The sequence below is a fragment of the Lactuca saligna genome, chromosome 4 (assembly GCF_052625555.1).
Source record: "Lactuca saligna cultivar CGN05327 chromosome 4, ASM5262555v1, whole genome shotgun sequence".
Lineage (NCBI taxonomy): Eukaryota > Viridiplantae > Streptophyta > Magnoliopsida > Asterales > Asteraceae > Lactuca > Lactuca saligna.
In genome coordinates this window covers 454,613-515,560 of record NC_136420.1, presented here as the reverse complement: position 1 = coordinate 515,560, position 60,948 = coordinate 454,613, and the positions used below count along the sequence as shown (strand labels likewise).

General features: G+C 39.1%; 1 protein-coding gene across 1 annotated transcript; it reads right to left on the bottom strand.

Moving 5' to 3' along the window:
* Positions 1 to 18,236: 18,236 nt before the first annotated feature.
* On the bottom strand, positions 18,237 to 24,471 carry SFC (ARF GTPase-activating protein). Its single transcript, XM_078988893.1, has 18 exons — positions 24,342 to 24,471; positions 23,861 to 24,078; positions 22,838 to 22,914; positions 22,472 to 22,572; positions 22,253 to 22,323; positions 22,015 to 22,077; positions 21,758 to 21,802; positions 21,604 to 21,669; positions 21,476 to 21,523; positions 21,303 to 21,398; positions 21,152 to 21,193; positions 20,679 to 21,041; positions 20,282 to 20,602; positions 19,826 to 20,185; positions 19,612 to 19,757; positions 19,427 to 19,526; positions 18,879 to 19,354; positions 18,237 to 18,803 (listed from the first exon to the last, which is right to left on the bottom strand). The coding sequence occupies exons 2-18, from the start codon at positions 23,903 to 23,905 to the stop codon at positions 18,689 to 18,691; spliced, it is 2,535 nt and encodes an 844-aa protein (XP_078845019.1). The 5' UTR covers positions 23,906 to 24,078; positions 24,342 to 24,471; the 3' UTR covers positions 18,237 to 18,688.
* Between the last annotated feature and the right edge of the window lie 36,477 nt (positions 24,472 to 60,948).

Sequence of the window (60,948 nt, the reverse complement as noted above, 5' to 3'; positions counted from 1 at the left end):
TAATAATGATTGTATGTGATGTTATGTGCTTTGTGAAGTTGAAAACTTATTAAATGATGACTATTTGTATGATTGACCCATGAATAATATGTTTTCTATTTGAAGCTGCACAAAAGGTTGGCTCACTACTGTTGCTGATACTTGTTTCTTGTTGTTGTTTGTCATATTTGCATTGTATTCATACATGTTGCTTAGGTATGTGGTTCATGATGTTGTGACTCTATTTGTGTAGTTTGTTATTTTGTTAGTTGATACTACTTGGATGTCTCTTGGTGATCACTTTTGATATTTTTGGATTATAAACTTAAATTGTTCCCAATTTGAGATGTTTTTGGAGTTAAAGTAACGTCAGTGATTATTTTGAAATATTGTTTATAAGACTTCTGTTGTGTTTATTATGTTAAAGAAACGTTATATAAAGAAAAAATGTATGGTGAAAATCACGACATTTAAAAATGTGTAGAATAAAAAAATACATTTTAAAGTAATTATTCATTTTATTTTTAGCTAATGAAATATTTTTATTTTTATTATTTTTTGTATTTATTAATTAAATAAATTTGTTTTTTAAATTATAGTTTTTAAAAATAAATTAATTATATTGTGAAAATAAAATTAAAAAAAGTGAAAATGGCAATTTTATAAAAGTGAAAAGAAAGTATTAGAAATAAGATCGCGATGACACGAAAATAAAAGATAAAAAATAGTACATCCTTAGAGCTAACAAAACACAAATTTCAATTTTTTTTTTTCTTTTTTTTCTTTTCACAGTCTAGCAATGATAAATTATTTGGCTCTTTTATCAATATATATGCACCGACTACTTTAACATATTTTATATTTATTTACTATTCTTTTTCTCACTTTTCTTTTTCTTTTTCTTTTTCTTTTTCGATAAAAGGTAGACCCCTCCCATGTCCTCCTTTTCATGATACCTTTCTCCGTTTCTCTTTCTTTTTTATTTTGCTTCTCTATAATGTAGTACTAGTCTCTTTTACTTATGGTTCATTAGTTCTAGAGTAAATCGCTTTGTGGTTCATTAATTATAAGTTAATCTATTTTTATATTTGAAAAGCAAAAGGAAATATATATATATATATATATATATATATATATATATATATATATATATATATATATATATATATATATATATATAGTAAATTACACGAATAATCCCTATGGTTTGGGGTAATTTGCATGTTTGGTCCCTAACTTATTTTTTAACTCGGAAGGTTCCTACTATTTGTTATTGCTACACATTTGGTCCCTATTGTTTGTTTTTGTTACGCGTTTGGTCCCTATCTTACATAAAAAGACAATTATTTAAATAGAGAAAAATGATAGAGTAGGTAAGGTAAGGAGAGAAGATGAGATTGATGGTGTGTTTATTTAAATAAATTAAAAAATCAAGGGAAAAATATACTTTTTATGTAAGACAGGGACCAAGCGTGTAACAAAAACAAACAATAGGGACCTTCTGAGTTAGAAAAATAAGTTAGGGACCAAACGCGCAAGTTACCCTAAACCATAGGGATCATTCGTGTAATTTACCCATATATATATATATATATATATATATATATATATATATATATATATATATATATATATATATATATATATATATATATATATATATATATATATATATATATATATATATGTTCAATAAAAAACAATTATTAATCAATGAACCAATGCAAAACGTTGAAATTTACAACGATCAACGGCAAAAGAAAAGGCTGTAGATTTTTACAATGGACGTACATGTCCGGATTATAACAAATCCAACATCCCTTTTTCCGTTTAAAATTTTTTTAGGCCGTCTTTTTTATCGAAAAAAATCAAGTATATTGTTATTCACGATTTATTGTCCTCTTTCCATAGAGATTAATGATAATATATTAAAAAAACACATTTTTTTCGAAAGAAACTCACTTCATTTTTTTTGTTGAAAAGTTAACATCTATTTTTTATAGAAAAAAAAATCAACATATATATCAAAATTCATACTTGCACGAAGATCTTTATGATTTTCCACAAGTCTTGTTCGTGGTACTAATGACAATTTTTTAGATCTATTGTTTTAGTTCCAAAAGTGTTGATGGTTTACTATGTTAAGGAGCGAAGGAAACCTGTTTTATATGAAGCAAAAAGATGAATCTAAATTTACAAGGGAATTTGAACAGTTTCGAAATTATAAAGGTGGTCGATGGATAAAATTTCAAACATGGTCAATGGATAAGAATTCAAACGAGCGAGTGAATTTGAAACGGCTTCCTTATGTCACGCCTATTGACACCTTTTTTGGGAGACACGCCTGTCAAATCGCGCTTTTTTAGGCGTCGATTTTGAAGATCTTGGCATCATTACTAAGGATTCTTTCTATCTCCTGATAATCGTATATAAGATCTTCTCACACATCTTGTATCACCTTACCACATCCAAATTCTCTCAAGAAAACACCAGCGAATTCTACTATTCATCTACTTCTCTAAACCTGCAACTATGGCTGAATCTTCATCTATTCAAGAACAAACTGCCTCATCTTCTCTGTTGACCATCAAGCCCAACCAAAACCTGCTTCTCAATATGAATCCTTTTCTCTATGATTCCTACATGCTTCAAGTGGTTGAATGCCTCAAAATATTCACCACTTGTGATCGCTATGACCAAGGTGGAATCCATTCCGATGTCTTTGCTTTCTCAAGTATATACAATGACATCTTATGATAAAAGCAAGGAACACATTTTCTTCGAGATTTTCACAACTTCAGTCTCCAAAGTGCAATTTTACTCCCTGTTAGGGCTAGCCTCTGATGAGTCCTTGGTGAATCCCGATTCCATATCCACAACTCAGCTATTCACCATGTTTTATGATATGGGGTATACTGACATTCTTACAATGGTGACCAAGTTCAAGAAGTCATGTCATCCATTACAGTAGACTAGATTATTTACCCTTCTTTTCAAGGCCTTTGTTGAAAGGGTTGATGGGTCAGACAGGGCTAGCAATGCATTCATGACTTTACTTTATGGTCTTTATCACGGCATCAACATGGACTATGGGTCCATTATATGGTCACAACTGGTACAAATCCTTAATTCCTCTTCTCGACACTCTGAAATCTCTTGTGGTAGGTTTTGGACCCTCATCACTCAACGGGCCATTGAGAAGTTTAACGTTCCCATCATTACTAATGCATTGCAATCGAAGATTGACACTTTCCACACCACCAAGATCATCATCTCCGATCCGACCAAATTCTTGTTTGTTGGTTCAATTCCCGAATCAATGTATCGGTGTGTCTCTGCCGAAAGCAATGTCATCAGCGAATAAAAAAAGCTCTCTTCTTCAGGACCGAGACAACTCACTCCCAAGATACAGAAATCGCTTGATGATGCTAACAGGCCAGTGAAACATGGGAAGAATCCTGATCAAAAGAAGTAGGAGAAAGAAGGTTAATCCTCCAATGCTGTTACGCCTAAAAAGCATAAGACCAAACTAGTAGCCCCTTCTGCACCAAAGAGGCGAAAGTTAAAGAAAATGGCTAGGAGACCGAAGGCACATTCACCTAGTGACTCTGAGTATGTTCCCTCCGATAATGTTCAAGAGGTTTCAGGTGAAAGTGATGGCCATCATTCTGAAGGCTCGCCTAGAGGAGATTCGCCTCCACGTGCTACGTCTAATGAGGTACCAATCAATGACTCCATTCCATCTCCTCCTCCTTCTCCATCTCAAACCACTATGCCAATTTCTATTGCACCACGTCCACCACGTGTTTCTACTCAACCAATTTCCATTGTTCCTCTTCCACCACCAATCCTTACTCAAGCTACTTCCACTACAACTGAACCTCCGATTCGTGTCAACGTATCTGATACGGGGGCACCTACCTCAAGCACCAAAACCCATGTCACATCCAAACCTCTTTCCCCATCTCCTTCCACGGAATCTTTTCCAGTTCTCAGTGGAGATTATGTTGACTACGAGTCATACTACTATAGTCCCTATCGGGTTCAGAGTGATGATGATGATGATGTTCCTGTTACAAAGCGACACTTAAATGATCTCAATGAAAAGCTTGACAAGTTGCTCGCTTCATCTTCCTCTTCCTCCACCACAGCTTATTCTGATATTGTTGTTCGAGTCCTGCTTGAAACTTTACTTAACAGCATGATGAATTGATCCAGAAGGCAACTGAGGCTGTGGATGCCTCCACTCGGTCTTGTCAGAAAGCAACAGAGGAGGTAGCCACTCTTATTTCTGACTCAAAGATTCTTCTGGAATCTCTTAACATTGCTATTGAGTCACTTTCAAAGTCTTTTTAGGTTGAGAAAGAAAACTTTGAATTGGTATGCAACAGTCTTCAAGCTGATCAAACCACCCTTTTGTCTTCAATCACTACTCTACTTGACAAACTCCAAGTTGACCTTGCAATGGATAATAATATTATGGATGAACTTTCTCGCAAAACTACTTTTCTTGAAGTTTAGTCTATTCAGCTTAGTCAGGCGAACAAGGAAATTGATTCTCTCAAGACGGAGCGAGATGTGATCAAAAGTTGTGTTAGTGATGTCGTCTCCATTTTGTCCAATCTTGTGAATGCACATAATTCGGTTCTTACTCTCTTAGTTTGAAACCACTTGACTAAGAAGTTGCTACCTGCTCTTGAAATCTTGAGCCGGATTGAGGGAGAATATGGTCAAAATCCTCCCAAACAACCTCCTACAAATCTGAAAGTCACCACTAGACCGAAGGATAATGAAGCTTCGGGTCCTAGTGTGAAGGAAAAAGCAAAGGGAATTATGGGTCAAAGTGATGAAGAAGAAGAAACTGAACAAGATACTTTGAAAAGAAAGCATCAAGACAGAGAGATTGATGGAAATCTCAAAATTGCAAGAAGAAGAAATGGAGAGAAAAGAGAAAGAAGCTAATGACACTTTGGTATGCAGACAAGCTCTCTTTCCACTCTGGACATTGGAGAAATTAATCAAAGAAGCACTTGAGTCTCCCAACACTCATTGGCTTGAACCAGTCGTTTCTTTTGACTGTGAGAACACCAATGATTCTCAATTTGATATTCCTATCACTTGGAAGGCATTCATGTTTCACTATTTCGATCCAATAGCCAATGTTCCTTCTCCTAATCCGAAGGTTGATCGAGATCTGATTAACTACTATCTTGAACTCTCTCAACCGCAATACTTGACTTGGAGCGCACAGAAGATCACATCAGTCAAGGTATTGAAGCCAACTCCTGCGGGGCCATTTATAATTGTCAAATTCAGGGTGACCCGAGGATCTGACAATTCGGTCCATATGATTGGATCCTTCTCAACAACATTTTGCTAACTGATCATCTGTAGTATGAGCCCATTATTGATCATATCGAGTGAATGTTAGCCTATTACATTCATGAGGTTGAAAAGATGGATCAAGAGATTGCAAGTGTCTTAAGGAAGAAGCCCACCATCAAACTAATTGGGAAAACTGGCGATGTGAACAGTGCGGATGGGCAAAATTGATTCAAAGTATCACATCGTCATGTTCACTCGAGGTGAAGGTCAGAAATTCTTGTTTGCTCTTGATGATAAACACATGTTCTCCACTGCATGTATGGATCAAATTCTTGATATTATTCACAGATGTAAACAAAACAGTGAAAATGATAAGAAGAACTTTATGGATATGCTTCGGTGGTACATTGATTTTCGCCAAAATCTTCTTACCATCATATCGAAGATATTCAAGACTGTGAAGAAATCTTCTCTCGTTCAACCAACATGATCTCTCGCCTCAATTGACGCAAAGGGGGAGATTGTTGAGACTAAGAGGTAGCGTCATTGGGCTTATCTCTTAGGTCCATTTGTTTACTCGGTCTGGGCCTGTCCAGCCGTGTTTTGTTATTAGGGTTTAGTATATACAGTGCATGCATGCATTATTATAATTAAGGTTTTTCAATTACTTTTTCTTAATTGTACCGTAACCCTAGCACACCTCTACAGTTGAAGTTCTTCATCGATCTCTTTTGAGGTGGAACATATTAATCATTCGACACTGTTTGATTCAATCGTTTGTTCATTCGTTTCTTTGCATTCTATTATCTGTTAAAGAATCTATCTATCTAAGATTACAACATTTTTAACAGTCGGGATAGTTATTACTGTTGCATCTCATGATTTTGACCATTTGTGCTTCTCTTTCGGCCGTTTCACATTGTCTTTGGGTCATTTCTTGATGACTATGGTCTAACTCCTTAACCTAAAAAAATGTTAAAATAAACATACATACATTAGGAAAAACAAAAATAGTAAAACAAAATATATAGTAGATTTTTTATCTATTATAGTAACATACATCATGTATTTACAAACAACTATTTCCTAAGACTTTGTACATGTAAATGTAAAGCATCTAATATAATTAAAAATCTAATAAAAATTTTAAGAACTTTTATCCATGATCTATAAAAAAAACTTAGTTAGTTCATAATCATTCACTTGAGCATTTTACTTAACATTATATCAAACTATCATGAAAGATTACAAAATCACCTAACAAGTAGATTAAGATATTAGTGCAGTCATTTAGCCATTTTATCAAACACATGGTGATATTTAACAAATATAATAACATGATAGCTAATTGTAGAATTCATAAAGACATAAACTTGATAGCTAATTGTAGAATTCATAAAGACATAACTTAATGGGTTTTGAGCATAACAAACAATCCTTATGTGTGCATGCAACCCTAACGTTGTTGGATCTATGTTTTGTATAATTAAACCTACAAGTATTGAACACAATAGGAAAAACCCTAGGAGGCATGTAGTATTTTCGAAATTCACAACAAGAGATAGTAAACTAACCTTTGAATGTGATGTAGTAATAATAAAACAATTCCTTGTTGTTGTAGAAGCTTGAGAACTAGTATTTACAAGTGTAACATATCTAATGCCTCATAAACACACTTAGCAAGAGGAAGATATATGTCACAACTAGCATTTTAGGGCTAGGTTTTCCTATTCATGTACAAGATAGTTCTTTGTGTAACTATGTAACGCTATGTTTAAATGCGAACCAAACTTCAATGCTATATCACTGTAACGCCCCATTTCTGGTATGTAATTTAAATAAAGTATTTATCCTTTCTTAAGAGATACTCGCCGAATCAATAGCCCAACTCGTCGAGTAGAGGCGGGATTTGCATGGGACTTTAGTAGGTGACTCGACGAGTCTGTATCACGGGCTCAGCAAGTCTGCTAGTCTGGATGAAACCCTAAATCCCAGGGGTTTCACCCTATTTAAACGTCATTATAGCCTCCCACCCTAGCCTCCAGCACCTTTAGAGCATTTCTCTGTAAAACCCTAGTCCCCATTGTTGAGCTTAAGTGTTTTGTGATAGCTTGGGAGTTGTAGAAGATAAGGCAGGAAAGAGGATCAATAGAAGAGGAAGGAGATCCAAGAACTAGCTTCCATCTGCTTCATATTCTGGTAATAAAGTTATTACCTTGCTTATTCCTCCATTAAACCCTCTTTATTGCTTGTTTATGTCTCTTTTGGAGCCTTATATGATTCAAACTCGAGATTTGAGATCTCCTTAGGATGGAGACCATAGATCTGGATGCTATTAAGCTCTAGAAACTCAATATGGCTACCTTTATGCAAATATAGCCTTGTTCCAAACCCTAAGTGCTTAGTGTTGGGTGATTTGGGTGTTTTAGCCCCCATTCACGTGTGCATGCACGTAAAGTTTACTTTACGTGCAAAACCAGCCCTAGAAGCCCAGATCTATGAATTGGATTCACTGAGACCGACTAGAAGCGACTGTATAGCAGTGACATGCAGGAGACTTGGCGAGTCCACGTCGTGACTCGGAAAGTCCAAGGCAATCTTCTTGCCTCAAGAACAAACTCGACACGTTGTTCATACAACTCGGCGAGTCACAGTTTGGACGTGTTCATATGATGAAGGAGAACTCGACGAGTTGTTCATATAACTCGGCGAGTCGGATGAAGTTAGATTCGACGTTAACTCAGAAGAAGAACTCATTGAGTTGTTGCCAAACTCGACGAGTTAAAGTGAGTAGAGGATTAGAAAAGGTGTTAGGGACTCGGCGAGTGGGCCACCCAACTCGGCAAGTTCGGTCAACTGAAAGTTGACTTTGACCAGGAGGTTGAATTTGACTAGGGGTAAATTAGTCATTTTACCCTGAGAATAGTTATCAGTATCTGATTTAGTATCTATGGAATTTATAGCCGGGGAGTTCCGGAGTAGCAGTCAGCCAGTTTCAGATTTAGCATCCCAGCAGCCAGCGTTATGATGTGAGTTTTCCTTACAGTAGGAACAAGTCTACGGCCATAATGTCAGCCCGTTTAGTTAGCAGTAATTTTGGACTTTGGTCCGATGCAGTAGCTTAGTGTGCTTGATGTCTTTGTGATTCAAGCATGTCTTTGTATTATGTGTTCCAGACTTCGATCCAATGCAATATACGTTATATGTGTTTATGCTAGTAGTTATGTTATGTCATGCTACGTTCAGTTAGTTTCCGAAGTTCAGAACGATGCAGAGGGAAAGGACTTGGTTAATTCCGGACTTCGGTCCAATGCAGAGGGCAAGGCCCTCGTTAGTTTCGGACTGCGGTCCGATGCAGTTTCCGGACTTCGGTCTGATGCATTGGGCAAGGCCCAGTAGTTGCTTATATGTTATTTCATGGTATGTCGTAGTTTAAGGGAGCTCACTAAGCTTTTGTTGGATTAGTGTCTAAGCCTGTAACCATATTTGGTAAATACTTGACCCGGTTGTGCATGGTCCTTTTGGGTTGCCTTCACCAAAGCAACTTGACTGGAGAAATAAATAGAGAAAGTGGTTATTATGATTTATTAATATGTTATAAGAATAATATATTAAAGGAAAAATCATATTTTTTTTAATTAATATTGGTCAATAATTAATTAGGAATTAATTTTGTGATCAAGTGTAATTAATTAAACTAGAGGGGCTGAATTATAATTATGTGATAGTTGCAAAAGGGCAATGGTAATCCTTGGAGAAGGGTGGACAAATTCAAGGGATTGGATATCCTTGAAATCGTCCATATGGTCCAAGAGATAAGGGTTATCAAATCTTATCTTGTGGTTGCTTGATGGGCAAGTAACTAGATAAGGATAAGGACTGAAACCCTAATCCCAACCCTATATAAAGACCCATAGGCCTTAAGAAATCATCCCACTTGCTTCTAAGAGATCCCAAGGCCGATTTCCACCTCCTCTCTTCTTTCTCTATAGCCTCTCCAATTTCTTGTGGTGTTTGTGAGCCATTAAAGGCACTACACTTGTGGTGCTTGCTTTCAAGACTTAGGGTTTGAAGATTTAAGTTGTTATTGAAATATAACAACAAGAGATATGTGATCTAACCTAATATATGAATTTCGAAAATAGCAATCTACTTTAGGGTTTTATTCATGTGTTCATAATGTTGTGTATCTAATAGTGAAAACATAGATCCAAATCTAGGGTTACATGAACACATAGGATTGTTTGTATAAAACCCATCAGCTTTGTGCTTACAGTTTCAGTTTTTTGTTTCAGGTACTTCCGCAAGTAAAGGGAAGAGCTCAGGTTGATGGCATGGCACACACTACAGCTTCAGTTTATCTTGGGAGTTTTTATTCGGATGTTTTGATATGTTTTGACATCAATTGATTTGATACATTCACTTTTACATTTGAGACATGTGATTTGTGGTTTTCTTATATGATGATTAACTTCATGGCTTTAGTAATGCTTAAAACAAAAAAAATTGGGTTGTATTTTTGGGACGTTTCAATTTGGTATCAGAGCCTTGGTTTGAGGGATTCGGGCACACTCTCGGGTGTGTCTGAACTCAAACTAAGGAATTGGTATAAGGTTTTCAAAAGAAAAACATTTTCGGAAAAAACTTTTGAAAAAAGAAACTTAAAAAGAAAAGAGTTTTTGAAAAAGCAAAGAAAAAGGTGTGGTTCATGCGATTTGCCAAGCTCAAGTAAGTACTCCCAAATTACCCATACAAGTTTATGTTATGATTATTAGTTTCACTTTCAGTAGAACAACATGCTAGAGTAGGACTAAGGATCTAGGAGGATGCCTTATGTGCCTGCTATATGTGTTTCATATTTATGAGGATTGCATGCTAGTATTGAGTAGACAGTAGTAGGGTAGCCTGTTAAGGTTATGACTAATAGTAGGAGCTTAGCATTGAATGCTAGTACAGTTTCTTGTTCTGAGGATAGATTTGATTGATAATTTCCTTTGTCTGAATGTTTCTTGCTTTGTGCTTTGTGGGACTCGGAGTGATGGGAGTTAGCTATTAGGTGGATACGTTAAGTCACATGTAATCAGGGTTGAATAATATCATAGTGTTGGATTTAACCCTATTGTGCAGCTCTTGTTTGAGTCCTAACCGATGTAGGGATGAGTCATATACTCGAAGGATTTTTTTAGCCTCATTGCATGTGATGGTATCCATGTGGTGGCTAATTGGCATTACAATGAGGCCTTTAGCAGCTGAGGATTGGTTTATGGGAGCGTCAGAGATTTCCCTAGGGCAAGCCTAGGATGAGAGTAGCAGATACTAGTAGCAGTAGTAGTGACTTGGTGGAGTCAAGGCAATTCTTGAGGAAAGTACGGAAAGATGTGGAAGGTAGTATGGGCCCGTACTACTGGAAGCAAAGGATCTGTACTTGAATCGGGGAGGGATGAGATGAGACCAGGAAACTTGTAGTAGTAGCGATCCCTCGAGATATATCAGTGTTTCTGACGTTTATCATGATGTGTTTTCAGAATGGTGGTTTTACGCCCTAAGCCAGCAGTCGGCAGTTCAGGAGCCGTCGAGGGATCAGGATCAGGCTCGGGGGTTGAGCATCTAGATGAGTAGACCAGGGAGTTCCTCTCCTCATAGGTTACTCATATCAAACTTGAGCAGACTCCTATGATCTTCAGTTCGATCAAGGAGGGTATTTTGGAGCTGATGGACGAGAGGTTGAGCACATTTCGTGCTGAGGTGGCGACCATGATGGGGTCACGCACCCTCACTTTCAGGGAGTTCAGAGCATGTGGAGCTCCAGACTACCATGGGGCGCGGGATCCCATAGCGAGTACTAAGTGGTTGGCAGATGTCGGCAACGCATTTCGCACCAGCACATGTCCCGAGGGGGACAAGGTCAGACTAACATCCTGTCTTCTGAAGTACAGGGCACGAGATTGGTGGGAGGAGATTAGGTATTTTATAGGAGATGACGCATCTCTTGATGCGATGACCTGGGCTGATTTTACTACTAGGTTCAAAGCCGAGTTTGCACCGGTTATTAAGGTATAGCAGTTAGCTACGGAGTTTCAGTATCTCACTAAGACTACATAGACAGTGGCGGAGATTATCGCCAAGTTTAGGGAGAGGGCTCTTCTCGTTCCTCAGTACACAGCTGATGAGGAAATGAAGAAGACTTGTTATCATGAGATGTTGCAGAGTGATATCCGCCAGTTTGTGAGTCGGTCCGCTGTAAAACGTTGGATGATATGATTGCGAGGGCTCGTAAGAGAGATAGATTTGGAGATGGAGAAGAAGAGGAAGCCAGAGGCGGCATCTGGAACATGGAGTTCGGGAAAAAAGCCCAAGGTATCGGATCACAGATCTAGAGGACAGCAGAGCCACATTCGGTGTGGCAAGTGTGGGAGATTTCACGATGGGGCGTGCAAGGCAGGGAGTCCCGGTTGCTACAAGTGCGGCCAGACCGGGCATATGAGTAGAGATTGTACAGTTACTACCACCACCACCACATCATCTGATTTGATTTGCTTCCATTGCAATCAGAGGGGGCATAAAAAGTCCCAGTGTCCGAGTTTGGCAGCAGCGGGGAAGGTGGCGACACCTGCCCCTTCTACTTTGAGGATTACAGACAGTCGTCAGGGCCGGGGTGAGGCGCCAGTGGTGAAGAGTAGAGCTTTCAAGATGACAGCAGAGGAGGCGCGAGTGACTCTTGATATGGTGGAAGGTATGTATTTTCCTCTTATCTTTTTTTTTATATTGATTGTTTCTCATGGGTATATGTTTTTGTATAGGGTCGTTCTTAATGAACGGCATTTCAGCTACAATATTGTTTGATTTGGGGCCACCCGATCATTTTTTTCACTTGCGCTTAGCAAGAGGTTTAGAGCAGCTCCGTAGGAGCTGGATTGTCCACTTGAGGTTGAGATAGCGGATGACAAGACCGTCAGGGTCGCGAGAGTACATAGGGGATGTTTGTTGCAGTTATTTGATGAACAGTTTTCAGTAGACTTGATTCCTATTCTCCTGCGAGGGAATAAGGTTCTAGTGGGTATGGATTGGCTCAGTCCCAATGGGGACATGATTGATTGTGAGCTGCAGTTAGTGAGGGTTCGCACTCCCAGTGGGGGAGAGTTAGTGATTCATGGCGAGAGGCCACAACGCGGAACAGTTCTTTATTCAGCAGCGACAGCGAGGCGCTACGTTCAGCAGGGTTGCGCAAGTTACATCGCCTATGTTATAGATGCCTGGGAAAAGGGTAAGGCGAAAGTAGACAATGTACCAGTATTGAGAGAGTATCCGAACATATTCTCGGAGGACTTGCCTAGGATACCGGGTGCGGCTCCGATAACCAATGCACCATATCGGTTGGCTCCTCCAGAGATGCAGGAGTTGTCTACGCAGCTGCAGGAGCTGCTAGACAAGGGTTTCATTAGGCCGAGTAATTCACCATGGGGAGCCCCGATCCTGTTCGTGAGGAAGAAGGATGGGTCGCATTGTATGTGCATAAATTACCGAGAGCTAAACAAGGTAACAGTGAAGAACCGTTACCCATTCCCGAGGATAGACGATTTGTTTGACCAGCTTTTAGGAGCATCTTGGTTCTCCAAGATTGATCTACGGTCGGGGGATATCACCATATGTGGGTCAGGGATGAGGATGCACAGAATACCGCTTTTAGGACCCGCTATGGTCATTATGAGTTTGCGGTGATGCCGTTCAGGCTCACCAATGCTCCAGCCGCGTTCATGGACCTCCTGAACCACGTAAGTAGACCGATGCTGGATCGGTCAATGATACTATGCATTGATGACGTCTTGGTTTATTTCAAGACTCAGGAGCAGCATGAGGAGCACCTGAGAGAGGTGCTAGAGACGCTGAGGAGGGAGAGTTTGTTCGCGAAGTTCTCCAAGTGCGAGGTGCAGTTCCTTGGACACCTCGTCAACCAGAAGGGTATACTAGTAGATCCGGCTAAGATAGAGGCCGTGATGCAGTGGGAGGTCCTGAGATCTCCATCTGAGATTCGGATCTTCATCCAGGATTTCTCCAAGATAGTAGTTCCGCTCACCCGACTGACCAAGAAGTCGGTGGTGTTTCACTGGGGGCCTGAGCAGCAGGCGGCATTTGAGACCCTCAGACAGAAATTGTGCGAGGCGCCAATTCTTACCCTTCCAGAGGGAGTAGAGGAATTTTTAGTCTACTATGACGCTTCAATATCAGGTATGGGAGCGGTTTTGATGCAGCGCAGACATGTGATAGCTTACGCCTCTAGACAGTTGAAGCCTCACGAGGCTAACTATCCGGTGCATGACTTAAAGTTGGGGGCAGTAGTGTTTTCCCTCAAGATATGGAGACATTACCTCTATGGGGCCCGTTGTACCGTTTACATGGATCATAAGACTTTGAGGTACCTCATGGATCAGCCGAATCTGAACACGAGGCAACGTCGATGGTTACACGTGGTAAAGGATTATGATTGTGAGATCCTTTATCATTTGGGCAAGGCCGACGCCCTGACCTGCAAGTCGGTAGCAGCCCCGATCAGGGATATATGTATGAGAATGATAGTGATTACTCCATTGTTGGAGCATATTAGAGAGGCACAGGTTGAGGGCCTGAAGGAGGAGAGGCAGAAGTGTGAGAGGATTGTTGGTCGAGTAGCTTCCTTTGACTATGACAGTCGAGGATTGTTGACCGTTCATGTTAGAGTTTGGGTACCTTACTGGGGCGGAGTATGACAGGTGTTGATGGACGAGGCTCACAAGTATCGGTTCTCCATCCACCCAGGGGCGACGAAGATGTACAGAGATCTTCGACCCAATTATTGGTGGCCCTGCATGAAACGGGACATAGCTTGGTATGTGAAGAGATGCATGACCTGCAGGATGGTCAAGGCGGAACACCAGAGACCCCACGGCAAGATACAGTCATTAGACAACCCCGTGTGGAGTTGGGAGGATATCACTATGGATTTCATCACTAAGCTTCTCAGGACCGCACGTGGAGTTGATCCGATTTGGGTCATAATGGATCGGTTGACCAAGAGCACGCATTTCATACCGATTCAGGAGAGTATATCGGCCGAGAAACTAGCCGATATTGATGTGCGCGAGGTAGTGACATGGAACGGAGTGCCTATATTAGTAGTATCAGATCGAGACGTTCGGTTCACTTACAGGTTTTGGAAGCGGTTTCATGACGAGATAGGGACTCGTCTTCACTTCATCCCTGCTTTCCACCCTCAGACGGATAGGCAGAGCGAGAGAACGATTCAGACTCTCGAGGACATGCTTCGGGTATGTGTTCTAGATTGTGGTGGTAGTTGGGATACGTATCTTCCATTAGCGGAATTTCGTATAACAATAGTTACCAAGCCAGTATTGATCGCCCTCCTTTCGAGATGCTTTACGGGAGGAAGTGTAGGACCCTGATTTGTTGGGGCAAGGTCGGTCAGAGGGTCATCAGGAGCACTGAGGTGGTGCTCAAGACCATAGAATTGATCCAGCAGGTCCGTAGCAGATTGCAGACTGCGTAGAGTCGGCAGAAGAGTTACGCCAATAGGAGGCGTTCGGACTTGGAGTTTCAGGTGGGTGATATGGACCTCCTGAAAGTGTCACATTGGAAGGGTGTCATCAGATTCCGGAAGATGGGCAAGCTGGGCCCCAGGTTCATTGGTCCATTTAGGGTTTTGGCCCGGGTGGGTCGGGTTGCCTACCATTTGGATCTTCCATCAGAGCTTAGCCAGATCCACAACACTTTCCACGTCTCACAGTTGCGAAAGTGTTTGTTGGATGAGTCAGCAGTGATACCATTGGAGGATATTTAGGTTGATAGCAGCTTGAATTATATCGAGAGGCCAGTTGCGATCTTAGATCGAAAGACAAAGACCTTGAGAAACAAGGTGGTCCAATTAGTGAAGGTGCAATGGTAGCACCGGAAGGGTTCAGAGTGGACGTGGGAGACTGAGGAAGAGATAACGGAGCACTATCCGGAGTTATATTCAGGATCGGTAGCAGCAGACTTCGAGGACATAGTCTAATATAAGTGGGAGAGAATTGTAACGCCCCATTTCTGGTATGTAATTTAAATAAAGTATTTTTTCTTTCTTAAGAGGTACTCGACGAGTCAATAGCCCAACTCGTCGAGTAGAGGCGGGATTTGCATGCGACTTTAGTAGGAGACTTGACGAGTCTATATCCCGGACTCAGCAAGTTCGCTAGTCTGGATGAAACCCTAAATCCCAGGGTTTGCACCCTATTTAAACGTCATTATAGCCTCCCACCCTAGCCTCCAACACCTTTAGAGCATTTCTCTGTAAAACCCTAGTCCCCATTGTTGAGCTTAAGTGTTTTGTGATAGCTTGGGAGTTGTAGAAGAGAAGGCAGGAAAGAGGATCAATAGAAGAAGAAGGAGATCCAAGAACTAGCTTCCATCTGCTTCATATTCAGGTAATAAAGTTATTACCTTGCTTATTCTTACATTAAACCCTCTTTATTGTTTGTTTATGTCTCTTTTGGAGCCTTATATGATTCAAACTCGAGATTTGAGCTCTCCTTAGGATGGAGACCATAGATCTGGATGTTATTGAGCTCTCGAAACTCAATATGGCTACCTTTATGCAAATATAGCCTTGTTCCAAACCCTAAGTGCTTAGTGTTGGGTGATTTTGATGTTTTAGCCCCATTCACGTGTGCATGCACGTACAGTTGGAAACTTTACGTGCAAAACCAGCCCTAGAAGCCCATATCTATGAATTTGATGCACTGAGACCGACTAGAAGCGACTGTATAACAGTGACATGCATGAGACTTGGCGAGTCCACGTCGTGACTCGACGAGTCCAAGGCAATCTTCTTGCCTCAAGAACAAACTCGACGAGTTGTTCATACAACTCGGCGAGTCACAGTCTGGACGTGTTCATATGATGAAGGAGAACTCGACTGGTTGTTCATACAACTCGGCGAGTCAGATGAAGTTAGATTCGACGTTAACTCAGGAGAAGAACTCATCGAGTTGTTGCCAAACTCGACGAGTTGAAGTGAGTAGAGGATTAGAAAAGGTGTTAGGGACTCAGCGAGTGGGCCGCCCAACTCGGCAAGTTCGGTCAACTGAAAGTTGACTTTGACCAGGAGGTTGAATTTGACCAGGGGTAAATTAGTCATTTTACCCTGAGAACAGTAGTATCTGATTTAGTATCTATGGAATTTGTAGCCGGGGAGTTCCGGAGCAACAGTCAGCCAGTTTCAGATTTAGCATCTCAGCAGCCAGCGTTACGAGGTGAGTTTTCCTTTCAGTAGAAATGGGTCTACGGCCACAATGTCGGCCCATTTAGTTAGCAGTAGTTCCGAACTTTGGTCCGATGCAGTAGCTTAGTGTGCTTGATGTCTTTGTGATTCAAGCATGTCTTTGTATTATGTGTTTCAGACTTCGATCCGATGCAGTATGTGTTATATGTGTTTATGCTAGTAGTTATGTTATGTCATGCTATGTTCAGTTAGTTTCTGGACTTCGGCCCGATGCAGAGGGCAAGGCCCTGGTTAGTTTCGAACTTCGGTCCGATGCAGAGGGCAATGCCCTAGTTAGTTTCCGACTTCGGTCCGATGCAGTTTCCGGACTTCGGTCCGATGCAGAGGGCAAGACCCTGATTTGTTCCGGACTTCAATCCGATGCAGTTTCCGGACTTCGGTCCGATGCAGTGGGCAAGGCCCAGTAGTTGCTTATATGTTATTGCATGGTATGTGGTAGTTTGGATGAGCTCACTAAGCTTTGTGCTTACAGTTTTAGTATCTTGTTTTAGGTATTTCCGCAAGTAAAGGGAAGAGCTCAGGTTGATGGCATGGCACACACCACAGCTTCAGTTTATCCTGGGAGTTTTTATTCGGATGTTTTGATATGTTTTGACATTAGTTGATTTGATACATTCACTTTTACATTTGAGACATGTTATTCGTGGTTTTATTATATGATAATTAACTTCATGGTTTTAGTAATGCTTAAAACAAAAAAATTTGGATTCTATTTTTGGGACGTTTCAATCAGTCTATACATCCAAAACTTGAATCGAGTCGAAACTTCCTCGTGAAAGCCCTAAACCTAATCCAATAAGCTTTAATCACTCAACTTTGGGTTTTGACCTTGAATTCTCGGTTCAAAACTCTTAGTGGACCAAAAACTTCCTTATTGGGCCCTAATAGACCGATAACCTTTCAACTTGGTTCTTTTGGGTCCAGAACTAACATTTGGATCCTAGTTTGGCCGAAATTATTTATGCAATACTATTCTGGGCCGAAAACTCTTAATGGACCTTATTGGGCCGAAAACTCATCCATATGAGCTCATTGGGCCGAATCCATTTCTTTTGGGCCTAGTAGTGGACCGAAATCATTCTTGGGCTCGAGCCAAGCCCAAAGTCTCGAGCTAACCGAAAACCTTAATGGGCTTAGGAGTTCTCAGTTACATTTCAAAAACCCAAACCCAAAAGTCTTTCTTTCTCCCCTCTCCTATTGGGCCGATCGAAATTTATAAAAGAAAAATCGCAAAGGATTAAATTGTGACACCTCACAATTACCTTGCATGTAAACATGCATATTGCACCTGATACATATACGCAAAGATGTGTTAGCCATTAAATAATAACCATCTAATCCCCTGATGGCCGGAAAATTAAATGGTATATACAAAATTCATCCTAAATATAGAGACGGAGTGATCATCTCATATGAGAGGTCAGGGGTTCAAATCTCTATGGGGACATAGGTGGTTATTTAGAAGTAGATTAGTTAGTTTGCCGTTTCAAAAAAAAAAAAGATCGTAGGATAGTGAAACTGTGAGAGACGGCTGGAAAATTAGATTGAGGCATTTACTACAAAAGCAAGTATCGGCGTTGTTCCCTTCGGTTAGAAGAAGAAAGGGTGTGGGTGTTGAAAATAAGTCAAAAATTTACTCCATTTTCAGTCAAACAGTAAGAATAGAGTTTGCAACAACACTAGGCCAGCCAAACCAAAACAATGTACAGAAGAAAAAAAAACACGCCCCTCAACGCACAAACCTCTCACCCTTACATAAAAAACCTTAACATTCCATTCATTCACATGCTACTTTACATTACTCGCCTAGAATTACAGAGAAATTAGATGGATGCATATCCCATGCTCTCTCTGGCCTTTCACAATTCACATTCACAATAAATGAGTTTGAGGTTTCAGCAGTCCCAACTTGGAGTTGCAGCAGCCCTTCCGGTTTGAGGTCCCAAACCGAAACCCTGCTGTCATTCAGTGTATCCACATCGCTTACTTCTCTAATTACACAACTAAAGGCCAACACTTGATACCCCTCCTTTCAATATAATAATAATATAGCAGCTTTCAACACATATCTTGTCACCCATTCGAATCTGATAACAGACTCAGAACCTCATTGTCCCTAAAATTTGATTCAACCGCAAGCTCCAAAGGGGTTTTGCCAGCACCGTTTGCAGCGTGAGGATCAGCCCCTCTGCAAAATTATTTATAGTCTCAAGTAACTGATTGATGGTTGATAGAATTAGAAAGTGTGTAAAAGAAAGGTTACCTTGTAAGAAGCAGCCTTGCAAATGCAGATTTGCCTCTGAGGATACAATGATGGAGTGGTGTCTGGCCTCTTGAATCGGGAACATTTACATTGGCACCATACTGTAAGAGCAGCTCAATCATCCCAATATCTGCAGTTTCACAAGCAAGATGGAGGAGGGTGCAGCCCTCGAACTCATCCATGCCAAGTCCAAGTCCAAGTCCTTGCGCTTCGCTTGTGCCTGCTGCTGCCATTGAAGAGATTGAGATTGAGATTGAATCACCAGGGGGCGTCGCCTGCTCTTGCAACAGCATTGCCTTGGCAAGGGTTAGAGAAGAATTACAGGAATCTTGCATGTAAATGTAGTTCATGTCTGCTTCAAAGTTGACAATCAGACGGTATGCAGCTTTCTTGTCATTAGCACGAACAGCCTCCCATATATGTTGTGTCACTAGACTACGGTCCTTGGGCTTTCGTACGAAAACTTTTAAAGCATACTGCACCCAACAACAAGGGATTTCAATCAGACAACAGATACATACAGCTATAAACTAGAACAAAGATAAAACCTTTGCATGGATGAACTTCTCCTTCACGGCTATGGAATCAGAAGGACTAGGTTTACAGAAATAAAGAAGCTGGGGCTTATCAGAAGAAGACTTGTAAAACCTTCAAAAAAAAAAAAAAATTAAAAATTAAAATGAGAGCACAAAACATAAAGAAGAAATGAAGCAGGGGGGAGCAGGGTGTTTACCCGGTAGGAACCAGTTCCGTCTTATAGGCACCTTTGGACTGTAATAATTCCTCCCAAACCGAATTAGCAAAGGCATTGCCTAAAGACTGAAACAAGGTGATCACAGACGGCTCCCACACTTTGACATCAAGTGTCAATGAGCGTACCTGCAAATATTATTATTATTATTATTTCAATGAATTAGCAGCAGTGATTAGTGAGTGTATGAACCAACCTTTGATATGTGCACACCAAGGTTGCGGTGGACACCAGAACATTCAATGCAGACAACAACTCCTAGATTCAAGCATGCCCAATCGGGGTCGGAGGCACCACAGTCTGCACACCTGTCATTTCCACAAACCCTATGCAGCACGTCTATGGGTTTCTCAGGTTTCAGACCTGATTGCTGCTGCTGCTGATGATGATGATGATGTGAAATTCTTGATAGGCGGCCGGGGTTTGGATAGGCAGGCCTCTCCCTCTCGGATGCATACTCTTCAACAGCTGTGTGATCAAAATCAGAACTTTCAAATGAACTGCTATCACTGGCGGATCGATGATGGCTACTGCCCATAGGACTACCAGATAAACACTGAAAACATAAACACAACTCAAGAGATTTAATTTTAACCACATATTCATGAAATTTCATATGTCTGTTCTGTTGTGTTCCAACTAGATTACTCACCCTCTCAGGAACCTGAGAGCTTAGCAATGACGCAATAACTCCTGTTATCTTCTCTATCCAATCCATCTGATCAAGGGTGCTCTCTGCCTGCAAAGTATAATTTTTTGTGGGGGAAATAATCCTGAAGCAAAACCTGAGGTCGGATTGGTCAGCATCAACCTTTATTGTTGAAGTCAAGAGGTTAACAGTGTGATGAGCAACAGATTTCTCATCATGTACTCCACCTCCACCATGGTGATGATGAGAAGAAAGCCAACGGCTCAGCAGCCCATGACCGAGTTCAGAGCTATTCCTCTGACCAGAGATTTGACTGCCAGAGCCCTGTTGCCGAAAATATAGATATAGATATAAATATATAAATGTAATAACGTATAATAAGTAAAGCAGGCGGACTTACAGATGGTTTGCTGCTTTGTTTGCGGTAGTAGTAGAGCATTCCTCGGCTATCGAGAACAAAAAACCTTCGTTTCCAGTCGCCCCTGAGGTTTGAGGAGCGCTTGGAAAGATATCCTTGGCGGATGGTTTGAACCTTCCCCTTTGAAGCAGACTGCATCACCGCCTCTATCATTTTATGGGAGCTTCTCCCGATGGCTTGAATGCCATCCCCCCCATTTGGAGATCCGTTGGAACCATTTGTATTTGAATTTGAAGACCACCTGCTCTCCCGATCAATCTGTCTTTTGTACTCTTGCATTCTTTCGTTCAGAGCTGCTTGCTCGTAATTTGATCTCTCCCGAGATTGCTGAGCATATGTCAGCACCTGCCCGTTTTGTTTTTTTTTTTTTTATATATTAAAATAAAACATAACATGCATATTCTTCTTTTCTGTATGTCTAATTTCTAATCTCTAAACTAAAATAAATACCAAACCTGATTTATATACGGCTCCATCTGATGCAAAAGCTCGTATCCCTACAACAAGAATAATCCAGACAGACTTAGATTTTAGAAAGCTCCACAAACACACTGCTACTGCTACTGCTACTGCTACTATTGAATTGAATTGAATTGAATTGTTTGCCTGTTTGAAGTAACGGAGATGGGCGTCCATCGTACCGCTCACTGCTTCCAGAAATTCAAATCTCTTTTTTGCTTCAACATTAGAAAGTGCCGTAACCTAAATAATAACAAACCAATGAAATAATTCTTTCATTGTTTAATACTCTAAGTAGCAGAAACAAATAATATACCAACCAGATTAAAGCGAGCTTGCTCAAAAGTAGCCCTTGCATTATGAAGGTCCTGGATATTTGCATGCATTTGTATTGTTAGGATTTTGCAAATTGCAATCACTGGTTTTGAGTTGTATAAATGTTCCATACCTCCTCCAAAACTATAGCTACATCATTCTTGGTGCCTTTCTTCAAGGACAGAAACTTCTCCCGAGCCTGCAGTGCAATATGGATTCTGATTCATTTCTTTTATTTTTCACTCCAACTCCATATTACTTTCTGAAAAACATTAATTAAACCTGACCTGGTCATATAGAAGACTGGCCTTGTCAAACCGCTTACGTGCCTCCTGTACCAACAATCAAATCATTACTAACTGACAATTCAAAAAGTTACCTCACTTCAATTTTCAATTATAAAAGTTGATCTCTAGGCCAAAAAAACAATATCAAGATGATGATATTCTATGTAAATACAATTGTGTTGCATGCATGCTACATGTTACCCAACATAGGATCTATTACAGAAAAAAACAACCCTAGTAGAAGGAAAACAATTTACCTTTACGTCATGCAAATCTATGTTCACAAATTGCAGTAATCGGTCGTTCAGTATATGCTCGACCTGTAAGAGACAGAGTTGTCAAAATCACATTTACAAGTGTCAGTCATGCACAAATCCACTACGGTTCAACACAATTAAAGAATATCAAAACTTTTGATAAATCAAAGTTCCAACTATTTTCATAAAATCCGATAGATAGATATAACACCTATCAGCAAATGATGACTTCAATTACCTGAGATCGAAGAACTTCCTTGTATGTTCCAATCTCCCGTAGTGCAATTGTAAATTTTGTCATCACAGGACCTACAAGTGAGTAGGGATATGAGAAAAATTAACATCGATGACACTGCCAGAACTAGTAATATAAATCAATCATCATAATGTGATGATGAATGGCATGGGCATGATGCCAACAAATTGATTGCCATAACCAAATAGTTTTTAAATTTACCTCCAAATGCGACACTAATCGGATCATTATGTCCTCCGCCAAATGTTTCAAGGGTGCTGGCAAAAGCAATGTCCCCATCATATCCCTCACCAAGCCCTTCGCTGCATGTATGATGTATCATCAACAAAACAGGTTATAATTTATAAATAAAAGCAGCATTGCAATATAAATACAGTATATGATTATATATCCCTTCAGTGTCAAACTCCAAAGGTAAAATCTAGACTGATATGCAACTCATATTTCAATTAACAAAGGATATGAAGGCTTATTGCAAGCTAGACATCAACCAAATAAACATTAGGGAAGATAAACTTCAGCAGTACAAAAGAAAAAAGAAAAAAAAACATTGTTACTGAAACTCACGTATATTTTCTACATCCTTTGTAGAACTTTAAGCTTCTATCCCTCAGCAATTCAGCACTTTCCTCTAAACATTGCATCTGTTACATGAAATTTGGTATTATCATAAGCACAAGACAGCCTTTTGAGCAATGTTTTTAAAACATAAACCTCAAAAAAACTTGATGATGAATAACTAAGTATTGTTATTGTATGTTAGAGATCAGGTTTAAGCTGCATGGCAAAAAAAACAAAGGACTATATGCTGTTTGGAGTGGCCTGCTGTACCCAATTATGTGGCTTTAATCACATCCACATGCAAAATGCACATTGAAATTTAACTTCTTACTACCAGCACAATAGACAATAATAGTATTATGGTACATACTGAACTGATCAGTCATAAATCATAATTCATGTGAAAGCCCTTTCAAAAGAATGGTCCTGCTGCATAACAAATTAACAATTAACATGGCATGCTTCAAAAGGCTTAAGGTTCAGTCCTATTCCATAGACTGTTTGGATGGTTAAAACTATAAACATTGACCACGAAGAAATTTCACATTGGATTTTCTTTCAAGTGCAAAAGCAAAACCAAGATGAGTTCTGGTACAACTTTGCAGTACTTGTCTCAAGTTAAACAGCAAAACGAAAATTGTTGGAAAATCTACAATTTAGGCAAACGGGCCCAGATGCTAAATTCCGCCCAAATTATGACAGCTTCTTACCCTTAAACCCAGGTTATGTTCACATCAACTTAAGACCCTTTTATTTGCAATTTTTCAGTGATCATGTACAACGACCAGCCATGATTCGACCACACATAGGGTTCCATAATACGCGCTCTAACTCGCAAAGCTAAAGTTTTGCCTTTTTTTTGTGTGTGTGGTGGGGAGGATGCTATTTTACCCAAATCCTATTTCATAATTAGATAATTAATTAAGAGGCTTTTCTACTAAATGCGTATGCATATTTTGTTGTAAAATGCAGAGTTCGAAGAAAAAGAGAGAGCTAGGGAAAGATGAAAAAGCAAAAGAAGAATGAAACCTGTTTACGGAACATCGGAGAGTCGTCGAGCTTTGCGAAATGCATGATTGCAGGTTGAGAGATTGGTAGAAGAAAAAAAAATCCAATCTTGTTTCAGACTAGAATGCTTGATCTTTAAAGACTTAAAACACCAACATAATCATGAAAAATCTGTAAAACCCAGAAAAGATCTTTCATTGTCCTCCGATCTCAAAAACTTCATCACCAAAAGCAACCCACTGGATCAGAAATTGAAAGAAGAAAAAAATGAGATTGAAAGCGTAAAAGAGGTTGTCGTTGCTGTAGGTTTGTCGGTACAGAACCCTAAGATGAAAGGAAAAAGTGGGGAAGAAATAAAGAAATGAGAGAAAAAAGCGATGGAAGAGTGGAGTGAAGAAAAACCCTAGAGAAAGTACGGACTGAGAACACACACAGGAATTGAGTTAAATTAGGCGAGATAACAGCCGAATGTTTTTGTTGAAGAATACGAATGAAATCAAACCTCACTACTTAAAAAGAAAAAGGATTCATCGGAATTCCATCAAAAACCTCAATTTGTTGAATCCACACACATTTGATGATTGCGGTTATTATTATCAAATAAAAAAATAAACACAACACAACGCTTTTTTCCACGGTTTTGCTTACTACTTTTCTTTGTATTACTTTTTCCGGTTTATGTCTACCTGGCTGGCCTCTCCCTCTCCTATGTATGGGGTTTTGCATTTGAGCCCCCAATCACCGCTAACAAAAGATAACAAATTTCCTTCATCTTTTTATGTTTCACCATATAATCAAATATAAATTATTTGATTAATGTTGTAATATAAAATAATTTTATATGTGGACATAATTTTATTAAACCTATTTTCATATTTCGATGATACCATCCATGAAACATGTATTGTCTTATTTTGTTTTTGGAATAAAGTGTAAGGAATCAACCAATTAGGTGTTGAAAATAAAAATAAGAGTAAATTACTGAAATCGTCTATGTGATTTGGATTCAATTACATTTTTGATCCCTAACATTTGTTTTGCACTCGGACCATCCTTATAATTTCTTTTTGTTTCGGTTATAGTCCCCGACCGATTTAAAATGACTATACTACCCTTGTATTTTTCTTTTTTAATTAATCTTTTTTATTCATTACAATTAATCAATAAAAGCAAATAGTTTATTAAGAATATGGGCTCTCCATCATACCTTCAAGGCAACAACCCACAAAACCTTAACCTTTCCAATCGGCCTCTCTTCACGATTCCCACCACCATCTCTTTTCTCATGTGCTTCTACTTCGTCTTTCTCGCCGGAAATTCTCGCCAAAAATTGCAGCGGTCGCCATCAAAAACCATCCACCGCCTTATGTATCCCTCTCTTACCATTGAACTCGCTGAAAGATCTAACTTTCCAAACCTTAAGTAACCCTAAGAATCTGATGTGCACCTGAAAGCCTGTCACCGAAAATCGATTTCTTCATGTATTCATCACTTTCATCTTCTTTTCTCAAGTATTGTTATACAATGGGGTTTTGATTTCACACAAAATCGATTATCACTTGGATGTGTTTTAGATTAAGTTTGCATCAGGCTTGCTCGAGTATATTCTGAAGTCAAATTTTCACTTCATCGATCAATTTCTCGCTTGATTTTCTAAAATCGATTTTTCCATCAGGCTTGTTAGATGTGCATCATAGGGTTTTTTTTGGAAAATTGCATCAAGTTTGATTTTGTTTACATCGGGATTGCCTTAGGTTTGTTTTAGGTTTGTATTATGTTTGCTTCAAGTTTGCTTCATTCAAGATTTTTCCGTATTAATTTTGTTGAAATTAAAATCTCGCATCATGTTTGTTTTTCCTAGTTCATCAAATTTTCAAGTTCATGTTTGCTCTTGGTTTCATGATTTGGGTGTCGGTGGTGGTTATTAAGGTTACTGGTGGTGGTGACCAGCATAAAAGAAAGATACGGCAAGTTGGGCAACGCAGTAAGTTACCAACGGTGGTTATAGATTTCACAGGTGCATTTTGAACATGTTAATATATGCGTAATTGTACATTAGCTTAAAGAAGTTGTACCCTTGTTAATCTTATTACATTAAATAGATATATTAATATTAACAATTATAAAAATACATAAAAATATTGATCAAGGGTATTATACTCATTTTAAGTTGATCAAGACCAAAAGCGAAACGAAAACAAACCACATGGACGGTCTGGGTGCAAAACAAACGTTAGGGACCAAACACATACTTTTACCAAAACCACAAGGACGATTTTAGTAATTTACTCTAAAAATAAAATAGTTTTATAGTTATTAGATAGATTTTGAGACGCAATTGATTGATTGATTAGAAAATGGACCATGGACGGGAAGGGAAGATGACTATACCAAATATCAGGGGGCCTTCGCTCATTAAAATGACATAGGTCCACTCTCATAACTCACAGGTCATAGCACAACCCCGTATTATCATTTTCTGTTTTCTATTTTCCATTTTATTAAGAGTAAACCACATGATGTGTACTTTTTGTTCAAGTTTTCAGGCTTGCTTAAACCGTTTCGTCCAACTCAGGCCCGTCCTAAAGAGTGGACGATGGAGGCGACCGGTTTAGGACTCATGCTTTGGAACGGCTCTGGTCCAACCTTAAAAATATTGATAGATCATGTCCTTCTGGTATAAAAAGTTACAGTTTTGATACCTGCTATGCATTGGTAGTTCTCTTTGGATGCTCACAGTGACACTGGCAACCACTGTTTTTTCTGTATGAAGTGTAAATTTTTGGATTTTTTTCTTTTTTCTATTATAAAATTTGTAACCAGAAACACTTACTACATAATATTGCGTCCACCCATGTTGCTACGTATAAAACACTATTAACCCTTACTCATGAGAATACATTTTTTGAAGGTGTCAAATTCAATCAAAGTTTATATATATATATATATATATATATATATATATATATATATATATATATATATATATATATATATCAATGTTGTAAAACTCGTTGAGTTGGCCGATTATTCCTCCGAGTGCTTGCTACTCGGCCCCTTACCGAGGTGAGTTACAAAATCCCGAGTACTCCCGATGGGCCCTTACTGAACTGAGTAGTGTTGTAAACCCGGTCAACTCGATGATTAATATATATAATATACTTAATGATTATTATTTAAAATACATACACATGTGATATATATATATATATATATATATATATATATATATATATCTTAAATTTTCAGTAATTATTCACAAAGTGAGCCCATTATGTGTTTTTCAGTTTTTGTGTATTCCTATGTCTCTAATTTTGATATCTATTTCAATCAACTTATGATTTTAACTTATGATTTTGATATATATAGTTTTCCTAAAAGTATTTCTACATGAATTACCAAATCTGAGTACTCTCGAGTACTCGCTACTCAGTAGTTGGCCGAACAGGTACCGAGTAACGAGTTCTACAACCTTTATGTGTGTGTGTATATATATATATATATATATAGAGAGAGAGAGTCCGGTTTTGGTGAGGATTCAAAAAATAGTGAGGACTGTGAGGACAATTCTCCACCACTCATTTCGTCAACAACACAAACGTCAAACTCAATACTTGGTCGTGGTGCGTACGCATGCGACACAAGTCCGTGGTAATTAATACAGACTTGATGATTTAATTACATGTGACGAACGTCTATATAACGTCATTTAATTGGGTTTTATTATTTTTTTTTTTGTTTTTTTTACATTTTTATATTTTTTTAATTCAAAAAAATAGCTATGTACTCGGTTTTCATGTTTTTTATTATTTTCGGTTTTTTTCGTTTTCTTTTAAAATTTTTTTAATATATTTACTACATCCTTGAAGATACTAGTATTTTTGTTTATTTTTGTTTATTTTTGTTTTTACTTTTTGAATAACAATTATAAAGTTTTAAATAAGAAGAATATTTATGATCATAATATTTTCCGTTCATACATTTTTTTAATCATATTATATTTGGATCATAAAAACTTTGAATCAAATTATTTGTATTTTGAATCAAATCATTTTTGAATTATATGATTTTGGATCAACAATATATTCAATTAAATAATTTTTTTGTTCAAAAAAAATTGTGGATCATTCTATATTTTGAATCGTTTAATTTTGAATTATAAAATATATAATTAAGGATTATAAAATATTTGAGTCTAAATATTTTTAGACCATAACAAATTAATTATCATAAAAAAGCTGAATAAAAATTTTGAATCATAAATATTTTGAATCATCGTATTTTAGATTATATTATGTTCAACGTTTAAAAAAAAAAAACTAATATTTATTAAAATTAAGAATAAATACTTCAAAAACTTATTTTTGAAAAATTCTTTTTACATATTCACTAATATACTGAGTAGAAGTATCCCTTAAATTTTTATGATTTTTAGATGAATTGTTTTTTGATTTTTTTATAAAAAGAAAAAAAATCAAATTTTCATGATTGTGATCATTTTGTAGTGTAACATCCGGACTTTCAGGTATATTATTGTGTGTTTTATTTTTAAACTTTATGGAGTGACTCGACAAGTTGTGAGCCCAACTCGTCAAGTAGGGTCGAGTTGTTCGTGTCGGATTAATGAATAGACTCGATGAGTCAGAGAGCCGACTCGTCGAGTAGGTGTTGGGCAGAGAAACCCTAATTTCCCGGGGTTGGGGCCTATATAAGGGAACTTATGCCCCTATTTCTGCCTCACCAGCTGCCTAACCCTTCTGTGTGAAACCCTAAGCTAGTGTAGTGAGCAAAGAGAGTCTCCAAGCTAGCCTTGAAGGATTTTAGTGCATCTTTGAGGATGAAGAGGAGTTTATTCAGCAAGGAACAAGAAGGAGTTGTTGGGGTTCAGGCCATTTTGTCTAGAGCTTCAAGAGGAAGGTAAAAAGCTTGAACCCGTCCCCTTTAATTGGTTAGATCTCATGAGTTAAGAAGTTAGGGTTTTCATCATATTATTTGGGACTTCGAGAATACTAAGTTATATAGAGGTTTAAACCTCAGATCTGGACCTTGTGAGGTCCCTAGAGCCCAAAAGTCCCAACTTTATTCATCCATATGAGAAGTATAGTGTTTAACACCTTATGAGAACATGTATTGGTAGTTTGGAGCAAAACCATCATGCATGAGTGTAAAAGATCGAAGCTTTACATAACAATCGAGTCTTAGGATGGTATATCTAGTGTTTGGAGTGATAGATCTACCTTAAATCGTATGAATGAGAAATAAGATCGAAGGGGTTCGCCAGTCCATGGCCTGACTCAACGAGTCAGTGAGGGTTTGTCCCAGTGAGCTTGATTGTGCGATAACTTGGCGAGTTGGGGGTCAACTCGACGAGTTGAGTTGGACTTTCTTGAGACTTCTGAGGAAACAAGGGGACTCGACGAGTCGCAAGAGTGCACTCGACGAGTCAGGTCAAACATAAACTGTTGACTCGAGTTTGACTTTTGTTGACTTTAGGGTTTGGTCAACATGAGTATTAGAGACCATGGAGGAGTAAAATGGTATTTTACCCAATTCAAGAGTTAGAGAGAGAAGAATAAAATTTGGTTACTTAGAGTCGAGAATCAAGTATTAATTAGAGATGTGTACCATATGTGTCAAGCGGTGGCTAATTCAAGATTCGAGTTCGAGGATAATTGCTTGCTTGCTTGCAAGGTGAGTCTTCTCACTATACTTTACCTAGAGTGGTATTTATGTGTGACCAGAGGGTCTTATGTGCTTACTTGAGTTATGCATTTGTTTGTGTGATATATATATATATATATATATATATATAATGTTACTGAGACCGGACTGGATGGTCCAACGAGCTGTGAGACCGGAGGGTCCTCACTGAGACCGGACCAGAGGGTCCAACGAGTCGTGGGACTGGAGGGTCCCACTGAGACACATAGACCGGAGGGTCTTACAGAGTTATAGCCTCGATTGGCTAATGTGTTGTATGTGGTATTTTGGGAAACTCACTAAGCTTCGTGCTTAGCGTGTTATGTGTATGTGTTTCAGGTTTTTCTCAAGATCGCGGGAAGGCAACGACTTGATTATACACACCAATAAAAGAGTTATGTTTTGAAGATCTTGGATTTTAATCAAACAATTATGGAGTTGCGAATTTGTAAATTAAACAAATGAGATTTTTGTGAAATGTGTTATAAGAATTATGCGATTTTAAATGAAAATTTTACTTGATTACAGTGTTACATGTAGAGAATTAAATTTTAAAAACTTTGATTTTTTTTAATATTCCTTTTTCAAATAAAAAAAAAAGTTAAAACAAACACCTAAAAAAACTCATCAACTATATGGTTGATACGTGTCCTAGAGATGATGAGATTTTTAACGCGGCCGATGATTCCTATTTTTTTTCACAATGCATCATAACCATCCAATTTCACAAATAACGGCAAAGATTTGTCCTCGCAATTCTCACCGTTTTTTAAGTCCTCACTTGATTCAACATATACATATATATATATATATATATATATATATGTGTGTGTGTGTGGGGGGGGGGGTGTTTGTGTTTGTGTGTGTATGTGGTTAGGATTAAGATGCTCGTCGAGTTTTGCAGAATTTGTTGCCTCTGTGTTTCTTGTGTCGCTCTTAAAACATGATAATGGAATACGACTTATTGAAGTAGGCACTATATGGAGATGGTTGGTTTCCAAGTTGGCTATGAGAGGTGTTGGTAAAGAAATAACCAAGTATCTCAATGATTTTTCAGTTCAAGGTCAGATTGTCGAGTGGCACTGAGGCCGTATTACATATTGTCAACAAGGTGTTGAGTGAGTGTCACGACAATGGGTCTCTTTATATGCTTACCGTGGACTTCTTCAATGCCTTTAACCTTGTTGACAGGTCTGCATTACTTCATGAGGTCATATTGAGATGCCCTTCTATATATCCTTGTGGGTAGAATTCTTATATGGACAAGCAACACGGTTGTATCTAGGAGTCACACATATCTAGTCCACCACTGGGGTTCAACAGGGAGACCCCTTAGGACCACTTCTCTTTGTTCTTGTATTGCACCCACTCTTGCATAATATTATAGACAATTGCAAGCTTATTATCCATGCATGGTAACTTGATAATGGAACATTTATTAAAGATTCGGAAGGGGTGGCCAAAGTGTTAGACATCATTAAGGTGATGGGTCCAAAATTGGACCTTCAGTTGAATATCAAGAAAATCGAGCTCTTTTAGCCCTTGTGTGGTAGGAAGTTTCATGAGAGGCTTTTCTAGGTTGACATCGAGAGGCCGTCATTGGGGGTGAAACTTCTTGTGGGAGTTGTTAGTATAGATGTTGGTTTTATTAGCAGCTTAGCCACAAAGAGAGCCAAAAACGCTGTGAATTTGATGTTCCTTCTTCCACAACTATTTGACCCTCAGAGTGAGCTCCTTTTGCTTCGGTCATGTATGGTTATTGCTAAAATTTTATCTGGGTTGAGAACATGTCAACCCATTCACATGGAGGAGGCATCATTGCTCTTTGATAAAGGTCTGCGCGGGAAGATTGAAGACATGGTTTGTGGTGGCCCTTTCTTTGGCGACATACAGTGGCACTGCTTCCCTGCCTGTAAGGCCCATAATTTTGGGCAATACATTTAGAGTATAACCTTAGTAATTATGCATCTTATCGAACAAATAAAATCCTTAATTAAAATAATTGTTCTTTATATGTGTTATGAGATAATAAATAATTATCGTGTACATATTAAGTGGACAAATATTAGGAGTATAGAATATTTGTAGAAAAACCGTAATATAAAATTTATCATTGAAGTGATAAAATAAAGATTAAAAATAAAAGATTATTTAGGATAAGTAATATTAATGAAAGTTGTAGTAGTCGTGATGATGATCTCGTGGATATAAAGAAAGCCCAATATGAGTTTGTAGGAGGAAGCTATGATTTATCTAAGTTTCACGTTCAAACCAATATGACAAGGTGTGCCATAATAAGTAAACCAGAGATAGGTTGCTCTTTAGCCCAAGTGATCTAAACGAAAGCCATAGTTCTCATCAATAGAAACTTGTCGATATAAAGAACGCCAAAATCTGACTTCGTATGAGGAAGTTATGATTTTTCAAAGTTTCAAGTGCGATATAGTATAACTGTGTGCGACACTGAAATCAAAATTAAAATTGGTTGATTGTTAGCAAAAATAATACAAATGAGAGTTGAAGATCTCGTAAATAAGAATTTGTCGATATAAAGACAGTCAAGAACGGAACTCGTATGTGAAGTATATAAGCGAAACTTGGTCCCTAAGTTTCAAAACACAGGCGAAATATGTTCAGATTTGTAAAATTGAAATAGAATGAAAATTAGCCAATATAGTCTAAATAAAAGTTGTTGTACTCTTCAATATGATACCAAAGATACAAAGAACGTAAAAAACGGAGCTTGTATGAAGAAGTTATGATTTTCACACCGTTATTTACAATCTAAGCCTTCGCAAACCTTAAAACGAAAAATAAAGTGAAACGCAGCCAATAGAGTCTAAATAAAAGTTGTATTAAACATCGATATCTATGTGTGGATATAAAAACCATCGAAAATAGAGTCTATATGCGAAAATTATGATTTTTAGAAAAATAATAATATCAGACTGTCAGATAGATGAAACGTGTCGCCACCATAAGCAACGTTTGAAGCCCATGCTACACCATGGCATGGAAAGCATGATGTAACGACATGGCACCCTCCTAGGCAATCTGTAAATTGTAATTTTGGCCTCATTTCTTCACTCACTCACTTTATAACTTCCTCTCCCTCTATATCTATGATTTTCTAAGGTTTTTGGGTTTCCAGCTACTTTTATGAGGCTTTGAGGTGCCAGAGAGCCCGAAGAAATGAAGTTTCAAAGTCGAAGTTATGCCTGCATGATGTCCGGTTTTTCGTTAAACAACTTGTCATTTTAAAGGAAAATCTAAAGTGTCAGTCAAGGATTTGACTTTCCCGCGAGTCTTCTACCTACATCAGGTAAGTGTATAGTTACTTTCATGAACATAATTTAATACCACTAAATATTAAAAAGTACTAAATATTTTTTGAAAGTCTATATATGAAATTACATGTTTATTATTTGGAATATTTGTTAAATGTGTATTTGATAATGTGCATTGTGTGAACCACTTATGGTTAATTATTTGTTAAAATGTTTATAAAATATTATTAAGTGATAATATTAAAAATAAGTATTATTACATAAATATAAATGCATGTTAAAATACACCATGTGTTACAAATATACATGTTAGGATGCAAAGCTCACCATTGGATGGTGTCTTAGGCTTACCCCTTGTGATATGGCTTTTTGGGTTGACTTAGCCTATAAATACTAGTCTTAGTATCATTGTATAGGTTGAGAGAGCTCCCATTATATAGATATCCAGAGAGCAGTTCTAGATATATATATATAGAGAGAGAGAGAGTGTAATGTAGTAAGCAAGCACATGCTTCTACATCTTTTGTACTTTCCTCATTATCTATACAAATTGTGCTTAAACTTTAAAGTGGGTCTTATCGATTATACATTGATTCTACAATTCTACGCTTGTCATCTATATTGGGATCCTACATGTGGTATCAGAGCTTAATCTTGAAGGTGTAACAACTTTTTCAAGATCAACGATCCTTGATGGCAATATTTTTGGTGTGTAATCGACTTGATGATTCGAATTTCATGGTGAGTCTCTCCATTGGATCGTTTTGCTTTTAATTCGATATTTGGTGGTCCAATTATCTTTTTAGTTCAATATCTATCAAAATCTCTCAGAATCATGTTTTTGAAATCGTTTTTTATCATTTTGATTCCATTGGATATTTTAGCTTTTAATTCAATATTTGTTGATCCAGTTATCTGTTCAATTCAAAATCTATCAAAATCTATGGGAATCATGTTTTTTAAATCATTTTTGATCATTTTGATTCCGTTGGATCTTTTTGATTTCCATTCCAAATTTGTTGATCCAAATATCTTTTGATTTAGCCCGATCTATTCATGTATTCATTCAATCCAAAATAAGCCCAAAATCATTTAACTTTTTATCAAGTCCAATTTATATTCATTGAGCCCAAACAATTTATTCATAGTGTTTATCGGATTCACATTGAAGCCCAAATCTCTATTGTATTAATGTTCATTGATCATATTTTTTTAGCCCAATTATTTGTATCCATTTCATGTATCTAGATTTTGTTTGGCCCTAATTTACATCTCGTTCATATTGTTTGTTTGATTATTGTTCATTCTTAATTCATATATCTAGTTAATGTTTGATTCACGATTCCTTTAAATTTCTAATCTTCGGTCAAATTTCTCTAATTTGTGAATCACAATTGTTCTTTGTTCAATCTGACATTTCATCTCAATGTATCTTCATAGTCTGATACAAGCACCAGATTCATGATTTCAATGTGAATGATTAATCAAATATGATTTCATTATTTTTCTGCCAATAGATTATTATTTATTCGCACTTGATCTTCGATTTACTCATTGATTGACTTATCTTTTTGGTAAATACATATATATCGATTAATATCTATTCTTGAACCAATTTGAATTAAAAAAATTGACGTTTTCGGCAATGATGTTGATGGAATTGGTGAGTTCAAGACTTTAATGTATATTCTTGCTGATGAGCTCTCAAGAATAAATGAATATGATGAAGAACATATGAAAATTGTTTGATATTCAGTGTTTGATCTGAGAAAACTGTGTTTGGTGTTTATTGACTCTTGAAATAAAAAAGGCAAACAAAAGTCAAAATTAGATTTTCGACTATGGTTTAGTGAATTGAGACTCAAAATCTTTTGATAAGAGTTATAGTCGAAATCAAAATTTGGATTGAAATCAATTTTGGAGTCGAATTGGTTGAAGTGGTCAAAGCATAAGAAAAGTAAAAGTCAAAAATTGGTGTTTATGATTGCCAACCGTCGAAGTGCAACTGGAACTGGTCTCACAAACTCTCGATTTGAAAGTAGAAATCAATTTTGATGATTTTCATTTGTTGGAATGTAAGAGATGGATGTCTACTGTTTGGTACGATTTTTGATTTCGACTCAAAGTAAAAGTCAAACTCAAAGTCAAAAATCATTGTTTTTTGACAATCGAAAATGAAGGCTATGATTTTGTGAATGGATTTCGCAACTTGTGTGATCCTTGTAATTGTAATTAGTATCGAATGGAAAGATGGAATTAATTGTCATTTGGTCAAAACAAGGGTTTTGCAGTTGGAATACAGCTGGAATTGATAATTTGCAATCGGAGATCAATTTTGGGTCTCGTTGTTTGTTTTGACTTTTAATTAGATAGTAGGGTTAGATTTTCACTACGAGTGGCAGATATGAGTGCAAGTGATGAATATCAGTTTTGACTGGTCGATGTGTGAATGTTTGGAAATTCGACTGTGTCATTAAAATGGAGTCAAAGGATGTCTATGGGTCGAATCTGATACTTTGACGGTGATTCACAAAAGCATTGAATTTCTAAGGCTATTAGATAGTTTTGAAGTTAATTTTGGTGCTATAAGTTGAAATGGTTTGAACTCAAAGAATCGATGGACAAAAGAAGCGATCAAGGTTTGATGGGAATTTTGTGGTCTTGAATGATTTTTCGATGTTGGATTTCAAGTATCGAAAGTTGAGATTAGATTGTTGATGGTTGAAAATTAGGTAACAAAAAGGAGAAACAAAAGTTTGAAATTTTGACTGTCAAGGTTGAAATTGAATTTGACAGTCGAAAGTTCAGTTTCAATTGTTGTTAGTCGAAAGTTGTTTGTTTGGTATCGGAAGCTCAAAGGATTGGGAACGAAAATGATAAAGCTTAAGAGTCAAAAGTGTGAAGTTTCAAATGTGTTATGTGCATTATTTCCTTTATAGCATCTAGAACCATTTTGGGGAAGAATATAACAGATTTTTCACATTTGGTCCCTAAAGTTTCTGAAAAATGTCACTATTTACCCATAAACTAAAATTGTTCCAATTTTTGGAGATTCTTTTGAGGGATTTAAAGAGTATTATTTGTGTAAGACATTTTTCAGCAATAAGAACATTTATGTTCATTTTTAAGTGAAAAGTGGTCCGGGAAGTAAATGTTTCAAAATTTAACAAGAAAAATCTACTTTTTCGGATTCGGTGTTTTGTTTTTGTCTCATATCGAGGGGGGATCGTAATGCAAAATCCGCATTGAGCATTTATCATTCCCATTTGGAGTTTTATAATCATGTTTTGATTATAAAAATGAGGATAAATTATAAAATGGGTATTCGAAATTGAAAATTTTTGGATGTTCATTTTTTGGCAAATGATCATTTTATGATTGGAAACAGATGTGACAATGAATAAAAAAAATTATGAAGTGATTTGAATTGGATTTTCTGAAGTGGTTTGGGTTTTCCATGTTCTATGAAAGGTTTGAACATAATGAAGATTTTTGGGATATGTTTTTTGGCTCAATATTGGGTAGTTATCCTTGGAGCTTTGGATACTCGAGGACTCACACATTACCTTTTTTATGCTTTGGATTGTATTGTCTCATATTCTAGAACCTAGATTAGAAGATCATTGATGAATTGAATATTTTTTTTGGTTTCTTCTACATTTCTCACGCTTGAGATCTTGTTCTTTGGTTGCTCATTTTTGGATATTAAAGTCGAGACATCCATTCCAAGCTTTGAAGGGGAGAATGCTAGGATGCAAAGCTCTCCATTGGATGGTGTCTTAGGCTTACCCCTTGTGGTATGGTTTTTTGGGTTGAGCTAGTCTATAAATACTAGTCTTAGTATCACTTTCTAGGTTGAGAATGAAGGGTTTTGAGCATTCTAACACTCCTATGGTGGTAGAATGACGTACCTTTTTGTTGTAGCTTGATTCCATGGAGCTTAAGAGCCTAGTGCCTCAAACGTGACACCTCAAATGGTTCACACGACATCACCAACATCTTGGAATAACTTGAGAGAAAGAGGTTCCTATGCTCAAATTATCTAGCCCTCATTTGTACACACACTCATCACACTAGTTCCGCTAGTGTCATTTTATAAACCACAGACCTATTTATATAGTGTGGAGGATTAGGGTTACATCCATGTAAACCATGATACCCATGACCTTTTGTTTCCATAGGATCAATGGGTTAAACACTCCATGGATTATCCATGAACGCTTAGCCCAACCTAAATGAACTTGGCCCACCAACTATATATAAGAGTCCATATTTAATTAGTTCCTTTTGATCACTAAATTAACCTAAAATAATTCTTGATCAATACTAATTAAATAATATGATTTCATATTAATATATTAGAACTTATAGTATATTAATATAAATCACTAGTATCATTTTTCTCATTTTGTCTATCCAATTGTTCTGATGCCATGCTACCTAAATGGACCATGCCAAGTCGGGTCGAATACATACCAATTATAATTTGGGCTTAGAAATATAATCCAATAGAGAAAGCTCCCATTGTATAGATATTTAGATAGTACTTCTTAAGAGAGAGAGTAATGTAGTAAGAAAGCACATGCTTTTATATCTTTTGTACTTTCCTCATTATCTATACAAATTGTCCATAAACTTTAAAGTGGGTCTTATCGATTATACATTGATTCTACAATTCTGCATTTTTCATCTACATTTGGGATCCTACAATACACTAAGTTATGATAAATGTCGTTTAAACAAGAGTTAATATTAAAAGTCGATTACAAGGATTGTAGTCTCGTCTAAGTTCTATACTAAGACATATAAAGAATAATTAGATCCGGTTAAGTTGGATAAAAGAATAGTCATATACTATATTGCAATAGTATGGTATAACAGGAAAATGGTTTGGAAATCCATTATAAGAATTATAGTGTTGCTTAATTTCAATAAAGATTTATAACATATACTTTAGATCAAAGTAAGTTAGAAATCTGAATAGTATCATAGTTGGGTAATGTGTGAGATTTAAAACGGAGTGTAGCACTCCTTCCCTTTTTTGGATAGTCAGTATTGGTAGGTCTGGATCAGAAAGCCATATGGTATGTCTGGAGCATCTTCTAGAGTAACATGACAACACTTGATTATTCTAGGTGATCTTATGAATTACGTTGATAGTGTGGTTTATAAAAAACATATGTAAATGAAATGGGGAACCATCATTCATCAAATACCATGATGGCTTAAGTGCCTTTTATGACTTATGCTAGCCAATAGAGCCCCTAGCTGTGTAGTCAAACCATCACTCTAAACAATTCATCAGGCGATGTTCTAGTTCAATGAAGCATACAAGAGTCAGTTCATTCATGAGTCATTACTTATTACTATGAGAACATATACAACTATACTATGATGAGAACATATAGAACTATACTAGAATGAGAACATATACAATGATACTATGATTAGTAATAATACATTACATATACAAGAATATGTTAACATAAATGTGATCCACTGTATCGGAGCATGCCTTCATTGTCATGGTCCGAGTTGTAACAAGAATCTCCTGGAGGGAGAACATGAGTTTGCATATACATCTATACTGGATTGACTATCCTACACCTTGCTGCTAGCTACAGCTCGACCTGCAGGTCTACGAGTGCCAAACGTCATACCTTTTGACGACTTACAATGTCGTGTTTTCCGTCGATAGTTTGGTACAATTAATCACATAATACCTTGATATAAATCCGGTTTAAGGTAGTTAATACGACAATAGTTCTTATAATACGAAACTACAATACTACATTAATTTACCCTTTACATTTATTTGGTTATTACTTCACTTAAACATTAATGTACAAACTATATTTTGATAATGATAGTTACACTTAGGAAAATTACACACTTTTACAAGAAACAAACTTACAAAACACTTGTGCCTTGGTAGAAGGCTACTTTTAGTAGAAAATATAGGATTTTCTAGGAGTTACAAACTTTTACAAACACTTACAAACATTCACATACTTTTACTTCAAACGTTTACAAACTCGTACTTCAAACAACGATTCAAACATTTTGATACAAAAACAGACACTAAATACTTATGAACTCACCAGCTTTAATGCTGACAAACTCTTTCAAAATAACTTGTATTCTCAGGTCATCAGTAGACAGGTACCGATGCCAGCTTTTGAGAAGATGGAGCGCATACAAGACTCATCTTATATTTTGATTCATTGTTTTGGTGTCTTATATACTACAGAACACACTTGTATTAAAATTATATAATTAATGCAATGGATGATGTTGTTTACTTGTTTACTATTATACTGTGTTGTGATACTTTACATGACGTCCTCCGCCCCACAACGTTTCCGCCGTTCTCGGTTTTGGGGTGTGACACCAAGCATGTACACTATGTTTACCTATGGTCGTTTCTTTGTGAAATAAATCAATTAAAACATTTCCAATGATGCTCATTTCACAAATCCAAATCCTTATTGCAAGTGTAAGAATACCATATTCTTGTCACTGCTAGAATGTGTTAGATTCTAAATTATCATGCAATGATTCCTTTTGTAATGTTGAGGTACAAACGTCACAGAGACTTTGCCAACGATATTACAAAGTGTTCCTTTGGAGATTGTCACAAGAACAATTCCATGGAAGAAAAGTCTCACATTCAAAGTACATTCCTTTGAACATCCTTTTTGCATAGAAGTTTCTAACTTTCACACTGATTCTTAATATCCAACTCCCAATATGGAAACATCTCCATATTTGTTATATGACAATTCATTATTAATAGAATCATGTCTATTCATAATAATGTCAATATGGTCCATCCATTACAATACTTCCAATTTCCCACAAGCAACCAATATTTAGTGAACCTTAAATTGTTCTTAGCAATTGTTTAACAACTTTAGTCATATCTATTTCTAGTCCTTTTTCCTTCTTAATGCCCTAGGCATTTGGAAAATTCAGAACACATAAATATTATAACATATGCAATCGATCCTATACCCGAAACATATGAGATATGATTCATAATGTCTTACATAAAGACATTATACTTTACCAGTCTCTTGCTATAATATTTTCATATATAGATTTTCCTTATGTTGAACCATTCGAACATAACATTCATATATATACTTGACGAAATTTGATTAAAATCTCACAATCTAAGCTTTTAGATTTGAAATGAAATATGGGTTCCTCTCCCTTAATTATACCAAAACAACTTTTCAAACTTTGTAACTTTGCGAATTGAAACTTTTGTTTTCTTTAATTAACATTGCTAACTTGCAACACTTACCATAATGATTATGCTCCCACTAGCATAACAATTATTTCTTTAATAGCATAAAACTTATGCTCTCACTAGCTTTGACATGTACCTACAAATAAGCTGGACTTCTAGAAATCAATACTTGTTGACTTTCTTACCAAAGTTCATATTTCTGATACAAGATGCTTCGATAAGACTTTATCTAGGCTTCTCAAACTCATACATCTTTCCTTAGATAGATCACATGTGTGTCTAAACAATTTCAGAACTTACAATAATAAGTCCGAAATGTTTTATACCTTTTTTCCATTTCTCACAATTCGAACTATGAAGATGGATGCCGTAATCATAATCGAATTTGAGAATGCAAATATCACAAATGCTATCTCCTTAAAATCTACTTAGTGAAAGCGTTTCCTCACAATCATTTTCATGAATTGGAGAGAAACCTTATGATACTTAGATTTTATGGTGTATATGTTCCTATCCATGTGAATTTGTCGTAACCATAATCACAAGACAAGGTTAGTGACAAATCCAAACTCATATGGACTGAACTTGTTTAATCTTAATTTCTTTCCACATGGCAGCTCAAGGACCTACCATTGCTTCCAAGTTGTTATGCAAACAATTGAGCACTCATAGAACTCACATGCATAGTCAACTTTAACTGGAATGGGCACAGAAACAAGAATATGTCAACATGATAGGTTAAAAACCTCAAGTCGTGGGCTAGTGATTTAACAATAAGGTTAGTCTTGATCAGTCTTGAAACTTTTCAAGATCTTTGAGACTCTCACTGACCTCTTGACATATAAGATTCTATTGTCAAGAATCATTCCTTGACAAAAAAAATATTCAAGAGTTAGTGCGGTTTCTTATCGAGATAAACACTTCACACAATTGGTCTTAGTTGGTCTTTGTCTTATCCAAGACATCATAACTTACCAATTTAAATGTACAAGAGTAAGAAACATTTTACTCTACATTTGATAAGTGTTATAAACATTTCTTAAGATTATATCACTCAAGGCTCGATCTTGGAGTATGACTTTAAGACTTGATTTTGGAACGAAGTATGACTCATCTTTTTGCTTTAACATTTTCAATAATTCACGATTCCTCATCTTAGCCATATAAGTGCACTAAGATGTCCTTAGAGGATCAATTGTGATATGGTTCCATAATCACTAAGATGATCATATAACATGATACTCAAGTACTCTCCCTTCCTTTCAGATTGAAGAAACTTTATCTTTTTTCCTAATTTGATTCTTCTTATTCGTTCTGCCACACATTGAAACTTTTCCAATGATTAAAAATTACACTTAATATTGTAAGTATAACCAGGTTTACTAAAATTTTAGTAAATCATAACGAATAGTCTTATCGTTCTTTGTGGTGGACCTGACCAACTCACAACCAAGTGTACCCGATCCCCTAGTCCTTCACTTGATTCACATATACATGTGAACAAGGAATTAGTCATAATTTCCCAAAGACAAAGGTTCTCATTCATCACACAACACAAGTTGCATGATTCCAAGTTTCTATCCAATTGAAACTTAAGCGATGAGAATCTTTCCTTATTTGGTAAATTATGACACTACCATAAACGAAAGAATCAAATCCTTTTTCCAATATTGCTAACAATAGAAATATACAAATGTCAATTTTCACAAACGCCATTACAAGGATAAATATAAAACAAAATAAAATCAAAATTTTATTTATTTATAAAATGCGGAAAACACTTTTCCTTACAATGCAATTACAAATGAAAACTATGTTCTAAAATATTTATAAGCAATCTATCATAACTCTTAAGTAGCAACTCAAAAATCTGATCATCGAGCCATGCGATCGAAATCCATTTCTTCGCGATCAGACGCAACATACTCTTACTTTAAGCTTCATTTGATTCTACAAAACATCAAAATGTAATTACATTACATCATGTATTAAGAATCTCCAAATAGTAATTTAATAGAGTTAGATAGTGGACTTACCTGAAGCAGAGTCAAACACTTTGGCTTTACCATTCATGTGGTCCTTCAGGTAGATACGACAACTTCACAACCAATGTCCCTTCTCTTGGAAATAGAAGTAAACGGAATTTTTTAGAATGGTACATGGTACAATCTCAGACTTAGACTTTCTCTTTACCATTTGGTCAACCGGGTTGACTATGGTCAATCCATTTCCATTGGGAAGATAATATTTTTCTGGACTTCCAATGTTTCCATTAACAATATCCATATAAGTTTGGGAAGTAGATCTTCCAATCAAATTTGCTTTACCAGTGCACCAAATAATTGTTGATGTAGCAGCAACAAGCAAATATGTTAGATCAATAAGCGTCATGTCGTGATCTCCCATATTGTAGTCCTTAAAGAACTTGCTATATGACTTAGGAAGTGATTGAAGAACCAAGTCTACAACCAGCTTCCTTGAAACAATGACACCTAACATTCCCAACCTATCAATATGTGACTTCATCTCCAAGACATGTGCACATACAAACCTTCCATCTTGGTGTTTGCTAGCCAATAAAGCTTGAGTGACCTTGAACTTTTCAAGTCTTTGAACTTGTGGGCCAGGGAGAATTATTAGAGGAGGTGGATGAAGAAAAGTTCCACTACAACACGAAGAAAGGATTAATATTTCACCTCGATCGTCTTGTGGAATATCATATTTATAAGGAAATTGATATTCAAAAGATTCGGGAAGACCATAGTTGTCAGAAATAGACATTTACAAGGGAGGAATTCAAGTTGGTTGATTTAAGACCTTAATATAACACCTAAATGAAATATTAAAGCTAGGACCCAACACAATATTTTACAATTCGGAAAAGGGATGCCGTAATCCAATTGCAAAATATATGAAGGTAGGTAAATGACGATTTACCAATTGTAGCATGAAAAACGAAACTGATTATTAAGTTTTAAATGAATTGAAATTCCTAAATTCTTTTGAGATTCATTGAACTTTTCAATGTCATGTTTAATCTCGATTATGCCCTTCAAGTTTGTAACTGGGATACCGATGATCACAAACAAGGTGTGAATAACCATGCAAATCAGCTTGGTACTCTTGATGTCATTAATCACCTAATCAATGTGTCGGTTAACCACACACGTTCCATTAATCCATGATAATTTACGAGAAACCCATTGCCATCCTTCATTAGTACACATTAGTGTGCCGGTTAACCACACACATTCCACTAACTGCTCAATAAGGTGCAATGTGCAATTTCATGGGTTAACATCGAATTCACATTTTTCCTAAAGTAACTAAGATTGAGAATTTATAAAAGCATTTAGTTGCTTTATAATTATCATTATACTTTTAATGAGAATTAATGTCCTATCATATCCGTTCGACTAACAACCCTCCACCAATCAAGGAAGCGGTGGGTGAGAGTGGACACTCATTAAACCACCATTTTATAGGTAGTATCCTTATACCCCCCCTTTATAGATTGAGTTCGTGAATGAGGTCCACTAACGGTAAGACTAACTTGTCTTATATATATATATATATATATATATATATATATATATATATATATATATATATATAATTATTGAACTTTTAATATTATAATAGTATAATGATGTATTTTACACATTTAAAATACTTGATGGTTTAATTGTAACGACCCGTTCCCGGTATGTTGATTTATTGGTAATTATAGTGAGTTTTTCAAGAGGGACTCGGCGAGTTCTAGCCTGACTCGCTGAGTAGGGTCGCGTCTGAGGGCACGCGTGAGCCGGGGACTCGACGAGTCCATATCCCCGACTCGGCGAGTCCATCTGTCTGGGTGAAACCCTAAAATCCCCGGGTTGCCCACTATTTATACCACCTTATAGCCCCATTCTCGCCTCCCTCACCCTGAGAACGCAGTGATAGAGCCCCAAACCTCCATTGAAGAGCTTATATGTGTTTTGGTGCCCTCTTTGTGAAGGTGTGAAGAAGGAGAAGAAGAAAGAAGCAAGGAGAAGGGTTGTAGTGCAAAGATCCAAGGCCAAATCAGAGTTTATTGAGGTATTTTCGGAGTTCCATCTTATTATATGCTTTAAACTTCCATTAGGGCTCTCCTAAGAGTTAGTTGGTGCTTGTTTCAAGCCTTACACTTGCATGAACGTCTTATTAAGTCGATATATCTATGGATCTGAATGTTGGGGTGTTGTAGAGCCCAGATCTACTGTCTTTTTGGAGTTATATTGCATGATAACCATAGATCTACCCATTTTATGCATCTTTTAGCCTTATTTCCCTTATTCATGAGGTTGTGCACGTAAAGTTGGAAACTTTATGTGGTAAAACAGCTTATTGGACTCAGATCTATCAATTGTATGCATTGGATTCAAACAAAACCAAGTAAAAATCAGTTGCATGGCGGCGACTCGGCGAGTCGGAAGAACGACTCGACGAGTCGGGTCGCGAGTCCCGAGTCCTTCAGTTTTATCAGTGTCGAGTGGACGAGGTGAGTCAGGAAGTGGACTCAGCGAGTTGAGAGTAGACTCAGTGATGGAGGGACTCGACGAGTTTGTTCATACAACTCGGCGAGTCCAAGGCAATCTTCTTGGGATCAAGAACAGCTCGTCGAGTCTGTTCATACGACTCGGCGAGTCGGATGAAGATTGTCTGAGTTCTTGGATCAAGAGGGTACTCGTCGAGTCGATGCCAGACTCGACGAGTAGCAGTGAGTAAGAGTGAAAAGTAAGAGTGGGACTCGGCGAGTTGGGTGGCCCAACTCGGCAAGTCAGCCCAAAAGATAATTGACTTTGACCGAGGGTAAAAGAGTCATTTTACCCCAAGCGCAATGTTTAGTATTTGATTGAGTGTGTTTATGGACTTGTAGCCGAGGAGATTCAGGAGCAGCCGCCGTTAGCTTCCCGAGCCACACACTCAGCAGCCAGCTTACGAGGTGAGTTTCCTTCCAGTAGGAACGGGTCTAAGGCCACAATGCCGGCCCGTTCAGCTAGCAGTAGTTTCCGGATTTAGGTCCGATGCAGTAGTTGGTATGTTCGATGCCTTCGTGGTTCGAACAGGATTTGTGTGCTATGTTTTATGTGTTAAGTACTATGTGTTCCGGGCCACGGCCCGATGTAGCATGTCATATATGTGTTATGCTAGTTGATGTGTTATGCGATGCCATGTTCAGTCAGATCCGGACTTCGGTCCGATGCAGTTAGTTCCGGACTTCGGTCCGATGCAGGGGACAAGGTCCCAGTCAGTTCCGGACTTCGGTCCGATGCAGTTAGTTCCGGACTTTGGTCCGATGCAGGGGACAAGGTCCCAGTCAGTTCCGGACTTCGGTCCGATGCAGTTAGTTCCGGACTTCGGTCCGATGCAGGGGACAAGGTCCCAGTCAGTTCCGGACTTCGGTCTGATGCAGTTTCCGGGCTTCGGCCCGATGCAGTGGGCAAGGCCCAATATGTGTTTATATGTTATTGTATGGTATGTGGTAGTTTGGGGGAGCTCACTAAGCTTCGTGCTTACAGTTTCAGTTTGGTTTCAGGTACTTCCGCAAGCAAAGGGAAGAGCTCGGGGTGACAGCACCGCACACACCACAGCATAGCTTTTATCCTGGGGATGTCTTTTGATGTTTTGGATTGATGTTGTATGATACAGTTTTCCGCACAATATTTTACTATGTTTTGGGGATACATCGCGTATGTTTTATGTTATGATACTTATATTACGGTTTAGATTATATTGAAAAACGAAAATTTTTGGGTCGTGTTTTTGGGTCGTTTCAAGTTGGTATCAGAGCCCTGGTTTGAGGGATTCGGATACACTTCCGGGTGTATCTGAACTCAAACTAAGGGAAAGAAAAGATTTTAGTAAAATAAAAATGTTTTACAAAAAGAATTTTGAAAGCACTTGGAAAGAAAGAATTGTTTTTAACAAGATAGAGGTGTGTGCATGCGGTCAGCCGAGCTCAAATAAGTACTCCTAAATTACCCATACAAGTTATTTGTTCAGTTTCAGTTTCAGTAGAACAGCATGCTAGTATAGGGCTAAGGATCTAGGAGAATGCCTTATGTGCCTGCTTATGTGTTACAGCTTTATGAGTATTGCATGCTAGAATTGAGTAGACAGCAGTAGGATAGCCTGTTTAGGTTATGCCTGATAGTATGAGCTTAGCATCCTATGCTAGTGCAGTTTCTTGTTATAAGAATAGTTTTGCCTGAGTCTATTTCCCGTGTCCGAATGTTGCTTGCTTCGTGCTTAGTGGGGTTCTGAGTAGTGGGAGTTAGCCATTAGGTGAACACGTCACACCACATGTGATCAGGTTTGAATAATCCCAGAGTGCTGGAACTGGCTCTACTGCGCAGCTCTTGTTTAAGTCCAACCGTTGTAGGGACGGATCTTTTACTCGAAGGATTATCTGATCCTCATCACATGTGATGGTGTTTAGGTGGTGGCTAACTGGCATTATGAGGAGACCTACAGCAGCTGAGGACCAGTTGCGTTGAGCTTGAAGTTTCCCTAGGGCAAGCCTAGGATGAGAGTAGCAGAGAATGGCAGTAGTAGAAGTGACTTGGTGGAGTCAAGGCAGTTCTTGAGGAAGTACGGATAGATGTGGAAGGTAGTAGGGGCCCATACTACTGAAAGCAGAGGATCCGTACTCGAATTAAGGAAGGCCAAGACAAGACCAGGAAGCTAGTAGTAGTATCATGATCCCTTGAGATATTTCAGTGTTCTGATGTTGTTATGATATGTTTCAGAATGGTAGTTTTGCGTCCGAGGCCAGCAGCCGGCAGTTCAGATGCCGGAGGGGGATCAGGCCCGGAGGCCGGGCAGATGGATGAGCAGACTAGGGAGTTCCTTTCTTCTGAGTTTACCCGCATCATACTAGAGCAGACTCCTGTGATCTTCGGTTCGATCAAGGAGGGTATTTTAGAGCTGATGGATGAGAGATTGAGTACTTTCCGTGCCGAGATGGCGGCCGTGATGGGGTCGCGCACACTTACGTTCAGGGAGTTCAGGGCATGCGGGGCTCCTGACTATCATGGGGCACGGGACCCCATAGCGAGTACCAGGTGGTTGGCGGATGTGGCCAATGCATTCCGCACTAGCAGATGTCCCGAGGGGGACAAGGTCAGATTGGCGTCCTGTCTTCTGAAGGACAGGGCACGAGACTGGTGGGAGGAGGTCGGACATGCCACCGGGGATGATGCGGCATTGGATGCCATGACCTGGGTTGATTTCTCTACCAGGTTCAGAGCGGAGTTTGCACCGGTCATCGAGGTGCAACAGTTAGCTAGGGAGTTCCAGGATCTTACCCAGACTACCGAGACAGTGGCGGAGATCACCGCCAAGTTCAGGGAGAGGGCCCTTCTTGTTCCTCAGTATGCAGCCGATGAGGAGATGAAGAAGGCCCGTTATCATGAGATGCTGCGGAGTGACATTCGCATGTTTGTGAGCCAGTCCAGTTGTAAAACGCTGGACGACATGATTGCTAGAGCCATAGAGAGGGAGATTGATCTAGAGATGGAGAAGAAGAGGAAACCGGAGGCGGTTTCGGGTTTAGGCAGCGTGGGCAAAAAGCCCAAGGTTTCAGATCACAGGTCCAGGGGTCAGCAGAGCCACGGTCGGTGTGGCAAGTGTGGGAGGTTGCACGATGGGGCGTGCAAGGCAGGGAGTTCCGGCTGCTACAAGTGCGGTCGGACTGGGCATTTGAGTAGGGATTGTACGGCCCCTGCTACTACGGTTACAGCATCAGATCTGATTTGCTTTCAGTGCAATCAGAGGGGACATAAAAGGTCCCAGTGTCCCAGTTTAGCTGCAGCAGGGAAGGTGGTTGCACCTGCCCCTGCCACCCTGAGGATTACGGATGGCCGGCAGGGCCGAGCTGATGCGCCGGTGGCGAAGAGCAGGGCATTTCAGATGACAGCAGAGGAGGCGCGAGCGACTCCTGATGTGGTGACGGGTATGAATCTTTCCTTCATCTTTAATTGTTATTATATCGTTTGAATATTACTTGATGATATGTTTTATTTAGGGTCGTTCTCGGTGAACGGCATCCCTGCTTTGGTATTGTTCGATTCGGGGGCTACCCGATCATTTGTATCGCTTGCGCTTAGCAAGAGATTTAGCAGAGCTACAGGGGAGCTGGATTGTCCACTAGAGATTAAGATAGCAGATGATAGGACCGTGAGGGTCGGCAGAGTACATAAAGGGTGTTCCCTTCAGATATTTGATGAGCAGTTTTCAGTGGACCTGGTTCCTATTCCCCTGCGTGGGAATAAAGTTATTGTGGGCATGGATTGGCTGAGCCCCAATGGGGCGGTGATTGATTGTGAGCTACAACTAGTGAGGGTTCGCACTCCCAGTGGGGGAGAGATAGTGATTCAGGGCGAGAGGCCCCAGCGAGGACCGATCTTTTGTTCCGCCGCGAGGGCGAGGCGCTATGTTCAGCAGGGTTGCGCCGGTTTTGTAGCTTACGTCTTGGATGCCCGGGAGAAGGGCAAGACGGCGATTGATGATGTTCCTATTGTTCGTGACTACCCGGATGTGTTTCCCGAGGATTTGTCGGGGATACCTCCAGAGAGGTAGGTTGAGTTCAGGATCGACCTAGTTCCTGGTGCGGCTCCGATAGTCAAAGCACCGTATCGACTTGCTCCCCCTGAGATGCAGGAGTTGTCTACACAGCTTCAGGAGCTGTTAGACAAGGGTTTCATTCGGCCAAGCAGTTCGCCTTGGGGAGCGCCGATCTTATTTATGAGGAAGAAGGATGGGTCGCATCGTATGTGCATTGATTATCGGGAGTTGAACAAAGTAACGGTGAAGAACCGTTACCCACTTCCGAGGATAGATGACTTGTTTGATCAGCTTCAGGGAGCGTCTTGGTTCTCTAAGATCGATCTACGCTCCGGTTATCATCAGATGAGGGTTAGAGATGAGGATGTACAGAAGACTGCTTTCAGGACCCGGTATGGTCATTATGAGTTCGTGGTGATGCCATTTGGGCTCACCAATGCCCCAGCCGCATTCATGGATCTCATGAACCGCGTGTGCAGACCGATGCTAGATCGGTCGGTGATAGTGTTTATAGATGACATCTTGGTGTATTCCAAGACACAGGGGCAGCACGAGGAGCACCTACGGGAGGTGTTGGAGACTTTGAGGAGGGAGAGACTTTTCGCAAAGTTCTCCAAGTGTGAGTTCTGGTTGCGCGAGGTGCAGTTTCTTGGTCATCTCGTCAACCAGAAGGGTATTTTGGTAGATCCGGCCAAGATTGAGGCCGTGATGCAGTGGGAGGTCCCGAGGTCTCCATCTGAGATTCGGAGCTTCCTGGGGTTGGCAGGGTATTATCGGAGATTTATTCAGGACTTCTCCAAGATAGCAGTGCCGCTCACCCGACTAACCAAGAAGTCGGTGGTTTTTCGTTGGGGGCCTGAGCAGCAGGCGGCGTTCGAGACTCTCAGGCAGAGATTGTGCGAGGCTCCGATCCTTACCTTGCCAGAGGGAGTAGAGGATTTCGTAGTCTATTGTGATGCTTCGATCACAGGTATGGGAGCAGTATTGATGCAGCGAGGCCATGTAGTAGCTTATGCCTCGAGACAGTTGAAGCCTCACGAGGCTAATTATCCTACCCACGATTTGGAGCTGGGGGCGGTTGTGTTTGCCCTCAAGATTTGGAGACATTACCTTTATGGGGTCCGCTGTACTATTTACACGGATCACAAGAGTTTGCGATATCTTATGGATCAGCCGAGTTTGAACATGAGTTAGAGGAGATGGTTAGACGTGCTGAAGGACTATGACTGTGAGATCCTTTATCATCCAGGGAAGGCCAATGTGGTGGCCGACGCCCTGAGCCGCAAGGTGTCGACGGCCCCTATCAGAGATCTGTGTATGAGGATGACAGTGATGTTGGGTTTTGAGCAATCTAACACTTCCTAAGTGTGCATGCAACCCTAATAAACCTTGGATCTATGTTTGTCTAAATACATGCAAAATAATAATTTTCCAAGGTTTATAACCTATCTAACATGGCATGGGGAACATTTCAACATAAAAGAGTTAGAAGAGATTACATACCTTTTGGTGAGTTTGGTTCTAAGGAGTTTGAGGGCCAAGCACCAATAGTGTGAATGCCTCAAATGGAATCACAAACACCACAAACTCTTGGAAAACTTTGAGAGAGAATACACCTCTTGTATTTTCGGCCACACACATGCACACACACACTAGATCACTAGTTTTCTCTTAAGACTTCATTTCATGCTCCATAAGCATGCTTATATAGTGTGCATGGTTAGGGTGAAACCCTAATAACCCATGTCTTTTCCTTTTCCAAGGATCCATGGGTTAAAAGCTCCATGGATCATCCATGGACTTCCACATAATCCTAGCCCATTAACAAATGAGTATTAGCCCACACTATATAAAACAAATAGCCCATAATTTAATTAGTATTCCTTTTAATCTCTAAATTAATCCATAATTAATTTAAGACTAAAACTAATTAAATAACGTAACTTCATATTAATATATTATAACTCATAATATATTAATAAACATATGTGTATAACTCTCATAAAATTATCCATAATAGTTTGGATGAGATGCAACCCAAATGGACCATGCCGGTCGGGTCAAGTATATACCAAATAAGTTATGGACTTAGACACCTTATCCAACAGACTCCCACTTGGATAAGTCTAATAACTATATTTGCCTATAACTTCAGGAACCAACCAACAATCGTAGCTCTCGAAAACTCCCTCGAACAATGAAGACTCTGTCGAACTATGAAGCGCCATTTTAGATAAGTGATCACATAATCCTCTGGTCTCATGATATCAGCCGGACAAACACATGGAACTATGTCTTGCTTATTGTCTAGCAGTTGTTTTTCGATTTTTTGATTTGTTTGACGAAGAACTTCACTGAACACATCGGTTTAGTTCTGACCAGGCCTGGTTCATGGGTCAACACAAAATCATCGAGGGGCCCAGATATCGCTTCTATTTCTAGAAGGAACAGATAAACTTCGACTGATATGCTTGTTCTACTACTTATTGAATTGTACACAAAGGCACGTTTTATAACATCAAGTTACTGATGCGTTTACGTGCAATCAATGCACAACCAACTCATAGGTAACAACTCATATCTCTAGGTTTAAAGATTTATATGATGTTATCGTCTCACGATCACTCGAGATAAATTCCATGAAGTGATACAAGTGAGCGTGGGTTTATACCAATACTCATAACTTATGAGTACTCATGAATGTTGCAGCAACCATTCCCATGCCTAAACACCTTTAAGGCATCTACAAATCCAATTCATGACAATCTTGATTCATACCTACTTCCGACGTATGATCGATTGTGGAGGTTTGAATAAATTAATTATTCTGGAAGTCAAAACATGCAAAACTGAAACAATAGTAAATAATTGACAATGATAGTAACACTTTACTCATAAATAAATCACAAATTTTATTCATCATCAAACGTCGATTACATTTTACAAGTTTCAGGAAAACTATCTAATCTGTAAAACTAATATCGTCCCTCAGCCCGATGCGTCTCGCATGCTGAAAATGCTTAACCCTCGTCAGTCCCTTCGTAAGGGGATCTGCAGGATTCTCATCTGACGATATCCTCCTTGTCACAAGGAGTCCTTCTTCAATCTTGTGTCTTATGAAGTGATATTTTCTGTCAATGTGTCGGGATCTGCCATGATCTCTTGGTTCCTTGGCTAAGATAACCGCAACATTGTTGTCACAGAAAATCTCTATAGGTTCCTTAATAGCTGGTACAACTCCAAGGTCTCCGATGAAGTTCTTTAGCCATATCGCCTCCTTCGCTGCTTCACTCGCTGCTATATACTCTGATTCACAAGTCGAATCAGCCACCGTCTCCTGCTTGGAACTTTTCCAAGAAATTGCCCCTCCATTTAAGGTAAAGATCCAGCCCGACTGAGAGCGGAAATTATCCCTATCAGTCTGAAAACCAGCATCACTATACCCTAATATTCTCAAGTCATTACTGCCACCAAGGGTAAGGACCCAATCCTTAGTCCTCCGCAGGTACTTGAGAATGTTCTTTACCGCGGTCCAATGAGCTTTGCCAGGGTTCCCCTGATACCTGCTGACCATGCTCAAAGCAAATGCCACATCAGGACGGGTACAAGTCATAGCATACATGATCGAGCCAACTGCGGAAGCATATGGTAATTGGCTCATCTCAGCTATCTCTGCCTCTGTACTCGGACTCTGAGTCTTACTCAGTTTGGTATTGCTTTGGATCGGTAAATCTCCTTTCTTGGAATTCTCCATGTTGAACCTTTTCAACACCTTATCCAAGTAGATACTCTGACTAAGTCCAATTAGTCTTCTACTCCTTTCTCTTAATATCCTTATCCCTAGGATATAGGTAGCCTCCCCTAGGTCCTTCATAGCAAAGCACTTCCCAAGCCAGGACTTAACCTCCTGCAAGGTTGGGATGTCATTTCCTATGAGTAGTATGTCATCCATATACAATACCAAGAAGCTAACTATACTCCCACTAGCTCTGACATACACGCAAGACTCATCTTCGCTTCTCAAGAAGCCAAACTCTTTTACCTTCTCATCAAAACAAAGATTCCAGCTACGAGATGCTTGTTTTAATCCATAAATGGATTTCTCAAGCTTGCATACTCTATTAGGGTATTCTGCATTGACAAAACCCTCTGGCTGATTCATGTACACATCCTCAGCCAACTTTCCATTAAGGAAAGCGGTTTTGACATCCATTTGCCATATTTCATAATCATGAAATGCTGCAATGGCTAACATAACCCTAATAGACTTAATCTTGGCCACCGGCGAGAAGGTTTCATCATAATCAACACCTTGAGTTTGAGTAAAACCCTTCGCAACCAGTCGAGCCTTATAAGTATGCACTTTTCCTTCCATGTCGGTCTTCTTTTTGAAGATCCATTTGCACCCGACTGTTTTACGGCATGGTACATTGTCAACCAAGTGCCAAACTTGATTGTCATACATGGACTGTATCTCGCTGTCCATAGCCTCCTTCCATTTAGCAGACTCCGGGCCTGCCATGGCTTCCTTAACACTGCTAGGTTCATCCAAATTTACTAGTGTACTATCACTAATAAACGTATCACCTTCCGTAGTAATATGAAAACCATAATAAAACGAAGGTGTGTTCCTAACCCGTGTGGAACGTCTCGGAGGTACAGACTCGTCAGCTGGATCAACAGGAGTTTCTTCCTCAGGTTGATTGCTAGTGTCTGAGGTTCCTTCACCAATTGATTCTTGAATTTCTTCAAGATCAATCTGCCTCCCACTGTCTCCTTGGCTTATAAATTCTTTCTCGCGAAAGATCCCTCTTCGTGCTACAAAGACCACATTCTCACTGGGTCTGTAGAAAAGGTAACCGAAGGATTTCTGTGGGTAGCCGATGAAAATACACCTTTCACTTCGGGGTTCAAGCTTATCATGAGTTTCACGCCTCACGAAGGCTTCGCAACCCCAAATTTTGATGTGGTCCAAATTGGGAACCTTACCAGTCCACATCTCATGAGGTGTTTTGGTAACCTTCTTTGTAGGGACTAGATTAAGGATATGGGCGGCAGTCTCTAAGGCATACCCCCAAAAAGAGATTGGTAACGAAACTCGACTCATCATAGAGCGAACCATGTCCAACAAGGTACGATTACGCCTCTCAGCTACACCATTCAGCTGTGGTGTCCTGGGAGGAGTCAATTGTGAGACAATCCCACACTCCTTAAGATAGTCAAGGAACTCGGTACTAAGATACTCACCACCTCGATCGGATCGAAGCATCTTAATGTTCCTGCCCAATTGATTTTCTACTTCCTGCTTGAATTCCTTAAACCTTTCAAAGGTTTCGGACTTGTGTTTGATTAAGTAGACATACCCATATCTACTAAAATCATCAATAAAAGTCACATAATACCGATTAGCGTCCCTTGTGGCGGTTTTGAATGGCCCACATACATCAGTATGTATTAGGTCCAACAAACCCTCACCCCTCTCACAAGTTCCAGTGAAGGGTGATTTTGTCATTTTTCCAAGTAGACAAGATTCACAACTATCATCTGATTTGAGGTCAAATGATTCCAAGACTCCACTCTTTTGGAGTTGTCCTATGCGTTTCTTGTTTACATGTCCAAGACGACAATGCCACAATGATGCTTTATCTAGGCTAGTAGAAGAATCAATATACAACACATTATTTCCTAAGTTGTCTACAATCGACACAGTTTCATACACACCATCACAAGGTAATGCTTTAAAATAAAACACATTATTAAAGAAAGCATTAATACCACCACATTCATTATCAAACGAAAAGGTAAAACCTTGTTTGTACAAAGCATGAAAAGAAATAATATTCCTCGCCATTTCAGACGAGTACACACATTTATTCAAATCTAATTTTAACCCATTATTAAGCAACAAAGTATAAACTCCAATCTTGGAAACAGGTGAAGCCTTCCTATTCCCCATGATTAAGTTTATCTTCCCGTGCTCCACATCCTCACTTCTTCTTAGGCCCTGCAAATCAGAACATATGTGAATACCACATCCTGTATCAAGCACCCAAGAGTTAGAATATGTTGAGTAATTAGACAATATAGTGTAAATACCTGCATAGGTGGGTTTCACTTTCCCATCCTTTAGATCCTGCAAGTACTTAGGGCAGTTTCGCTTCCAGTGTGCCTTTTCATGGCAATAAAAGCATTCAGCATCCTTTGGAATGGCAGAAGGAGTGACAGAACCGTTCTTAGTCTTTGATGAGGAGCCTTCAAGAGACTTTCCCTTGGTACCCTTCGAAGGGTGCTTCCTCTTTTTCCCTTTGCCTTGCCCAATAGCTAAAACAGGGGTAGAAGTTGGAGTAGGAGTAGTAGAGGTAACAACCGCTTTACCCTTAAGACCGGTTTCAGCGGTCTTCAAGAGTCCTTGAAGCTTGCTGAGGGTAACTTCCTCCTTGTTCATATGATATGTCATTCGGAAATGATCATAACAAGAAGGCAAGGAGTGCAAAATGATGTCAATTGCTAACTCCTCGGGGATGTTAACATTCAGCTTCAGCAAACGGTCCACATACCTTTGCATCTTTTGCATGTGGCCCGTGACGGATTCACCGTCCTTCATGCGGGTAGTTATTATGGAGGAGATTATTTCATACCGCTCCTGACGAGCACTCTGATGGTACCTTTCCATCAAGTCTTGGTGCATCTCAAAAGGGTAGAAATCTTCATACGACTTTTGGAGCTCGGCTGTCATCGTGGCCATCATGATACATGCCACCTTAGTAGCATCTCTCTCATGAGTCCTGAATTCAGCGATCTCCTCAGGAGTAGCAGTAGACTCATCAAGTTCTTTTAACTCCTTATCGAGGACATATTCCTTGTCCTCGTAACGAGTAACCATCCTGATGTTCCTAATCCAATCCATGAAGTTGGAACCATCAAAGATGACCCTCCCACAAAGATTCGTGAGAGAGAAAGAACCAGTTGGGTTAGAGCCTGAAGCATTAGTGTTGGAAGACATCTGAAAGAAGAAAGTAAGTTTAGATTAGATATTTAGGATCCTTAATAAGACACCCAAATGTAATATTAAGGCTAGGATCCAATCACAATATATTACACTTAGAAGAGGGATGCCGTAATCTAAGTAATAATATATTTGAAAGGTAGGTGAATGACGATTCACCAATTTCCACCATGAAAACGAAATGATTTATTAGGTTTAATTGGATTTGAAATTTCTAGATTCTTTTGAGATTCATTGAACTTTTCAATGGCATGTTTCAATCTCGATTGTGCCCTTCAAGTTTTGTGACTGGGATGCCGAGGATCACAAAACAAGGTGTGAATAACCATGCTAATTCACTTGGTACTCCTAATATTATCACCTAATCAATGTGCCGGTTAACCACACACGCTCCATTGATCTATGACAACATTAAGTCACCCTTCGTGATCCTTACTAGTCCTAGTTAGTGTGCCGGTTAACCACACACGCTCCACCAACGACTTGGTAAGGTACAAAGTGTGAATTCCATGGATTAGCACCATGTTCACATTTTCCTAAAATAACTAAGATTGGGAATTAAAAGAGTTTAGTTATTTTATAATATTCATTATACTTTTAATGAGGATTTAAAGTCATTGTTCTACCCGTTCGGCTAACGACCCTCCACCGATCAAGCAAGCGGTGGGTGAGAGTATACACCCATTAAGTCGCCATTTTATAGGCAACAACCTTATACCCACCTTATAGACCGGCTTCGTGAATGAGGCCTACTAACGGTAAAACGACTTATTCTTATACATATATATAATAATTAACCATTAATGTTATAAATAGTATAAGGGTTGAATTTTAACTATTAAAACTCTAAGGTTTGGAATTAAAGTTTATTAAAGTGTGTGAAACTTTACAAATTCCAAAACTTGAGGGCAAGTTTTGTAACTTTGCAAAACTCTTCATTTCATAACTTATGAATTAAAGGTTCATAAAAATGAAGACTCTTCATTTTCATGTAACTTATGTGTTTTAAGTGTGTGTTAAATGAAAGTGACCTTTGGTAATCCATAACTTGAGGACAAATTATGGACTCCATTAAAACACATAAATGATCAAGAATTAATTCTAAACAATTCAGCAAATAATTCCTATCATTTTCTAAATTCATAAGAACATGAACATGATCATCAAAAATTCAAGAATTATACGAACACATAAAATCATGGAATTTTGATATATGCTATTGTAAATGGATTAGAACAACCATTACACCAACTAAAATAAGTTTTATAACACCAAAACAATTTAGGGTAATGTTTCTAGTCCATTTCCAGCAGCAAAAGTCAAGAATCTGCACTCTTTCGATCCTACTCGTCGAGTGCACGAACTGACTCGTCGAGTAGGTTGAAGTTTGCCTTGGACTCGTCGAGTCCCCCCAATGGACTCGGCGAGTCCACCATGCAGACAGCAACGATTTCGACTTTTTTCACTATTTTGCATCAAGTATCAAACAAGCAAGCCTAGGCTCTGATACCACTGTTGGGTTTTGAGCAATCTAACACTTCCTAAGTGTGCATGCAACCCTAATAAACCTTGGATCTATGTTTGTCTAAATACATGCAAAATAATAATTTTCCAAGGTTTATAACCTATCTAACATGGCATGGGGAACATTTCAACATAAAAGAGTTAGAAGAGATTACATACCTTTTGGTGAGTTTGGTTCTAAGGAGTTTGAGGGCCAAGCACCAATAGTGTGAATGCCTCAAATGGAATCACAAACACCACAAACTCTTGGAAAACTTTGAGAGAGAATACACCTCTTGTATTTTCGGCCACACACATGCACACACACACTAGATCACTAGTTTTCTCTTAAGACTTCATTTCATGCTCCATAAGCATGCTTATATAGTGTGCATGGTTAGGGTGAAACCCTAATAACCCATGTCTTTTCCTTTTCCAAGGATCCATGGGTTAAAAGCTCCATGGATCATCCATGGACTTCCACATAAGCCTAGCCCATTAACAAATGAGTATTAGCCCACACTATATAAAACAAATAGCCCATAATTTAATTAGTATTCCTTTTAATCTCTAAATTAATCCATAATTAATTTAAGACTAAAACTAATTAAATAACGTAACTTCATATTAATATATTATAACCCATAATATATTAATAAACATATGTGTATAACTCTCATAAAATTATCCATAATAGTTTGGATGAGATGCAACCCAAATGGACCATGCCGGTCGGGTCAAGTATATACCAAATAAGTTATGGACTTAGACACCTTATCCAACAAGTGATCACTCCGTTGTTGGAGCGGATCAAGGAGGCTCAGATGGAGGGCCTCAAGGAGGAGAGGCAGAAGTGTGAGAGGATAGTGGGCCGAGTAGCTTCATTTGATTACGACAGTCGGGGTTTGTTGACACTTCATGGTAGGATATGGGTACCATACTGGGGTAGGGTACGGCAAGTATTGATGGACGAGGCTCATAAGTCTCGGTTTTCTATCCACCCAGGAGCGACGAAGATGTATCGAGATCTTCGATCTGATTATTGGTGGCCCTGCATGAAGCGAGATGTCGCTTGGTATGTGGAGAGATGTTTGACCTGTCGGAAGGTCAAGGCGGAGCACCAGAGACCTCACGGCAAGATGCAGCCGTTAGACATTCCCGTGTGGAAATGGGAGGACATCACCATGGATTTTGTCACCAAACTCCCTAGGACCGCACGCGGGGTGGACTCGATATGGGTAGTAGTGGATCGGTTGACGAAGAGTGCCCATTTTATTCCGATTCAGGAGAGTATATCGGCGGAAAAGTTAGCCGATATCTATGTGCGAGAGATTGTGGCACGTCATGGAGTGCCGGTATCGGTGGTGTCGGACCGAGATGTTCGTTTCACGTCCAGATTCTGGAAGCGATTCCACGACGAGATGGGTACTCGTCTCCATTTCAGCACCGCTTTTCATCCTCAGACTGACGGGCAGAGCGAGAGGACGATTCAGACTCTCGAGGACATGCTTAGGGCATGTGTTCTAGATTTTGGGGGCAGTTGGGATACGTATCTTCCGTTAGCGGAATTCTCGTATAACAACAGTTATCATGCAAGCATTGATCGACCTCCTTTTGAGATGTTATACGGCAGGAAGTGCAGGACCCCGATTTGTTGGGGCGAGGTCGGTCAGCGAGTCATAGGGAGCACCGAAGTGGTGCTCAAGACGACGGAATTGATCCAGCAGGTCCGTAGTAGGCTGCAGACTGCGCAGAGTCGGCAGAAGAGCTACGCCGACAGGAGGCGTTCGGACTTGGAGTTCCAGGTGGGAGATATGGTTCTTCTGAAAGTCTCACCTTGGAAAGGTGTCATCAGGTTCCGGAAGAGGGGCAAATTGGGCCCCAGATTTATTGGTCCCTTCAGGGTTTTGGCCTGGGTGGGTCGGGTTGCTTATCGGTTAGATCTTCCTGAGGAGCTTAGTCCGATACACAACACCTTCCATGTGTCGCAGTTGAGGAAGTGTTTGGTGGATGAGACAGCAGTCGTTCCCTTAGAGGACATTCAGGTTGATAGCGGCCTAAATTATATCGAGAAGCCGGTCGCGATTCTGGAACGGAAGACCAAGACCTTGAGGAACAAGGTAATTCAGCTAGTAAAGGTGCAGTGGCAGCACCGGAAGGGGTCTGAATGGACGTGGGAGGCTGAGGAGGAGATGAGAGCGCACTACCCGAAGTTATTTGCAGATCCAGCCGTAGCAGACTTCGAGGACGAAGTCTGAGACAAGTGGGGGAGAATTGTAACGACCCGTTCCCGGTATGTTGATTTATGGGTAATTATAGTGAGTTTTTCAAGAGGGACTCGATGAGTTCTAGCCTGACTCGCCGAGTAGGGTCGCGTCTGAGGGCACGCGTGAGCCGGGGACTCGACGAGTCCATATCCCCGACTCGGCGAGTCCATCTGTCTGGGTGAAACCCTAAAATCCCCGGGTTGCCCACTATTTATACCACCTTATAGCCCCATTCTCGCCTCCTTCACCCTGAGAACGCAGTGATAGAGCCCCAAACCTCCATTGAAGAGCTTATATGTGTTTTGGTGCCCTCTTTGTGAAGGTGTGAAGAAGGAGAAGAAGAAAGAAGCAAGGAGAAGGGTTGTAGTGCAAAGATCCAATGCCAAATCAGAGTTTATTGAGGTATTTTTGGAGTTCCATCTTATTATATGCTTTAAACTTCCATTAGGGCTCTCCTAAGAGCTAGTTGGTGCTTGTTTCAAGCCTTACACTTGCATGAACGTCTTATTAAGTCGATATATCTATGGATCTGAATGTTGGGGTGTTGTAGAGCCCAGATCTACTGTCTTTTTGGAGTTATATTGCATGATAACCATAGATCTACCCATTTTATGCATCTTTTAGCCTTATTTCCCTTATTCATGAGGTTGTGCACGTAAAGTTGGAAACTTTACGTGGTAAAACAGCTTATTGGACTCAGATCTATCAATTGTATGCATTGGATTCAAACAAAACCAAGTAAAAATCAGTTGCATGGCGGCGACTCGGCGAGTCGGAAGAACGACTCGACGAGTCGGGTCGCGAGTCCCGAGTCCTTCAGTTTTATCAGTGTCGAGTGGACGAGGTGAGTCAGGAAGTGGACTCAGCGAGTTGAGAGTAGACTCAATGATGGAGGGACTCGACGAGTTTGTTCATACAACTCGGCGAGTCCAAGGCAATCTTCTTGGGATCAAGAACAACTCGTCGAGTCTGTTCATACGACTCGGCGAGTCGGATGAAGATTGTCTGAGTTCTTGGATCAAGAGGGTACTCATCGAGTCGATGCCAGACTCGACGAGTAGCAGTGAGTAAGAGTGGGACTCGGCGAGTTGGGTGGCCCAACTCGGCGAGTCAGCCCAAAAGATAATTGACTTTGACCGAGGGTAAAAGAGTCATTTTACCCCAAGCGCAGTGTTTAGTATTTGATTGAGTGTGTTTATGGACTTGTAGCCGAGGAGATTCAGGAGCAGCCGCCGTTAGCTTCCCGAGCCACACACTCAGCAGCCAGCTTACGAGGTGAGTTTCCTTCCAGTAGGAACGGGTCTAAGGCCACAATGCCGGCCCGTTCAGTTAGCAGTAGTTTCCGGATTTAGGTCCGATGCAGTAGTTGGTATGTTCGATGCCTTCGTGGTTCGAACAGGATTTGTGTGCTATGTTTTATGTGTTAAGTACTATGTGTTCCGGGCCACGGCCCGATGTAGCATGTCGTATATGTGTTATGCTAGTTGATGTGTTATGCGATG

Coding starts and splice junctions, on each gene's coding strand:
- SFC (XM_078988893.1), bottom strand. CDS start 23,905: ATGCATTTCGCAAAGCTCGACGACTCTCCGATGTTCCGTAAACAG. Junction 22,573..22,837: donor AAAGGATGTAGAAAATATAC/GTGAGTTTCAGT, acceptor TCATACATGCAG/CGAAGGGCTTGGTGAGGGAT. Junction 20,186..20,281: donor GCTCTCAGGTTCCTGAGAGG/GTGAGTAATCTA, acceptor TTATGTTTTCAG/TGTTTATCTGGTAGTCCTAT.